At 45.3% G+C, this 72,089-nt stretch overlaps 1 long non-coding RNA gene across 1 annotated transcript; it reads right to left on the reverse strand.

Annotated features, from left to right (window-relative positions):
• Positions 1 to 5,185: 5,185 nt before the first annotated feature.
• On the reverse strand, positions 5,186 to 35,861 carry LOC121002820. The gene is made up of 5 exons (XR_005779332.1): positions 35,850 to 35,861; positions 32,917 to 32,930; positions 23,320 to 23,327; positions 21,421 to 21,424; positions 5,186 to 5,345 (listed from the first exon to the last, which is right to left on the reverse strand). It is a non-coding gene; the product is annotated as an uncharacterized LOC121002820 (long non-coding RNA).
• Positions 35,862 to 72,089: the final 36,228 nt, after the last annotated feature.

Here is a 72,089-nt window from a genome sequence, read left to right on the forward strand (position 1 = left end):
ATTTGGCAACGAATCGCTGCACGACTAAGTTCAGGACGTGTGCCATGCGCGGCACATGTGTTATTTTGCCCTGTTTCAGCGAGCTCAGCAGATTGGCACCGTTGTCGCACATCACTTTACCAAACTGTCAAATTGCAGTGCAGGACCAGTGTGGCTCTTGGCTTCCAGGCACAACAGCCGCAGCACAGCATGGCAACGTCTTACCTGGCACGTCGAATAGGTTCTGGGGAGCATGGGGGTGCAGCGGAAGAGGCAGTAGCAGTGGAAAAGGAGGAGTCAGCCGAGGAGGAGACGGAAGATGGAGTAGGAGGAGGAGAAGAATAGGCCGGCCTGCATGCAATCCGTGGCGGTAACACCAAATCCACACTGGTGCCACAGGTTACATGCTTGATGGCCATCAGAAAGTTCACCCAGTGGGCAGTAAAAGTTATGTACCTTCCCTGCCCGTGTTTGCTAGACCACATGTCTGTGGTCAGATGTATCTTGGCACCGACACTGTGTGCCAGTGATATATTAACTTGCCGCTGAATGTAGCCATATAGTTCAGGGATGCCGTTCTAGGAGAAATATTTCCTTCCGGGGACCTTCCATTGCGGTGTGCCAATGGCCACAAATTTTCTAAAGGCAGTAGTTGGCGGGCTAGCAGTTCCGGCAAGCCAGCGGTCAGCCATTGGGCAAGAGAATTATCCGGCGTCATAATTTTTTTTACGCTTGGACATTTGGGCCATGGAAGCTTGCCTTGTGCCAGATGAACGCAATGACGTCACGGTGGAAGGTGGAGTGGAGGACAAATGGGAGGAGAGAGTAGAAGGAGAAGAGGCAGGACGTGGAGCGCCGGGAGTGTGGCTTTGTGGGTAGTGATGTCGCGAACATAAAATTTTCAGTTCGCGAACAGCGAACGCGAACTTCCGCAAATGTTCGCGAACTGGCGAACCGGGCGAACCGCCATAGACTTCAATAGACAGGCGAATTTTAAAACCCACAGGGACTCTTTCTGGCCACAATAGTGATGAGAAAGTTGTTTCAAGGGGTCTAACACCTGGACTGTGGCATGCCGGAGGGGGATCTATGGCAAAACTCCCATGGAAAATTACGTAGTGGACGCAGAGTCGGGTTTTAATCCATAAAGGGCATAAATCAACTAACATTCCTAAATTGTTTGGAATAACGTGCTTTAAAACATCCAGTGTGTGTATACGATCAGGTATGATGTTGGCACTGGCAGTGGGCACACTACAGTCAGTGGAAGAGGGCCTGACACACTGACTGGCAGCAGGCAAGCAACTGAATTTAGACTACTGTCTAAAAATTAAATGCCTTATTTATCGGCAAGCTACTGTGCCACCCGGTATCAGTGGTTGGCACTGGCAGTGGGCACACTACAGTCAGTGGAAGCGGGCCTGACACACACTGGCAGCAGGCAAGCAACTGAAATTACACTAAAGTGTAAAAATTAAATGCCTTATTTATCGGCAAGCTACTGTGCCACCCGGTATGAGTGGTTGGCACTGGCAGTGGGCACACTACAGTCAGTGGAAGAGGGCCTGACACACACTGGCAGCAGGCAAGCAACTGAATTTAGACTACTGTCTAAAAATTAAATGCCTTATTTATCGGCAAGCTACTGTGCCACCCGGTATCAGTGGTTGGCACTGGCAGTGGGCACACTACAGTCAGTGGAAGCGGGCCTGACACACACTGGCAGCAGGCAAGCAACTGAAATTACACTAAAGTGTAAAAATTAAATGCCTTATTTATCGGCAAGCTACTGTGCCACCCGGTATGAGTGGTTGGCACTGGCAGTGGGCACACTACAGTCAGTGGAAGAGGGCCTGACACACACTGGCAGCAGGCAAGCAACTGAATTTAGACTACTGTCTAAAAATTAAATGCCTTATTTATCGGCAAGCTACTGTGCCACCCGGTATCAGTGGTTGGCACTGGCAGTGGGCACACTACAGTCAGTTGAAGTCGGCCTGACACACACTAGCAGCAGGCAAGCAGCTGAAATTACATTAAAGTGTAAAAATTAAATGCCTTTTTTAAGCAAAGTCCTGTGCCAGCCGGTATGAGTGGTGGGCACTGGCAGTGGGCACACTACAGTCAGTGGAAGTCAGCCTGACACACACTGGCAGGCAACTAACCTTAGATTAAAGTGTAAAAATTAAGTGCCTATTTTTTAAGCAAAGTCCTGTGCCACTCGGTATGACAGGGGTGGGCACTGGCAGTGGGCACACTACAGTCAGTTGAAGTCGGCCTGACACACACTAGCAGCAGGCAAGCAGCTGAAATTACATTAAAGTGTAAAAATTAAATGCCTTTTTTAAGCAAAGTCCTGTGCCAGCCGGTATGAGTGGTGGGCACTGGCAGTGGGCACACTACAGTCAGTGGAAGTCAGCCTGACACACACTGGCAGGCAACTAACCTTAGATTAAAGTGTAAAAATTAAGTGCCTATTTTTTAAGCAAAGTCCTGTGCCACTCGGTATGACAGGGGTGGGCACTGGCAGTGGGCACACTACAGTCAGTTGAAGTCGGCCTGACACACACTAGCAGCAGGCAAGCAGCTGAAATTACATTAAAGTGTAAAAATTAAATGCCTTTTTTAAGCAAAGTCCTGTGCCAGCCGGTATGAGTGGTGGGCACTGGCAGTGGGCACACTACAGTCAGTGGAAGTCAGCCTGACACACACTGGCAGGCAACTAACCTTAGATTAAAGTGTAAAAATTAAGTGCCTATTTTTTAAGCAAAGTCCTGTGCCACTCGGGATGACAGGGGTGGGCACTGGCAGTGGGCACACTACAGTCAGTTGAAGTCGGCCTGACACACACTGGCAGGCAACTAACCTTAGATTAAAGTGTAAAAATGAAGTGCCTTTTTTTTAAGCAAAGTCCTGTGCCACACGGGATGACAGGGGTGGGCACTGGCAGTGGGCACACTACAGTCAGTTGAAGTCGGCCTGACACACACTAGCAGCAGGCAAGCAGCTGAAATTACACTAAAGTGTAAAAATTTAATGCCTTTTTTATGCAAAGTCCTGTGCCAGCCGGTATGAGTGGTGGGCACTGGCAGTGGGCACACTACAGTCAGTGGAAGTCAGCCTGACACACACTGGCAGGCAACTAACCTTAGATTAAAGTGTAAAAATTAAGTGCCTTTTTTTAAGCAAAGTCCTGTGCCACACGGAATGACAGGGGTGAGCACTGGCAGTGGGCACACTACAGTCTGTGGGCCTGCAGCTCCTCACACACAGGCAGGCCAGGCAACTGCAATATGTATATAAAGGAAAAAAAAAAAGCAGACTAATGTTGCAGCCCTAAAAAGGGCTTTTTGGGGTGCTGTCAGGACGCTGTCCTTACAGCAGAGATCAGATGAGTCTTTCAGGACTGGAGTGGACACTGAATTCACTAGCCTAGCTATCGATTTCCCAATTAAATCAGCAGCAGTTACAGTCTCCCTCCTCTCACTAAGACTGCAGCTTCAGAATGAATCTAAAATGGATGCTGTGCAGGAGGTGGGAGGGTCTGGGAGGGAGGGTATGCTGCTGATTGGCTGGAATGTGTCTGCTGACTGTGAGGTACAGGGTCAAAGTTTGCTCAATGATGATGTATAGGGGGCGGACCGAACATCGCATGTGTTCGCCCGGCAGAGGCGAACGCGAACAAGCTATGTTCGCCGGGAACTGTTCGCCGTCGGATAGTTCGGGCCATCTCTATTTGTGGGTTCTGACGGCGTTGCTCCCACTGGGCTTGGTGATGGGAGGCCAGGTGTCTTCTTAAGGCGGTTGTCCCTAGGTGAGTGTTGGGCTTACTGCGACTTATGCGTTGATAGCACAGGCTGCAGATGGCAACACTATTGTCAGCAGCTGATACGTTAAAAAAAGCCCACACTGCGGAGCCATGTACCGGCATCCTGGGAGCGCAAGATGTGATCGTGCATGATGGATGGCTCGCTCCAGATACATTTGCAGTCTGCTTTTTGCCTCCTGTGCCCTGCGAGCTCTGCCTGCTTCTCCTCCTTCTCCTCCCTATCTGCTGCTCCGTCTCTCCCTCTGAACTCCCCTCCTCTAGAGATGGCCTTGCGGTTCGCCCGGCGGTCGTTTCGCGGCAAACTTTGCGTGTTTGCGATCCGCCGAACATGCGAACATATGGAGAAATTCGCGCCCACCATATTCATTTACAATATGAAGAACTTTGACCCATGACACACCCATCAGGTGGTACAGGACAGCCAATTGAGACGTTTCAGCACATGAACACACCCCCTACCTAATAAATAAACCTAATCTGGCCGCCATTTTACATTCAGTGTTTTGCCAGTGTAGGGAGAGGTTGCTGTGTGGAGCAGGGACAGGCTGTTAGGGACACCAAACGCTAGCTAATAGGGCCGCAAAAGTCATTTTAAGGACTAGTATAGGTGTGCTATCTATATGTGTGATACACAGAGGGGTGCGATATACTTATACTTTTATAATGAGTCAAAAACACATAGATCTATATAGTGATCACCTGGAAGTCAGGGGCCTAGGGGCTGGGGGCTTATGCGGTACGCCAGACCTGCAGGGTAATGCGAATGTGAGGTCACGGTCAATGGCAAGCGAGGGTCAGTCACAGTTATATATGGAAACCCTGGGCAGGCATACAGCAGTGAAGGAGAGGCTGGCACAAAAGTCCTCTGGGGCACACTCTGTGTTTAGGGACCAGGCCTGGTGTTGGATGAGGTGCCCTGGATGTTGCAGGTGTTTTATGTGCCTGGGGCAAGGTCCCTTTAAAGTTCGTGACGCCAGTGCCAATTGGACGGTGGCACACCGCTTGCTGATAGCAGGAATAACTGAGGAACCACGTAATAATAAAACAGAACTTATGCTTTACTTGTTCTCCAGTGGTTGTCATACACGGACATAGTTGGAAACGCAGTTCCTTTGAAGACAGTTAGTTTTGGTACATTTAATGCAGGCCATATGTAGCAAGGTGATTTCAGAGGGTTAAACACAGGACTTGCAGTACAGGCGGCTTGCACTCTATTCCTGACTGATCCTGGAACATGGAAACTATTCTCCAAGGCCCGATGCCCTAGCTCTGGCGTATATCCTTGGGTCTATAAATATCAAGTACCTCCTCTGCAGTCTTTAGTACCTCTTGCTTTCCTAGACTTGACTCTGCTCTCAGTGTCCTCAGGCTGGTTAACCGTGGTGTTCCTGCTTCTGCAAATATGGACTCAGGAGGGGAACCTTCTCCTTGGATCTGGAACCCGGTTACAGGGACTGCAATACCCTCTCCTAGTCTGCAGGCTCCAGGCCTGCTCTGCTCTCACAGGCCCATGGCCTGGCCTTTTCTCAAACACGGTCTAAACTAACTTTCCCTTCCCTGACTGGGCCTTATATAACCTAGGGCTCCCTAGCTCCCTCTAGTGACTTAGAGCTGGAATGACACCCCTAGCAGGCCTGCACATGCAAATTTCACAGTAACAGGGAAGTACATAGCATTACATTATGAAGATGACTCATACCAACCTCCCCATAAATAAGGGGAAACGACAGCACAACAAGTGACCCTTCTGTAGTGACGGGCATTACAGTCCCCGTACACTACACTTACTAGGGATATTTTTTATATAGGGTAAGGTTCCGGACGGGGTCGCTCTTATCAGGGCGGGTGGTCTGTGGTTAGGCTATCAGGGCCAGAATAGCACCCCCCTGTAGGGCAATATCAGGGACAGTTCTTTGCCCACCCTGTCCTTCAATACCACATCATCATCTAGCCCAGGGATGGATGTTTTTTGCTCTCCCTCCGGGATTCATGGATGTGCACTGGAACCCCCCGGATTGTGGTAGGACATATGGTTTCTGATTTGGTGCCGCCGAGCACTTGTTATTGCCTACCACATCTATGCTTTTTGCTTAAAGGGGTTCTGCACTTTGTTTTAACTGATGATCTATCCTCTGGATAAATCATCAGCATCTGATCGGCGGGGACACCCGGGACCCCCGCCGATCAGCTGTTTGAGAAGGCAGCGGCACTTCAGCAGCGCTGCGGCCTTCTCGCTGTTTACCGCTGGCCAAGTGACGTCACGACTAGTATCAACTAGCGTGGGCGGGGCTAAGCTCTGTTCACTTGAATGGAGCTTAGCCCCGCCCACGCTGGTTGATACTAGTCGTGACGTCACTGGGCCAGCAGTAAATAGTGAGAAGGCCGCGCCGCTGCTGGAGCGCCGCTGCCTTCTCAAACAGCTGATCGGCGGGGATCCTGGGTTCGGACCCCCGCCGATCAGATGCTGATAATCTATCCAGAGGATTGATCATCAGTTAAAACAAAGTGCAGAACCCCTTTAACTTTAATAATTAAATTTATTTTCATTTTGAGGGATATCTTTTCCATTCACACGTCCGCAAAATGGGTCCGCATCCGTTCCGCAATTTTTCAGAATCGGTGCAGACCCATTCATGTTCAATGGGGCCGGAATGTGCTGTCCGCATTTGCGGATCCGCATTCGCATTTGCGGATCTGCACTTTCGCATCTGTGCTTCCGTTTCCGCAAAAAAATAGAACATGTCCTATTCTTGTCTGCAATTGCAGACAAGATTAGGCATTTTCTATTATAGTGCCGGCGATGTGCGGTCCACAAATTGCGGCATGCACATTGCCGGTGTCCATGTTTTGCGGATCCGCAAAACACTTACGGACGTGTGAATGGACCCTCAAAGTAAAAATATTAAAGATTACGTTTTATCTTTATGTATATTCTAATGGATTGCCTTCCTTGTACAATGTTAGAATATACTTTCTATGTTAGAAAGTATATTATAGTGCATTTGTATTGTGCTGCAGCTGTGTGCGGTTCTGCTGCGATACTGCAGGTATATAGAGGGACAAGCGTTATTGGAACAAATAATTTCTACTGGTGTGATATACCAGTCTCCCCCCAAAAAAACTGATTGAAGGGGGGTGTTATATACCAATATACTTTCTTTATAGTGCATTTGGGTACTGTATAGTGCATTTGCGCATGCGCGTACGCGAAAATTATATTGCCGATATTTAACATTGAAAAAAATAATAAATGGAGATCGCAAATTCGAATAATACATCTGGTAAGTCAGGCCGGACTGGAGCGGAGCGGTGGGGGAGGACGCGCATGAAGAGGCCGGGCGGTGAAGGACTGGTGAGGAAAGGGTTAGTTGTTTGTGGGGGCGGGGTAGGAGGAAAGGCGGCAGTTGCTAGGGCGGCGGGGGGCGTGGCCGGAGCGGAGAAGGAGGAAGGAGGCGGAAGTGAGGTCAGTGCGGCCAGGGGATCCAAACGAGCAGGACGGACCTCAAGATGTCGGCGCCAGGGATGTCGGTGGAGGAGATGCTGGAGAGGTTGCGGCGAGAGGCGGAGGTGAGGGGGCCTGGCTGGAACAGGTGGGCGCTTGCATTGTATCGCCTGCTCCGGTGGCTACCCCCATTGCTAGGGCTGCCCGGCTGCGGCGGAGTATCCCGCCGGCACGCCTAAGCCCTGAAATCACCCCCTGGGCCCGGCGCCGAATAGGGAGCCCCCCTGTGGACCCTCGGCGGCCGAGAGCGGCCGCTCAGCCTCCTGCGAGCCGCTCTCGCCGTGGGAGGAATCCCGGTTCTCGGCGGGGCCCTGTGAGGAGCGGGACGTCCCTTCCCCCGTTCCCTGCAGCAGTGGACACGGATGCGCGACCAGGAACGGTGTACCGGCCCAGTCCTTCCTCAAGCGGGCGGTCCACTCGGCAGTCAGAAAGCATCAGGGTTCCTCGGGCTGCTCTGAGGGGCCCTGTGAGGAGCGGGACGTCCCTTCCCCCGTTCCCTGCAGCAGTGGACACGGATGCGGGACCAGGAACGGTGTACCGGCCCAGTCCTTCCTCAAGCGGGCGGTCCACTCGGCAGTCAGAAAGCATCAGGGTTCCTCGGGCTGCTCTGAGGGGAGAGGAATACCAGGGCAGGCCCAGAGAAGATTCCAGCAGTGTGGAGGAAGATCCCCTTGCGGCGGTGGGTGCTGCGGTCTCATCCAGGCGTCCAGCAAGCGTGGTGCAGAGGGTCGTGCAGATGGTCCAGGAAGAGCAGCCGTCGACATCCAGGAGCTTTGATGGTGAAGTGGCGTTACGGCGGGAGTCAGGATCTACGGCAGCGGGAGTCACAGCGCCCGTGGTGCCTGGTGAGATTGGTTGGGGATCTGTTTTAGCTCAGGGTTTCCCGGGTGGGGGGGGGGGTGGTAACATGGGTGAATTTAGTAAAGGGTTGGGGCAGTTTTTGGGGGGATTGGCGGGTTGGTTGTCAGGTATGGGTGCTGGTGCTGGGTCTCTATTGCCGGGGTGGGGAGTGGTGCCGGGGCTAGGGTCAGGGACGCAGGTTGTTACGGCAGGGGCAGGGTCGGTGTCGGTGGAGACGCAAGCGGGGGGGGAGGAGGAGGTGCAGAGGTTGGATGATAGGGCTCGGGGTGAGGTGTACGTGTGCTTTGAGGGGCCGCTGGGGGCTCATTTAAAGCAGGAAGTGAGAGAAAAGATCTGGAAGGGGGAGTATGTGGAGATATTCTCGCTGCTCCCGTTGGAAAGGTTTAACCTGGATAGGGGTAAGAAGGATGAAGGGAAAAAGGAGGATGAGGATAAGCGTAGGCATCGTTTGATCCCACGTACCTTTGCTAATTGGCTACAGGCGTTTGCCATATTAGCAAGTGTTATTGGGGAACGGGCCCCGGAATGCTGTTCGGCGCTGTTTTGCTACCAGGACGCTATTGGGGAGGCTTATAGGGTGTCTGGTGGGGTGGGCTGGCTCCGTTATGACGAGCAGTTCCGGCAGCGTAAGGCGGTGAGGCCTGATATCCGGTGGGATCATAAGGATATTGGGTTGTGGTTGAGGGTGACGGCGCCTCCTAGGGCTGGGCAGTCCTTTCGTGGGGAGTCCGGGGGGTCATCCCCTGGGGCGTTGGCAGCGGCATCGGCGAAAGGGTTGTGCTTCCTTTTTAATGAAGGGAATTGCAGATTTGGTGCCAAGTGCAAATTTAAGCACGAGTGCACGGGGTGTGGGGGAGCCCATGGAGCTAACCGTTGCTTCAAAGGGGGTAAGAATAGGGGGGGTGATGGTGCTGGAAAAGGGACGGACGCCGCGCCGGTGCGGGTGGAAGAGATGCAGGTGTTCCTAGATAGATATCCGGATCGGGTTGCGGCCGGGTTGTTGGGGGATGGTTTTAGGTTTGGCTTTCGTATTCCATCAGTGGTTACGGCGGGGCCTACGGTTCTTAAGAATCTTAGGTCCGCGCTTGTTCACGCGGGTGTTGTGGCGGAAAAGTTAAAGAAGGAGGTGGAGTTGGGGCGGATGGCGGGTCCATTCAAGGAGCTGCCGATTCTGGGATTGAGGGTGTCCCCGTTAGGTGTGGTGCCTAAGAAGGAGCCAAATAAGTTTCGGCTCGTTCATCATTTGTCTTATCCAAGAGGTGCGTCGGTCAATGATGGTATAGATCCTGAACTTTGTTCGGTGGTGTATACCTCCTTTGATGCGGCTGTAAGATGGGTGAGGCGGTTGGGGCAGGGGACGTTGATGGCTAAGGTGGACGTGGAGGCGGCCTTTCGATTGCTTCCGGTACATGTGGAGAGCATGGGTTTGTTGGGTTGTTTTTGGGATGGCGAATATTTTGTGGATAGGTGTTTGCCAATGGGGTGCTCTCTGTCATGTGCATATTTTGAGACCTTTAGCTCATTTTTGGAATGGGTAGTGGTGGAAGTTTCAGGTTGTTCATCCGTTATCCATTATTTAGACGATTTTTTGTGTTTAGGGCCGGCGAATTCGCGGGTGTGTTCGTTGTTGCTGCACATGGTGCAGTCGGTTTTTGCGCGATTTGGGGTACCATTGGCGCAGGGGAAAACGTTGGGGCCGGTGACAGAGTTGTGTTTTTTGGGGATTGTTATAGATACTGAGCGGATGGAGTGCAGGCTTCCGCAGGATAAGCTGGTGGGTTTGCGTTTGGAGATTGATAGGGCCTTGGTCAGGGAGAAGATTAGGCTGAGGGATTTGCAGTCATTGTTGGGTAAATTAAATTTTGCTTGTCAAATTATGCCAATGGGTAGAATTTTTTGTAGACGACTGGCTGCTGCTACGGCGGGGGTGTTAGCGCCGTATCATTATATCAGGTTACGCAAGGAGTTAAAAGGGGACTTAAGGGTGTGGGCGGAGTTTTTGGGTCAGTACAATGGCAGGTCTTTAGTGATGGCGGAGTTGTGTGATAGTGTGGAGTTCGAGTTGTACACTGATGCGTCGGGGGGAGTGGGTTTTGGGGCGTATTGCCAAGGACAATGGTGTGCGGGAGTATGGCCGGATTCGTGGGTAAGTCGGGGTTGGGTGAGGAACATGGCGTTGTTGGAACTTTTTCCCATTGTGATGGCGGTAGTATTGTGGGGTGAGAAATTTGAAAACAGGAAGGTGCGTTTTCATTGTGACAATTTGGGGGTGGTTCAGGCTATCAACAGTTTGTCCGCATCTTCCCCGCCGGTGGTTAGGCTGTTACAGTTTCTGGTATTACGATGTTTGTCGATTAACATGTGGTTGGTGGCAGAACATGTGGCTGGAGTGTCTAATTCAGTGGCGGATTCTCTTTCTCGTTTACAGTGGGAGCGGTTCCGGCTTCTTGCGCCAGAAGCGGAGCTGGAAGGTCTGGAGTGTCCGCCGTGGCTGTGGGGGATCCTGGAGGAGAAGTGATGGGGATGTTGAGGGATTCGTTGAGCCCGGGTACTTGGAGGGAGTATGGTAAGGCGTGGGCGACCTGGGAATCTTGGAACGGATCCTGGGGGGCTGGTGTTGGGGATGGTGATGTGAGGTTGTTGATGTTGTTAGGACAGTTGAAGGGCGAAGGGTGGTCGGTGTCAAAGGTGAACCACTTGATTGCGGGGGTAGCGTTTGGCTTTAAGTTGCGGGGGTTGCCGGATTTGACTAAGGGTTTTTTGGTTAGGCAGGTGCTGAAAGGGTGGCGTAGGGGGGCAGGCAGGGTGCCAGATTATCGGAGGCCGGTGTCCTTCGAGTTGCTTGTGCAAATGGGGGAGAAGTTGAGTGGTGTTTGTAGTTCTGGTTGGGAGTTAGTGCTGTTCAGGGCGGCATTTGCTTTGGCGTTTTTCGGTGCTTTTCGCTTGGGGGAGTTGGTGTGTGACAGTGTGAGTAGAGCGGGGGGACTTAGGAGTGAAGATGTTGAGTTAGCGGGGGATAGGGTGTATGTCCGGATTCGGAGGTCAAAAACTGATCAGGAGGGCAGGGGGCAGCGTTTTACGTTGTTCCCGGTACCAGGTTGTATTATGTGTCCGGTGCGGTGTGCAGGGGCTACAGCGTAATGAGGTTCCTTTCCTTAGGCATGAGGACGGCTCCTTCTTGTCTAGGTTTCAGTTCCTGGCGGTTTTTAAAAAATGTTTGAAGCTTTTGGGTGTGCCGGTTAAGGAGTATTCTGGTCATTCGTTCAGAATTGGTGCGGCAACTGAGGCAGCCAGGTGGGGCGCCAGTGAGGAGGTGATTAGGAGGATTGGGCGTTGGGAGTCGGTGCGTTTCAAATCATATGTGAGGCCTGCTTTATTGTAGTGGTACGGTTGGTGATAGGTGGGTTTTTAATTTGTTCTTTTTTGTGTTCACAGGTCGGACGGTGGCGGCTTTGGTATGGATTCTGGGGCACTCCTATGTGTTCTGGGGTGCGATCAGAGCAGATGTGAGGCCGAGTGGGCGACAGTTGGGTTTTAGTCCGGAGTGCGCTACGGTCAGGTGGTTAGGTGTTAGAGGTATGTTGTGGGGTGGAGTTTTGCGGGAGGTGCATCATTTCGTGCGATTGGATCGTCCTCCGGATGTGTTAGTTTTACATGTTGGGGGGAATGATTTGGGTAAGCGTCCTTTTCGGGAATTGGTCCGTGACGTCAAGTTTGACTTGCTCAGGATTTGGGCGTTGTTTCCAGGGATCATAACAGTTTGGTCAGACATTGTGCCGCGGAAGGCGTGGAGGGGTGCGAGGTCAGTGGAGAGCCTTAATAAGGCTCGGATTAAGGTGAACAGAGCAGTTGGCCGGTTTATGGCGAGGAATGGGGGTGTGGTGGTGCGGCATGAGGTGTTGGAGAAAGGTGAGGGTGCATTTTGGAGAGCAGATGGAGTGCACCTGAATGCGGTGGGTACGGATTTGTGGGCTCTGGGGCTCCAGAGTGGTGTTGAAATTGCTTTGCGTGTGTGGAGGGACGCGCAGGGTTGAGGTGGTCAAGCTGCGCGTTCTTGGAGGCGGGGGAGGTCCTTGAAGTGGAGGAATATGGTGGTACCTGAGGATGGGAGGGCCCCGCGGGAGGGGCTGGACTCTCATTGAGGAGCTGGTAGGAACTAATTACGCGTTCCATCAGTTGCTGCCTCCGAGCTGGGTTCAACGGCTGGGGGCAAGATGGAGACGCAGGTGTTCCAGCGTTTATGGAGTTATTGGGGCTTCTAGGACCTCCCTCGTCATGGGTTAACTTATGTTATTTATTTTGTATGTATTCAATAAACGGCTGCTGTGGCCGATTAAATCCAAGCAGTGGTGTGGTGTGTTTATTTCCTGGGTTAGGATGGGGGTTGGGGGTAGGATGATGGTTGAGCTAGTGGGACTGAACAAATAGCCAGTGCCCTCTTCATGTCACTGTCCATGTTGTGGGACTATTTGTGTACTTCTAGTAATTATTTCTTGGCTGCAAATATGAGCTGAAGGTTTTTCAGGTTCGTCTGCCATTAAAATGAATGGGACCCACCGCGAACTTGCAGTTCGCGAACATTTGATAGCGTTCACGCAATAGCGTTTCACGAACCGTCCCAGCAGATGTTCGTTCATCACTACCTTCCTCTTCCTCTCTTGTGGGCACCCACGTGATGTCCATCGACACATCATCATCGTCACCTTCACCACCACTGACATTAGAGATCTCGGAGTAGGCAGCAACAGCGGGGACCATCCTCCTTGGGCTGATCTGGGTACTGTCGTCAGACCGCTGGGTGGCGGCCGTTGCTTCCTCCTATTCCTCTGGGAAAATAATTCCTCTGACTCAAGTGGAGGGGCTATGGTGGTAGTGGTGCATACAGCAGAGACTGAGTAGGGTGCAGATACAGAGGATGAGGAGGGTGCAGAAGCGGAAGGTTGAGTGACCCCCTCAACCAACTCCGGTGCGTCCTTTGAGATAATCGCACACACCTTCTCCAACTTCCCACTTAGGCTCCGGCCTGATGCACCTGCTTGACCCCTACCACCCCTGCCCAAATGGCCTACCTCTTCCTCTGCCTGTCATTTTCAAAATGACCCTGGGCCAAAGTCCCTAGAGAAGTATTTGTGGAAGCAGATATATGGCAGGCCTCAAGCAGTTGTTAGTTGAAGCTGGTATATCACCCTCAAGCAGTAATTTTGTGGACGCAGGTATATGGAAAACCTCTATCACTATTTTGTGGAAGCTGATATATAGCAGGCCTCAATCAGTTGTTAGTTGAAGCAGGTATATCAAAACCCGCAATCTGTATTTTGTGGACGCAGGTATATGGAAAACCTCCATCACTATTTTGTGGAAGCTGATATATGGCAGGCCTCAATCTGTTGTTAAAGCTGGTATATCACCCATAAGCAGTAATTTTGTGGACACAGGTATATGGAAAACCTCTATCACTATTTTGTGGAAGCTGATATATGGCAGGCCTCAATCAGTTGTTAGTTGAAGCAGGTATATCACCCTCAAGCAGTAATTTTGTGGTTGCAGGTATATGGAAAACCTCTATCACTATTTTGTGGAAGCTGGATAAAGAAATTCCACGGCACATCCAAGGAGTAAAAATAAGTACAACGGCTTTATTCAACAGACACGCAACATTTTGATCCGCTTGCTGGGACCTTTCTCAAGCAGTGACAAATATAATGGTGCAGTGTGTATATTTATACAGGTTCACATGATCAATCATCAATGAATCAAATAAATCAAATAACATACAGAAAGTATAAAAATATTGCATGTGACATACTTTTTCAAAGATTGCAATGTGCTGCAATAAATACATGATAAAGTGACAACAGTGCATATACTCAAAATTGCTTTAAAAACAAATTATCTTCATAAATTCATATATCCATAAGTGATTAGCATGATTATAATATAGTTCACACGTGTAGTGGTAAAATTCGGGTACCTTAGTGCAGATGTAAAAGATTAAAAACAAATCTCATGGGGAAGGAAGCCATGGAGAAAGTGGGGGATACGGTCCTCGTGGATCTCGGCGTACCAATTTTTCTAATGCGCATGTCAAAAGAACTGTTCTAGCTTCTGGATCTCTGCATCACGTGATCGCACAACCGCTAACGTGATCGGGAGTCTGTATCGAATGTCACGTGACCACTTATGGTCTCGCGAGGCTACGCTGTTCAGCATGTATTGCGTTCCAAAAGGAAACAAGACATGAACCGCAAGCCTCACCATGGAAACCCGGGGGTTAATCCAGCTATACACACATTGAATACGCGAGACAAACTCCGAATCCATGCGGCGCCCAGTCAGGGGGAAATAAATGAATGTTGTATAAAAGGCATATTCTTATCTCAAAAAACATCAAAGATCTCAAGGGGTTGACACAATGTATGGTTACATTAAGATGTCCCGGCCAAAGGTCATATGTATGTAAATATATATATATATATATATATATATATATATATATAAAAAAAGGAAAGTCCAACGGGAGCACCAACCTGACAAGTGGGTGCAATGTCCAAAAAGGGGGCAACGGCAATCCCCAATAGTATAATCGAATAGAAAGCAGGACTGCACTCCAATATGTGATGAAAAAATCAAGGCAGTTTATTCACCCATGTTAGGCAAAGTCTGCGACGTTTTAGCTCTTGCGAGCCTTTCTCAAGCCCTGAAACGCAAGAGCTGAAACGTCGCAAACTTTGCCTAACATGGGTGAATAAACTGCCTTGATTTTTTCATCACATATTGGAGTGCAGTCCTGCTTTCTATTCGATTATATATATATATATATATATGTGGCGGAAGTACCGCCTCAATCGGGAATCCAGAACCCCTGGTGCAACTGTATATCCAAACTGGACAAACAATATCCCTTCAGGGGACTATTGGATCCCTAATAGGTATAGGATAAAACCAAATAAACAATATAATGGCAACCCTGTGCGAACATTCCTGAGCGCACTGTTAGCCACCAAACAGTCCTCTAGTCATATGGAGACTCCAAACCATGTGTCATGTGGATGTCACACACGGCAACATATTGGATATCCATATCTGTCACTGGGCATCCATTCCTACGAACCCAGTATGACATTATAGGATCAAATCTCCCTGATTACGAGGACATTGCCTAAATAGCTCATGTAGTCATGGTCAGGACGTATACCTACATTGGTCAAACCCCAGATATCTGATCGATGTTGTGTCAATCAGTAACCACAAAAATCACTTAACCTATTTGGTCCCCCAAACCAGGCGCAGCATCAAGGCCCGAGTCACAATCTCACCTGGTCAATGTGTGGAAAACATATTTTTGTTATTTCAATGAAGGAATAGATCATGATGAACATTCTTTAAAATTTTAATAGGGGAGCAAGTGTTAATGCATCGCTCTCCATATATTCTGTACAATCTTATCTGAATAATTAATATCCAGTAGGACCAATAACTCGCCGCTTTCTCTTCCAAAGTGGTCTTATCTTCCCCATGTTCTGCAAGAGATAAAAAAATATATAAAATACATAACCAGGTTCAGAAGCAAACAAAAACCCAACCAATGCCTATTTAGGAGAATAGCCAATGCTTGTAGTCTACATTTAGTCCGTTAGGGCTCAATTTATTCAATTTAGAGATCCACTGGATCTCCCGTTTTTTCAAAAGGAGATTCCTGTTCCCACCCCTTCTTGGGGTAGGGACATGATCAATTAGCATGCATCTCAATTCTCCCTCTTTATGTCCCAGATCCACAAAATGCTTAGGTACTGGAAGGTCCATAAGCCTTTTGCGGTTAGTATATCTGTGCTGATTGATTCTAGTTTTAAAATCTAGAGAGGTTTCACCTACTGTGGGGATTCGCTCTGGTAGGCAGGGTAAGCGGACGCAGTACAGAGGCAAAAACAAGGATGTAAAATAAAGCTCAGTGTTTTATTTACACAATAGGAAAAACAAGATAAAAGTAACGGTGTTCAGTTTTGGTGCTTGTTCACACCACACAAAGTCCACAGTGCACAAAACCTTCACCTGGTCAGTAGATTTCCACCCACAGTCCACAGCAGGCTTTAGAGGCCTGTTTCCCCCAGCATACGGCTCTCACGGCTCTCACAGCTCCACAGCTTCACAGCTTCTCTGTCATGGAGGATAATTTTTCCAGCTGAACGTGCTGTCTGGGTTTTTATATCCCAGCCAAAACCCGGCCTGGAACCATGGGGAACAGCCACCCACCCTGCTCTTTGGCTGCTCCCAATAAGAACCGGTCCGGATCGGCTTTACAGCCATACTAACAGCTGAGATGACAGACTGCACTACAGAACTGACACTTCAGGCCAAAAAAATCCGGTTCTTACCTCACTAAAGCCAGGAACCTCGGTGACACGTATCTTCCGTCAATGACGGCTCCCTGTTCCTTCTTACATACCTCCCCCTTTGTTCAAGCCTGAGGGGGTGAACACTTGCCAGACAGTGTATGCGGGACAGGGCATCCGCATTTCCCTGTAACCTGCCTGCCCTGTGTTCCACGGAAAACGTAAAATTTTGCAAAAATAAGAACCACCTGGTGTCCCGAGCATTCCTCTCTTTGACCTAGTCTCGGCTGGGGTGAGCTTCCGACTGAGGAAGACAACGGGATGCTCCTCCCCGTCAATATCTTGAGACAGTACAGCACAGAGACCTACCTCGGAGGCATCGGTCTGCACTATAAACTCCCTTTTGAAGTCGGGCGTCACCAAACCGGGGACCCACACAGGGCCGACTTGAAAGCGGAGAAAGCCTTTTCCACCTGCTCATTCCAGTGGACCGTCACTGACTTGCATCCCTTCAAAAGGCCTGTCAATGGTGCGGCGACTGTAGCAAAATTGGGGACAAACCTCATATAGTACCCCACCATACCCAGGAACGACTTTACTTGCCGAGCAGTGACAGGTCGGGGCCAATTCCTAATTGCCTCAATTTTGTTTACCTGAGGTTTGATCATTCCGCGCCCAAGGACATACCCCAGGTACTTGGTCTCTTCTAACCCTATCGAGCACTTTTTGGGTTAGCGGTTAAGCCAGCCTTCCTAAGGGAGTCCACTACAGCCTGTACTTTAGGTAAGTGACTTTCCCAGTCGGTGCTATGGACAACTATATCGTCCAGGTACGCCGAAGCGTATCGGCGATGTGGACGGAGTACAATATCCATTAGCCTTTGAAATGTGGCGGGAGCACCATGTAGACCAAAGGGTAATACCTTGTACTGATACAGCCCCTCTGGTGTGACGAAAGCCGTTTTTTCTTTGGTAGCCTCAGTCAAGGGTACCTGCCAGTACCCTTTGGTGAGGTCCAACACAGAAAAATACCGGGCTTGGCCCAACTTTTCAATAAGCTCATCCACTCGGGGCATGGGATACGCGTCAAACTTGGACACCTCATTAAGTTTGCGGAAGTCATTACAGAACCGCAATGTCTCGTCTGGCTTGGGTATTAATACTATCGGACTGGCCCACTCACTTTTTGACTCCTCGATGACACCCAGCTGGAGCATTAGCTGCACTTCCTCCGTGATAGCTTGTCGCCAAGCCTCGGGTACGGTTTTAACCGGACTTTCGCCTGAGGCTCAGTGATAATGTCATGCCGGATTACGGACGTGCGTCCAGGGAGGTCTGAGAACACATCCGTATACCGACTAATGAACTCCCTGGCTTCCTGAGCCTGTTTAGAGGAGGGGCTGTCAGCAATTTTCACGGTTGCAGCCGCTTCCCCTGCTTCAGACCGAGGGACCGAAACCGCTTCCCCTAGGAACCCTGGTCGTGGGCTGTCTTCCGTACAGGTTTCCCTTTCCTTCCATGGCTTGAGCAGATTCACATGGTACACCTGCTGCGGCTTTCGCCTCCCTGGCTGGTGTACTTTGTAATCTACCTCTCAAATTTTTTCAAGTACCTCGTAGGGCCCCTGCCACCTAGCTGGGAACTTACTGTCTACAGTCGGTGCCAGAACCAACACCCGATTACCCGGGTTAAAGTTTCGGACCAGAGCCTGACGATTATAGACCCTACTCTGGGCTCGCTGCGCTGCCTCGTTATGCTCCCTAACCAGAGGTAACACTGTTTCCATCCATCCCTGCATCTGGGTGACATACTCAACAACACTTTCGTGCGGTGTGGTTTGTTGTTCCCACACCTCTTTGGCGACGTCCAACAAACCACGAGGGTGTCTGCTGTATAGCAGTTCGAAGGGCGAGAACCCGGTAGAGGCCTGGGGCACTTCTCGCACTGCGAACATGAGATAGGGCAGAAGAAGGTCCCAGTCCCTCCCATCCTTAGACACCGCTCTTTTCAACATATTTTTCAGCGTCTGGTTAAACCTCTCTACCAGGCCATCCGTTTGCGGATGATACACAGATGTCTGTAATTGTTTTATGTGGAGCAACTTAAAAAGTTCCCTCATGACCTTGGACATAAATGGGGTCCCTTGGTCAGTTAGAACCTCCTTAGGCAAACCCACTCTAGAAAACATTTCCATTAACTCCATAGCTATGAGTTTAGCTGACGTATGACGCAGTGGCACCGCCTCCTGGTGCCGTGTAGCGTAGTCGAGGATGACAAGGATGTGCTGGTGCCCTCTAGCTGACTTCGGTACTGGGCCTATGAGATACATAGCGATCCGCTGGAATGGAACCTTAATAATCGGGAGAGGGACCAGGGGACTACGGAAATGTGGCTGGGGGCTGGTTATCTGGCAGGTTGGGCAAGACTTGCAATACTCTTATACCTCTCTGAACACACTGGGACAGTAGAACCTCTGTAGAATCCGGTCTTGCGTTTTCTGCTGGCCCAGGTGTCCCCCAAGAACATGTTGGTGGGCTAAATCCAACACGAGCTTGCGATACGCCTTGGGCACCACCAGCTGTTCAATATGCTCACCCCGTAGTTGATTTACTCAGTACAGCATCGCCTGTTGAACCACAAAACGGGGGAACATAGACTCGACCCCCGATTGTTGCGGCTCGCCCCCAATCACTACTACATTTTCCCAGGCTCGAGATAGAGTCGGGCCCTGGTGCTGTGCTGTACCAAAATTATCTCCGGAGACGTTGAGGTTTGCCAACTCCTGACCCGGCGGCAAGTCCTCCACATATCCTACCATCACACTTAGCGGGGTTGTGTTCCCCTCCTCCACCGAAGTGGCGGTCACCCCTACCGCTGGCCCTTCAGACTCAGGTTCCCATGGTTCTGGTCTCCCCCCTGAGCCGGGCCACTCTGCTAGGGTTGCGTCTGTCTCATGTGTATTGGTGACTTTCGTATCCGGCCAGAAGTCTCGGGGAAGTCTCTACCAATTATTAATTCATAAGGTAGCCCTGTGGCAATGGCCACCTCATGAGTCCACCTGCCGGCCACCGTTTTTAGACAGACCAATGCGGTGGGATAGTCCTTTAAGTCCCCATGGATACAGACTACGCCGACCTTTCTGCCAGTATACTCAGCAGGCCGCACCAGGGCGACTCTTATTAGGGACACCAGGCTCCCTGAATCCAGCAGTGCCACCGCCAGAGTGCCCCCCACTTCCACCTGGCACAGGTGGCTATTGTCCATAGTCTCAGAGGTTCCTGTGGCACACAACTTTCTGGCATATAATGAGTGGCGGTAGCCATAGTTGGTGTCCATGGGTTCCCCCCAGCAGACCACCGGGGTTAGGTCTACAGGGGAACATCCCGGGCGGGTCTAGCTGGCACCGGCCGCCGGGTCTGGGGTGGAGTTTTCCGGGGTTTGACTGGCCCCCTCCCAAAAGAACCCCCCTGTAGATTTCTGGTGGCCTCGTAGTGCTCGACCAGGTCGACCATCTCCAAGGCATTACCCGGAGACACCTGGCCGATCCAGTGCTGGAGAGGGTACAGCAAAGCCCTCCAGAACACATCCGCCAGCAGTGAAAACGTCAGGCTGCAGCCATTTTTGCAACCGGTGCAAGGCTCTATTCACACGTCCGTGGTGTGTTGCGGACACGCAAATTGCGGATCCGCAACACACCCGCCCGACACCACTATAGAAATGCCTCTTCTTGTCCGCAAGCTGCGGACAAAAATAGGACATGTTCTATCTTTTGCGGAGCTGCGGACCCGAAGATCGGGGCCGCGCTCCGCAAATGCGGATGCGGACAGCGCACTGTGTGCTGTCCGCATCCATTCCGTCCCCATAGAAAATGAATGGGTCCGCACCCGTTCCGCAAAATTGCGGAATGGATGCGGACCCATTTGCGGACGTGTGAATGGAGCCTAACAGTTCATAGTACTGAGGTCTAGCAGGTTCAGCCGGGTTAAATTCCCACTGATGTACCCGCTGGGCCCGGACCAACACATTCACCCCCAGTCTCGCCATGATCTCACCTTTTACGGTCAGGTAGTCGGCCGCTTGATCATCAGGGAGATCAAAGAAAACTTGCTGGAACGGAGCGACGACCTCAGCCCACTGGTCTCGGGGTAATTCAATTGAATTTTTCCAGTTCCTGAATATGATTAATGTGGATATTACATTTACTTTAGACTATTCGAGAGAAGAAATCCATTTTTTGGATACCCATATAACAGTGACAGACAACATTTTATCTACTAATGTGTATTCAAAACCAATAGATAGGAATACATTATTGTGCTACAATAGTTCACACCCGAGAGCCATGGTAAAATCGTTGCCTCTAAGTCAATACTTACGGGCAAAACGCATAGTGAGCAATGATCAAGAACTAGATGGTACACTAAACAAAATGTTGCAGGCTTTTCAGGATAGAGGATTTCCTTCACCTTTATTAAAAGAACACTTGAAGACAGTGCAAGACATGTCACGCACTGAGCTCCTATTCTTTATATAAACAAAGGCTTTGTGCACCAAAAGTTGCAGCCAACACTAAAAAGTTGAGGAGATGAGGTGTACCGAGGTGCTAGGCCCCGCATCGGTGCATTGAAGCCATAATTTGCATAAAAGAACAAAATTCTTACTTTTTTTTCTCAGGAACGCTGCAACTGATTTCAAAAGACAGGTATCATTTTAATCAACAGGGTCAACCACAAAAGTCACTATTCATGGCTTAATATGGTCGATCCTGCTGGCACGATTATTGGTTGTGGTTCTTATGGGCCATAAATTAAGAACATTTTAAGGGGTGCTACTGAGATTTTTTTAACAGGCAGAATATGGAGAAATAATTTAAACTTTTCTGGAAAACCCCATTCATTTCTATTATTAGGTTGAGTTCACATCACTGTTTAGCTTTCCATTCTTTTGATTCGTCAGAAGAAGAGAGAGAGAAAAAAATACTGGATCCAGTAAAAAAACGGATCCTGTTGTATCAATTGTCATCCGTTTGAGCCATTTCCGTCTGAGATTAGTTTTTTTTAGATGAAAACAAAAGTACTGCCCTGACTCCTAGTGTTTCACTTGTATATTAGCAATTTACTTTTGTTTCGTACATGAACCCTATGAATTTGTAAAACGCTGCCGAATATGGTGGCACTAAATAAATAAATATTATTATTATTAGTGATGGGAGAACCCCTTTAAGAACAGAACCCTGCCACTGAAATCTCATGATTAACTCTGGATGTGATCTCGGTGCATGATTCATAGAACTAGTGCCTGCTTCAGTTCCTCTGCCCATTTAATGGATGAACAGCTTTAATTTGTGATTCTATTGGCAGTAATATGATTTTTAGAATGATAAATGTCATTTTATAAGCCATAAGACCTTACATTATAAACTGGTATCAAGCAAATGTAATTATAATTTAATACAAATAGACTTCAGCCTTTGTAGAATCACAGATACTAGACAAATATAAGGGAGGGCACATTACTTTTACGTGCTTCATACAATGCATTCGGAAAATCTTCAGACCCTTTCATTATTTTCACATTTTGTTATGTTGCTGCCTTATGGTAAAGTTTAAAATATATATTTTCCCCCATTATTCTGCACTTAATACCCTATAATCATAAAGTGAAAACAAAATATTAGAAATGTTTCCCAATTTATTAAGAAAGGACAAAACTAAAATTCAGAATGGAAATAAGTATTCAGACTGATTGCTATGACACTTCAAATTTAGCTCTGGGGGGCCCCCCATTTCTCTTGATTATCTTAGAGATGTTTCTGCACCTTGACTGGAGTCCACCTGTGTTAAATTCAGTTGACTGGACCTGACTTGGAAATAAACAGCCCTGTCAATTATTAGGGGTACAGATAGGGTGATTTGTCACAAAGATCGGGATCGTCAAATGGTGTGTTGTCTTCCTGGCACTCAAGTTCGACACATCGTGGATCGGGTTGACAGATTACTGGGAGGGGCTGGAGAAGTTTCAGTAGTCATGGTCCATATTGGAACCAATGACAAAGTTAGAGGTAGGTGGAGCGTCCTTAAAACTTTAGGGATTTAGGTCCAAAGCTTAGGGCAAGTGTTTTCCGAAATACTACCTGTACCACAAGCCACACAAGAAAGGCAGCGGGAGATTAGGGAGGTTAACAAGTGGCTCAAGAACTGGTGTAGGAAGGAGGTTTGGGTTCCTGGAGAATTAGGCCGACTTCTCTGTTGGCTACAGGCCCTATCATAGGGATAGGCTGCACCTCAATGGGGAAGGGGAACCTGTGTTGGGGAGAAGATGGCTAGAAGGTTGGAGGAGTGTTTAAACTAGGGACTGGAGGGAGGGTAATTACCTTATAGGATGGGAATATAGTGCAGATAGAGACAGGGGCGAGGTAATGGGACTGGGGAAGGAGGGACTAGAACAGTTCAGAAGGAAAGGTGTAGGGTAAAAAATATACATAAACCTCTTAATTGTATGCATACTAATGCCAGAAGCCTGACTAATAAAACTGGGGAACTGGAATTAGTGATGTGTGAGGAAGACTATGATATAGTGGGAATGACTGAGAGATGGCTGGATGATAGCTTTGACTGGGCAGTTAATGTACAGGGTTGCAGTCTGTTTAGAAAGGATCGCCAAAACCAGAAAGGGGGAGGGGTGTGCCTTTATGTAAAGTCCTGTCTAAAGCCCACAGTCCGAGAAGATATAAGTGAGAAACATGAACATGTGGAGTCACTGTGGGTAGATGTCATGCCCTGCTCAGGTTATGTGCGGAGGTCTGCCAGGTTAGCAGACTTTCTGACCTTTTTGATCAAATTGTTGAAGCCAAGGTGTTCTCCAAGTTAGATTTAAGAGGGGCCTACAATCTGATCAGAATCAAGGAGGGGGATGAGTGGAAAACGGCCTTCAACAATCACGAGGGTCATTTCAAGAATCTGGTTATGCCTTTTGGGTTGACGAACGCGCCAGCGGTGTTTCAGCGATTTGTCAATGACATTTTTCATCCTTTTGTGGGAAGGTTTATTGTAATTTACTTGGATGACATACTAATTTACTCTCCTGATCTGAAGACCCATCAGGATCACGTGAGACAGGTTTTGTCGATCCTTCGGGAGAAAAAATTATATGCTAAATTGGAGAAATGTGTGTTTTCTGTTCAGGAGCTTCTGTTTCTGGGATATCTACTTTCTGACTCTGGTTTTCGCATGGACCCCGAAAAGGTCCGGGCGGTTCTGGATGGGACCGACCAGAGAATCAGAAAGCTTTGATGCGGTTTTTGGCGTTTACCAATTATTATAGAAAATGTATCTTGAACTACTCTACCATTGTAAAACCTTTGACCGATATGACTAGGAAAGGCGTCGACTTCTCTGTCTGGTCGGATGAGGCATTGCAGGCCTTTTCGGCTATTAAGGAATGTTTTGCGTCTGCTCCCATTCTGATGCAGCCCGATGTGTCTCTGCCATTCGCGGTGGAAGTTAATGCATCAGAGGTGGGGGTTGGAGCAGTGTTGTAGCAGGGTTCATCTCCTGGCAAATGGCGCCCATGTGATTTTTTTTCCAAGAAGCTCTCGGTCGCCGAGAAGAATTATGATGTAGGAGATAGGGAATTGCTGGCCATCAATTTGGCCTTTGAGGAATGGCATCACTGGTTGGAGGCGGCGTCTCATCCCGTTACGGTATATACTGATCATAAGAATTTGGCTTACCTGCAATCTGCCAAGCGTCTGAATCCTAGACAGGCTAGATGGTCACTGTTCTTTACTAGGTTCAATTTTGTGGTTACTTTTCGCCCGGGGGTTAAAAATGTCAAGGTAGATGCACTGTCTCGTAGTTTTCTTGGGAAAAGTGATTCAGAGGATCCTGCTCCGATTTTGGCTGATGGGGTGGTGGTCTCCGCACTGTACCCCGAGTTGGAGATGGAGGTGTTGGGAGCCCAGGAGGGGGCTCCTGATTCTTGTCCCCCAGGGAGGTTGTTTGTTCCTGCTGGACTGGGATACAAGGTATTCAAAGAACATCACGATACTGTCCTTGCTGGACATCCTGGTGGCAAGTCCTCCTTTGATCTTATTTCTCAGAGGTTCTGGTGGCCCGGGTTACGTAACAGTGTTTAGGATTACGTAGCAGCTTGTGAGACCTGTGCACGGTCAAAGGTTGCTCACACTCGACCTTCTGGTTCACTTCTTCCTTTGTCTATTCAATCTTGTCCTTGGACGCACTTGTCTATGGACTTTATTACTGATCTGCCGAGTTCCTCCGGGAAAACTGTGATTTTGGTGGTTGTGGACCGTTTTAGTAAAATTGCTCACTTTGTATCGTTAGCTAGTCTGCCCAATGCTAAGACTCTTGCTCAGGTTTTTGTTGATAACATCGTGAAATTAGCTTGCTGCTTTTCCAAGTGCTGATTTTATAAGTACATTGGAGATATTCAGGAGACTAACTTAGTCTAACTCAGAGCTTTTCCACTGTAGCAGAACTTTAGTGGTGTTTCTGGTGGATACTCAGACACTGTGTTTCAAAACAGCAGAACTTCAGTGGTGTTTCTGGTGGATACTCAGGCACTGTGTTTCAAAACAGGTAAGGAATTTGTTAGACAGGGTATCACTATTGTCTGATTGCAAATGAGCATAGGCGAGTAAGGTGTTAAATTGCTGTTGGGGGAGGAGCCTTTGTGGGAGTGTGTGTATATATATATATATATATATATATATATATATAGCAACATAGTATTAGCTTGCTAATTATAGCTTGCTGCTTTTCCAAGTGCTGATTTTATAAGTGCATTGGAGATATTCAGGAGATATTGAGGAGGTAATCTGGAGGTGGATACAATCTAAACAAGTAAGATTTGTTTGTTTAAAATCTTTCCCCTCTTTACAATGGCAAACCTGGTTCTGTGCAGGAATTGTTGTGCTTTTATTTCAGGTTCCACTCTTTGGAGGTTTGGATACTGTCTGATCTGTAGACAGCTCTCCATAATGCAGCAGGAAATAGCCTTTTTGAAATATGAGATTTGTAAATTAACCATTAAACAAACTCAGGCTGAGAACATTGCAATGCCACTGCCACAGAGGCCCCCTATAAATGGAGGATGGGTTACTGCAGGTTCTGGTAGACTGAGAGTTGTGGATAGAAGACATGTCCCACAGTCTGTGGCTCTCCATAATTCATTTGCAGCACTTTCAGTGTGCAAGAGCAACATGGAGGATGGCTCAAGCACAGTGAGTGAGAAACAATCATCTCCCATGCCTAAAGTATGCAAGACTGCAGCCAAAGACAAAAAGGAGAAGGTGAGGACTGATAGTAAGCAGCTGTTGGTGGGCGATTCCATCATAAGAGGTGTGAAGTTTGAGGAGAATGGTGTTGTGAGATGTCTCCCTGGTGCTACCGCTAGCAGGGATAGACCACGGATCCTTAATATTGTTAGGCAAGCAAAGCAGGAAAGGGAGGTGGATGTTATTGTCCATCTTGGGACAAATGATCTGGCTTGCAATGAGGTTTCAAAGGTGAAAGAAGCTTTTCACACACTTGGAAAAGATATACGGGAGGTTGCATCAACTGTTTCATTCTCTGCAGTTTTGCCTGTGAATAACCTTCAGAATGACAGGAAGATGCGCATTAAGGAATTCAATGTATGGCTTGGTGAATGGTGTCTGAACCAAGGGTTTGGCTTTGTGTCTCATGTTAGCTCTTGTGGGAATGGAAAAGAACTGTACAAGAAAGATGGTTTGCATCTTTCTCTCAAGGGAACGAATGTCCTCGGTGAACAGTTGCAAGTATTTGCTAAGGAGCATTTAAACTAGGAAAGGGGGGCAAAAGAGTGATAATCCAGCAGTCTAACTGCCCCCCGGAACAATGACAGAAGATGCCAGTAGCACAAAGGTTAAGAAATGACAAGCTCAGATTCTGGTCTACAAATACTCGCAGTTTAGGGAATAAGATCAATGAACTTGAGGCTTTAATGGCATCTGAGAATATAGATGTAGTGGCTGTTACTGAGACGTGGTTCAATGGGAGTAATGACTGGGATATAACAATACCAGGGTTCTCTCTATACAGGAAAGACAGAGAAGGCAAGAAGGGGGAGAGGTGGCCCTGTATGTGAAAGATAGCAAAAAATCTAATTTGATACAAGTTAGCGAGAACAATTTAGAGTCGGGTTTGGGTTACCTTGCTAATCATAAGGTAACTCGTGTAGGTGTGATATATAGACCACCTAGCCAAGTCAAAGAATTAGATGATCTACTAGTTGAGGAAATAGCTAAAATGATGTAAACTGGAAAACCTAAATAGCTAGTTCTGCCAGGAGTACAGATATTCTAAATTCCCTCCTGGGATTATCTCTACAGCAAGTAGTTGAGGAGCCAACCCGGAAGGAGGCCATTTTAGATTTAGTATTCACAAATGGGAATTTGGTATCTGATATTACTGTAGGGGAAAGCTTGGGATCTAGTGATCACCAGTCAGTGTGGTTTACTATAAGTACAGTGACTGAGTCACACCACACAAAAACAAAAGTTTTAGATTTTAGAAAAACTGACTTTTCTAAAATTAGATTAGTGGTATACGAGTCCCTATCAGATTGGAACAGTTTCATTGGAGTCCAGGAGAAATGGGACTACTTAAAAGTGGCACTATTGAAGGCAACAGAAAATTGCATTAGGCTTGTCAGTAAAAGCAAAAAAAAAGGAAGAGACCACTGTGGTACTCAGCAGAAGTGGCCAAAATCATTAAAAACAAAAAGATAGCATTTAGGAATTATAAAAAAACAAAAAACGAGGATGACAGGCAAATTTATAAGATTAGGCAGAGAGAGGCCAAACAAGTTATAAGAGCTTCTAAAGCACAGGCAGAAGAGAAATTAGCTCAGTCAGGGGAAAAAGACGATAAGGCATTCTTCAGATACATAAATGAAAAAAGGAAACTAAAACAAGGAATTACCAAATTAAAAACAAAAGAAGGAAGGTATATGGAAGAAGATAAAGAACTAGCTGACTGCCTCAATGAATACTTATGTTCAGTTTTTACAAAGGAAAATGAAGGAAAAGGACCTCAGTTAGGAAAGAAAACTAATGAATCTTTTGATGCATGTGTCTTTACAGAGGAAGAGGTTCTAAGTCAGCTGTCTAAAATTAATACAAATAAGTCACAGGGGCCTGATGGGATACACCCAAAGCTATTAAAAGAGCTCAAGGGTGAACTAGCAAAACCATTAACAGATTTATTTAACCAATCACTGGCAACAGGAGTCATCCCAGAAGATTGGAAATTAGCAAATGTTGTGCCCATTCACAAGAAAGGTAGTAGGGAGGAATCGGGCAACTATAGGCCAGTAAGCCTGACATCAATAGTGGGGAAATTAATGGAAACCATACTTAAGGAGAGGATTGTGGAACATCTAAAATCCCATGGATTGAAAGATGAAAAACAGCATGGGTTTACTTCAGGGAGATCATGTCAAACTAATCTTATTAATTTTTTTGATTGGGTGACTAAAATAATAGATGGCAGAGGTGCAGTAGACATCGCTTATCTAGACTTTAGTAAGGCTTTTGATACTGTCCCACATAGAAGGCTTATCAATGAATTGCAGTCTTTGGGCTTGGACTCCCATATTGTTGAATGGATTAGGCAGTGGCTGAGGGACAGACAACAGAGGGTTGTAGTCAATGGAGTATATTCAGACCATGGTCTTGTTATCAGTGGGGTACCTCAGGGATCTGTTCTGGGACTCATATTGTTTAATATCTTTATCAGCAAAATTGCAGAAGGCCTCGATGGTAAGGTGTGTCTTTTTGCTAATGACACAAAGATTTGTGACAGGGTTGATGTTCCTGGAGGGATGCACCAAATGGAAAAGGATTTAGGAAAACTAGAGGAATGGTCAAAAATCTGGCAACTAAAATTTAATGTTGATAAGTGCAAGATAATGCACCTGGGGCGTAAAAACTCAAGAGCAGAATATAAAATCAGTGATACAGTCCTAACCTCAGTATCTGAGGAAAGGGATTTAGGGGTCATTATTTCAGAAGACTTAAAGGTAGGCAGACAATGTATAGAGCAGCAAGAAATGCTAGCAGAATGCTTGGGTGTATAGGGAGAGGCATTAACAGTAGAAAGAGGGAGGTGCTCATGCTGCTCTTCAGAGCACTAGTGAGACCTCATTTGGAGTATTGTGCGCAGTACTGGAGACCATATCTCCAGAAGGATATTGATACTTTGGAGAGAGTTCAGAGAAGAGCTACTAAACTGGTACATGGATTGCAGGATAAAACTTACCAGGAAAGATTAAAGGACCTTAACATGTATAGCTTGGAAGAAAGACGAGACAGAGGGGATATGATAGAAACTTTTAAATACATAAAGGGAATAAACAAGGTAAAAGAGGAGAGAATATTTAAAATAAGAAAAACTGCTACAAGAGGACATAGTTTTAAATTAGAGGGCCAAAGGTTTAAAAGTAATATCAGGAAGTATTACTTTACTGAGAGAGTAGTGGATGCATGGAATAGCCTTCTTGCAGAAGTGGTAGCTGCAAATACAGTGAAGCAGTTTAAGCATGCATGGGATAGTGTAATGACCGACGTCACGCACAGGGAGGGAAAACCCTGCCCAAGGGAGAGGGTAAGGTGGTGACCCCTGACTCACCTTGCAGCTGGCACCTGACTGCCCTGACGTCCCTAGACGGGTTCCTCACCCGTGCGGCAATCACGTGCCTAAACCCTGGCTTTCCCTGAAATGAGCCCTAGATAGTGAACGGGCCGGTGGGATCGCTAGTCCGCACCACTGAACTAAGAGGGAAACACCAGGGAGAGGACAGACAACACAGACAAACACATACACCCAGGTGGGCGACCACAGCAGTCCACAAAGGTCCAACAGGGATCCGGAGGGTAGCGTTCTGGATCAACAACCAGAGAACGCAGTAACACAGCTCCAGAGGGTCAGAATAGATGTCCAGGCAGGAAGCTCTATATCTGGCAACCAGAGAAGTGTGAGAGGGGAATATAAGGAGGTTTGGGAGTGCTGGACAAGGAACAGCTGAGGAGAAGGAGCTACGGATCCCTGAGTGAGCCAAAAGGGTTTGCAAAGCAAACCCAGAAAGCTACAATAAGGAAACAGCCCTATCTTACATAAAGCGCGCAGCCAACCGCTGCGACCTCCTGACCCCGGGTACAACGGAGTCAGGCGTGGCTCTTGACACCCTCGTGACAGTACCCCCCTCTCTACGAGGGGCCTCCGGACACTCAGGACCAGGTCTCTCAGGATGAGAGGCATGAAAAACCCGAACAAGCCTGTCAGCGTTTACCTCAGACGCAGGAACACACATTCTTTCCTCAGGACCGTAACCTCTCCAATGCACCAGATATTGAAGAGAGCGGCGGACCCGACGAGAATTAATAATTTTGGATATCTGAAATTCTAGATTACCATCCACGACAACAGGAGGGGGTGGCAGCGGTGACGGTTCTAGAGGTGAAACATATTTTTTGAGTAACGACTTATGAAAGACATTATGGATTTTAAAAGTCTGAGGTAACTCCAGGCGAAAAGCCACGGGGTTGATGATGGCTACAATTTTGTAAGGACCAATAAACCTAGGACCCAGTTTCCAAGAGGGAACCTTCAATTTGATATTCCTAGTAGACAACCACACATAGTCATTCACTCCTAGGTCCGGACCTGGCGACCGTCTCTTATCAGCCATGCATTTGTATTTACCTCCCATATTTTTCAAGTTAGCTTGCACCTTCTGCCATACCGATGAAAGAGATGACGAAAACCGTTCCTCTTCGGGAACCCCAGAAGACCCCCCCTCTTTGAAAGTACAGAATTGGGGATGAAAACCATATGCACCAAGAAATGGTGACTTGCCAGTGGATTCCTGACGACTATTATTTATGGCAAACTCAGCTAACGGTAAATATGATGACCACAACTCTTGGTTTTCAGACACAAAACATCTTAGATATGTCTCCAGGTTTTGGTTGGTACGCTCAGTCTGTCCATTCGACTGAGGATGGAAAGCTGAGGAAAAGGACAAGTGAACCCCCAAACAGGAACAAAAAGCTTTCCAAAATTTAGAAATAAACTGGGTTCCCCGATCCGAAACAACATCGGAGGGGACCCCGTGAAGCTTCACAATCTCACTGACGAATACCTGAGCAAGAGTTTTAGCATTAGGTAGTGCGGGTAACGCAATGAAGTGTACCATTTTGCTAAACCTGTCCACTACTACCAAAATAACTGTTTTACCCGCAGACAAAGGTAAGTCAGTGATAAAATCCATTGACAGATGTGTCCATGGTCTATTGGGAATGACGAGTGGTAATAGAGACCCTGCAGGACGTGTATGTGAAACTTTTGCGCGCGCACAGGTAGAACAAGAAGACACAAAATCCAATACATCCTGACGCAACCTTGGCCACCAAAAACGACGAGACAATAGCTCCAAGGTTGCTTTACTAACCGGGTGCCCAGCAAGTGCCGAGTTATGATGTTCCTTTAATAATTCGAAACGTAGGTTCAACGGTACAAACAATTTCTCTGAGGGGCAAGAGACTGGGGCGTCCCCCTGGGCCTCTAACACCTTCCCCTCCAGAACAGAGTGTACCGCAGAAACAACCACTTCTCTTTGAAGAATGGGCACCGGATCACTCACATTACCCCCTCGAGGGAAACAACGAGATAGTGTATCAGCCTTGGTATTCTTTGCCCCAGGACGATAGGTAATCACAAAGTTAAACCTGGTAAAAAATAGCGACCACCTAGCCTGTCTAGGGGTGAGACGCTTAGCTGATTCGAGGTACAGAAGATTTTTGTGGTCCGTAATCACAGTGACGGGGTGGACTGCCCCCTCTAAAAAGTGACGCCACTCCTCAAACGCAAGTTTAATAGCTAACAGTTCCCTATTGCCAATATCGTAGTTCTTTTCTGCTGCAGATAGTTTTTTAGAAAAGAAAGCACAAGGACGCCATTTGCCAGGAGACGGACCCTGAGACAGTACAGCCCCCACTCCCACCTCTGATGCATCGACTTCAACAATAAAAGGCTGAGAGACATCAGGTTGGACTAGTACAGGTGCTGAGGTAAACCTCTCTTTTAGAGAGGAAAAAGCAACTTTAGCGGCGTCAGACCATCTATAAAAATCAGTCCCCTTCCTAGTCATGTCAGTAAGGGGTTTTACAATAAGTAAATAATAATTTTTAATGAATTTCCTATAGAAATTTGCGAAGCCCAAGAACCGTTGTAGTGCTTTGAGGTTCTCAGGAAGATCCCAATCCAAAATTGCCTGGACCTTCCTAGGATCCATACGGAAACCTGAAGCAGATAAAAAATAACCTAGAAATTGTATCTCCTGAATGGCGAAGACACATTTTTCAATTTTAGCATATAATTTATTCGTCCGTAGGACCTGCAGTACTTGTCTGACATGCACCTCATGTGTTCTCAGATCAGACGAATAAATTAAAATATCATCTAGGTATATTACCACAAACCTGCCGATTAGATGACTAAAAATGTCATTAACGAAATGTTGAAAGACGGCAGGAGCATTGGTCAGACCGAAAGGCATAACTAGATTTTCATAATGCCCCTCAGGGGTGTTAAAAGCTGTCTTCCACTCATCCCCCTCCTTAATACGAATCAGATTGTAGGCCCCCCTAAGATCAAGTTTGGAGAACCACCTAGCACCCGCAATCTGGTTAAACAGGTCAGGAATGAGAGGAAGAGGGTATGGGTCTCGGATGGTTATTTGATTTAATTCGCGAAAATCTAGGCAAGGACGCAGGCCCCCATCTTTCTTTTTAACGAAGAAAAACCCTGCAGCCACGGGTGAAGAAGAGGGTCTGATGTGTCCCTTAGCCAAACTCTCGGAGATATAATCTTTCATGGCTTGTCTCTCTGGACCTGAAAGATTATATAACCTGGTCTTGGGTAATTTTGCGCCGGGAATAAGGTTAACCGGGCAATCATAAGGACGATGAGGTGGTAACTTCTGACAACCCTTTTCAGAAAAAACGTCCTCAAAATCCGAAATAAATGTAGGTAGGGTAGTTATGGAGGCGACTAAGCAATTGCTATTTAAGCAATTATCTCTGCACTGCTCACTCCACTCCAATATCTCCCTGGCCTGCCAATCCACCACTGGATTGTGCGTTACCAACCAGGGAAGACCCAGCACTACCGGAGTGGGAAGCCCCTCCAGAACATAACATGAAAGCATCTCGTTATGGTGGTCCCCTACCCGAAGGTGTAAATTATGAACAATGTGGGTGAGGTTTCTCTGAGACAGAGGAGCAGAATCAATAGCAAATATGGGAATAGGTCTCTGTAGCGTACAGAGAGACAAACCCATAGTGCGGGCAAAATGGGCATCTATCAAATTTACCCCTGCTCCACTGTCTAGAAAGAAAGAAATAGTCTCTGTCTTATCACCAAAAACAATAACCGCTGGCAACACAAATTGCGATGTTCGTATGGAGGAAACGTATACCCCCCGGCTGACATCCTCCACACAGCCTGGGGTTAGTAGTTTTCCGACGGTCTTTTGTTTCTGAGGAAAGAAGGACAGACATTAATGAAATGACCCCTCTCCCCACAAAAAAAACAAACCCCACGCCTACGGCGAGCCACAGGAGGACGGACCTGACGAGTAGTTCCTCCTAGCTGCATAGGCTCGTCTAAGTCCGTACAGACTAACTGCTGCTTGGGAGGGGTTATCAATGGCTCCGGTTTTTTCAACCTGTCCCTAAGGCGTCTATCTATTCGGATAGAAAGGGACATAACCGCATCAAGGGAAAAGGGAGTCTCATATAATGCAAGTGCATCCTTAACCCTTTCGGATAACCCAGAGCAGAACTGACTCCTGAGAGCCGGGTCGTTCCATTGGGTATCCGTAGCCCACCTACGGAAGTCAGAGCAATATTCCTCTACCGGCCGCTCTCCTTGTAGAGTCTCCGTAATCTTGATTCAGCCAGTGCGACTCGGTCAGGGTCGTCATATATGAGACCCAAGGCCCCGAAAAACTCATCCACTGACCGAAGCGCCTGGGAATCAGTAGGTAAAGAGAACGCCCAGGACTGCGGGTCCCCCTGCAGCAGGGAAATAACAACCCCCACCCGCTGTTCTTCATTACCAGAGGAGTAAGGGCGCAGTTTAAAGTATAATTTACAGGCCTCACGGAATGCCAAAAACTTGTCCCTTCCCCCAGAAAATCTGTCAGGGAGAGGGACCTTGGGTTCCGTAACACCCTGGTTACCAGTAGCAACCGCTGGGCTTGCGGTCTGTTGTAATTATTATTTTTTTTTACCTACACAAAAATAAGGGCCAGATATAATGTAATGACCGACGTCACGCACAGGGAGGGAAAAGGGAAAACCCTGCCCAAGGGAGAGGGTAAGGTGGCGACCCCTGACTCACCTTGCAGCTGGCACCTGACTGCCCTGACGTCCCTAGACGGGTTCCTCACCCGTGCGGCGATCACGTGCCTAAACCCTGGCTTTCCCTGAAATGAGCCCTAGATAGTGAACGGGCCAGTGGGATCGCTAGTCCGCACCACTGAACTAAGAGGGAAACACCAGGGAGAGGACAGACAACACAGACAAACACATACACCCAGGTGGGCGACCACAGCAGTCCACAAAGGTCCAACAGGGATCCGGAGGGTAGCGTTCTGGATCAACAACCAGAGAACGCAGTAACACAGCTCCAGAGGGTCAGAATAGATGTCCAGGCAGGAAGCTCTATAGCTGGCAACCAGAGAAGTGTGAGAGGGGAATATAAGGAGGTTTGGAAGTGCTGGACAAGGAACAGCTGAGGAGAAGGAGCTACGGATCCCTGAGTGAGCCAAAAGGGTTTGCAAAGCAAACCCAGAAAGCTACAATAAAGAAACAGCCCTATCTTACATAGAGCGCGCAGCCAACAGCTGCGACCTCCTGACCCCGGGTACAACGGAGTCAGGCGTGGCTCTTGACACCCTCGTGACAGATAGGCATAAGGCCATCCTTCATATAAGATAGGGCCAGGGGCTATTCATAGTATTCAGTATATTGGTCAGACTAGATGGGCCAAATGGTTCTTATCTGCCGACACATTCTATGTTTCTATGTTTCTAAATTACATGGCATTCCCTCGGATGTGGTTTCTGGTAGGGGCACGCAGTTTGTTTCCAGGTTTTGGAGGGCTTTCTGCTCTCGTCTTGGTGTTCAACTTTCGTTCTCTTCGGCTTTTCATCCGCAGTCGAATGGGCAGACAGAGCGTACTAACCAAAACCTGGAGACCTACTTGAGGTGTTTTGTGGCTGAGAACCAGGAGGACTGGTCCTCATTCTTATTTCTTGCAGAGTTTACTTTGAATAACCGTAGGCAGGAGTCCACGGGTAAGTCGTCATTCTTTGGCGCATACGGTTTTCATCCTCAGTTTGGTATCTTTTCTGGGACTGGTTCTTCTGGGATGCCAGAGGAGGAGAGATTTTCTTCTGCCTTGTCTTCTATCTGGCGGAGGATCCAAGTTAATTTGGAGAAGATGGGTGAGAGGTATAAGCGAATGGCTGACAGGAGACGTTTGACTGGTCCGGACCTGTGTGTGGGTGATCTGGTGTGGTTATCTACTAAAAATATTAAACTGAGAGTACCATCTTGGAAACTGGGTCCAAGATTTATTGGACCTTACAAAATATCTGCGGTTGTCATTTCAGTGGCGTTTCGTCTGGATCTTCCGCAGATCTGGAGAATCCATGATGTGTTCCACAGGTCTTTACTGAAGAAATATGTGAAACCGGTGGAACCATTGCCATTGCCTCCTCCCCCTGTTCTGGTTGATGGCAATTTAAAGTTCGAGATCTCTAGGGTTCTTGACTCATGTGTTTTTCGGGGTTCCCTTCAGTACCTGGTACACTGGAGGGGATACGGCCCCGAGGAGAGGATGTGGGTTCCGGCTGTGGATGTTAGTGCCAGCCAACTGGTGAGGGCCTTTCACAGGGCCCACCTGGATAAAGTTGGGCTGGGGTGCCCAGAGGTCACCCGTAGAAGGGGGGGTACTGTCATGCCCTGCTCAGGTTATGTGCGGAGGTCTGCCTGGTTAGCAGCACGTGTGTAGTTTTTTGTTTGTTTTGGGTTTGGAGTTGAGCTGTATTCGCCTCCCTTCAGGTGCACTGGGTGGGGTTGTTTGTGTGAGCTTAAATTACGCCCCTTCCCAGTGTCCTGTGCGGGTTATAGCTTCTAACTTGCTCTGAGGAAAGAAGGATTTGCTGTTTCTGCTCTGCTACAAGATAAGTTGGTTTTGGTTACCTTTTGTGTTCTGTCTAGGCTGTTAGAGAGACACCTGCCTCCTCCAGGACCAGAGGAAGCAGGCTGCCTCTTTCCCCCTTTCCACCATCTTAGGGACTTTAGGGAATCTTCAGCCTTAGGCACGGGGGCACGTTTATTTCTACCTTTAGGGTTTGAACGTGGGCACAGAATAGAGGTGACCTCTATCCCCAGCTTCTTGCCTAGACACTTGTTTTGAGGTTTTCTGTGAGTTTATTGTATCTTGTATCCTACCCACCGTGACAGTAGAAATACATGGAGGCAAAAATAACAATAAAATACTAATAGGAGTTTATTATAAACCACCTAATATACCAGAGTCCACAGAAAATCTACTACTAAATGAGATAGACGAGGCGGCAGATCATAATGAGGTAGTTATTATGGGGGAATTCAACTACCCAGATATAGACTGGGAAACTGAAACCTGTATATCTCAAGGAAACAGGTTCTTGACAATAACCAAAGACAATTACCTTTCCCAACTGGTTCAGGACCCGACTAGAGGGACAGCCATACTGGACTTAGTAATAACCAATAGACCTGACAGAACAACAGATGTGCAGGTTGGAGGACACCTGGGAAATAGTGACCATAAAGTAATAACCCTCTAATTGTCATTCAAAAGAGTGTTTCTTCAGGAAGGGGAAAATTTAGCAAACTAAGAGAGGCCATAGGCCTAACTAACTGGGACAAAGTCCTCAAAAATAAAAAAAAATACAGCCACAAAATAGAATATTTTTAAAAGCATCCTAAAATCTAATTGTGAGAGGTACATACCTTATGGGATTAACAGGTTAAGGAACAAGAAAAAAAACAATGTGGATAAATAGAACTGTAAAGAAAGCAATAAATGACAAAAAGAAAGCATTTAAATCACTAAAACAGGAGGGTAGCGAGGAAGCACTGAAAAACTATAAGGAAAAAAATTGAATATGTAAAAAACAAATATACAGTGCTGCCCATAATTATTCATACCCCTGGCAAATTTTAACTTAAAGTTAATTTTATTCAACCAGCAAGTAATTTTTTGACGGGAAATGACATGGTGTCCCCCAAAAAATAATAAGACGATGTACAAGAGGCATTATTGTGGAAAAAAAAACATTTCTCAGCTTTTATTTACATTTGAGCAAAAAGTGTCCAGTCCAAAATTATTCACCCCATCTCAATAATCAATAGAAAAGCCTTTATTGGCTATTACAGCAATCAAACGCTTTCTATAATTGCAGACCAGATTTTTCATGTCTCCACAGGTATTTTTGCCCATTATTCTTTAGCAATGAGCTCCAAATCTTTCAGGTTGGAGGGTCTTCTTGCCATCACCCTGATCTTTAGCTCCCTCCACAGATTCTCAATTGGATTCAAGTCTGGACTCTGGCTGGGCCACTCCAAAACGTTAATGTTGTTGTCTGCTAACCATTTCTTCACCACTTTTGCTGTGTGTTTTGGGTTATTGTCATGCTGAAATGTCCACTGGTGCCCAAGGCCAAGTTTCTCTGCAGACTGCCTGATGTTGTCGTTGAGAATCCTCATGTATTGCTCTTTTTTCATGCTGCCGTTTACTGTGATTAGGTTCCCTAGTCCATTGGCTGAAAAACACCCCCAAAGCATTAGGTTCCCACCACCATGTTTGACAGTGGGGATGGTGTTCTTTGGGTTGAAGGCTTCTCCTTTTTTACGCCAAATGAAGGAAACATTATTGTGACCAAACAATTAAATTTTTCTTTCATCTGACCATAACACAGAAGACCAGAAGTCTTCTTTTTTGTCCAGATGAGCTTTTGCAAAGGCCAAGCAAGCTTTTGTGTGCCTTATCTGGAGAAGTGGCATCCTCCTTGGTCTGCCAGGGGTATACATAATTATGGGCAGCACTGTAAGCAGTCAAACTAGAGACCGAGAGATTAATTGCCAAAGAGAGCTAAACTAACCCTAAAATGTTCTTCAATCATATAAATACATAATTTATAAAAGAGGGAGACACCGCGCTAAACCTAATTCACCTGACTCTTATTAACCTCTGGTTCTGCTCTGGTTCGATTAAACATATTTAATATATTCTTAGCATTGAACTTCTGCAGCTGGAGCCAATTAAGACTATGAGCGGGTAGAATAAAAGGAAGCTACTGGAGGCACTAGAGTGATTCCCTGACGAAGAGTGCCGTGCACTCGAAACGCGTAGGAAGGTTTTTTGGTGCTTACAGCAGCCCATAGCTCGACAGGTGACGTCACCAGCTCCCCTTGTGAGCGTAAGTGCAAACGGAGTCTCGCTACCGGCCGGGGCGAACTCCATACAGCCTATTTTCTACCTGCTATTTGCCTCTGCGCAGAAGAGAACGTGTATATTGGAACGCCCGAGAAGGTGGTCCCCTAATCCCACACATCAGAACCAAGGTAATCTTGCTATTTGCCAACTGAGGTGGATAGGTTTCACACGAACGGAACCAGAGGTTAATAAGGGTCAGGTGAATTAGGTTTAGCGCGGTGTCTCCCTCTTTTATAAATTATGTGTATAATCCGTTTATAACAGCTATTGCGGAGCTGTTTTTGACACTGCTGCTTTAATATTGTAATCAGCGCCGGTGGTATATCTTTGTATTGCAATCATATAAATAGTAAAAAGTATAAATCTAAAGGTGTCGGCCCTTTACAGAGTGATGATGGGGGAGTTGCAGAGAGCGATGAGTAGAAAGCAAAGCTATTAAATATTTTTTTCTCCACTGTATTCACTGAGGAAAATAAATTGTCAGATGAAATGCAGAATGTAAAAGTAAATTCCCCATTAAAAGTGCCCTGTATGACCCAGGAAGAAGTACAGTGGTGTCTTTGCATCAAAAGGGGCATAGATGCCCGTGATGAGAACATAGTCCTACCACTTTACAAATCACTAGTCAGACCACACATGGAGTACTGTGTACAGTTCTGGGCTCCTGTGAACAAGGCAGACATAGCAGAGCTGGAGAGGGTTGAGAGGAGGGCAACTAAAGTAATAACTGGAATCGGTGGACTACAGTACCCTGAAAGATTATTAAAATTAGGGTTATTAACTTTAGAAAAAAGACGACTGAGGGGAGATCTAATAACTATGTATAAATATATCAGGGGTCAGTACAGAGATCTCTCCCTTCATCTATTTATCCCCAGGACTGTGACTGTGACGAGGGGACATCCTCTGCGTCTGGAGGAAAGAAGGTTCTACACAAACATAGAAGAGGATTCTTTACGGTAAGAGCTATAGAGGAAAGACATGCAAACTAGCAGAATCTGCCTTGTTTTTCAGCTGAAACACTATTGCATGTCTTTCCCATATGAACGTGTTTATACAAAAGAGTTTACATGACAAAATAGTATAGAAAGGTTATTGAATATAAATGTTAGAACAATTAGAAAACTGAAAATTTTTATGCAGCTCTCCTAAGCAGTGAGAGAAGAGTTAGCTGGCATCCAAAAAAATAATAATTAAAATTTTTGTCATCCTAATGATAATGATGTAGGGGCGCAGGTTCCCCAAGCCATCGAACTCAAATCAAGCAACTTTAAGGCTTGCTGGATCTCAAGTCTGTATGGATAGAGAGCTGGTCTGGCCTGGCTGATCTCTTCTCGGCTCTTTGCTTAAGATTTCTGGCTTGACCGAACTTGGGCAAGGGGTTGTCAGAGCTTCAGAGTGACGGCTTGGAAGGCGATTACCCAGCGGAAGGATGGCAGTATATATGCCGAACGTCCTTTTCACAAACCAAGGCGAAATGAGGATCCGAAACTCCGTGCAGATTGAAATCTTGAAAGAAGAAGAAAAGAAAGGCAAGCTATTTTTCTTTGTGAACGACATTCTATTAAAGACTTTGAACGTGAAGAAGGGAAGCATTCTTGCTCTCAATGATTCAATGAAAGGTGTGTACATTCTCACAATTGATAATCTTTCGGACTGTCACAACTTGTACGAGCAGCTGAAAATCCATCACGCTGATCCCATTCTACATGGACTTAATTTTGTTTTATTCACTGGAAAAATAAGGATACCTAATCAAAGAACAATATCACTGAACAAAATGAATTCCCCTTTAAAACATAACGTTTAATTATTATCTGTTAATAAAATCCCACTTAAATTGATTTGGGCAACATTGAAAAAAAATATATATAGATACTTTTGCCTAGGATTGATTAAAGTGTAATCAAATTATAGAAACATTACCACCATAGAGTTACTAACAATACTGCTTAATAAGAGCAATATCTGTATTGACAGAAGTGAATACATCAACTTGTAGATAAATCACCACCATGTGGTTACTCATGGTACTGTTGACCAGAGGCAGATATTTGCATCAACAGGAGTATAGGTACCCAAGTATCTGGTGGTTCCTCCTTGATGATCAGTGGATGCAGAGTGAACACTGTCTTGTGGGACCTTGTTGTTCCTGATGAGTCTTGATTATATTTCAGGAAAATAGGACCAGTTTGATTGATAGTGTCCAAACACTATACAAGTCCGCTTTAAGTTATAGGCAGTGTGGGAGTCTATCCCTTACGACTATGCTTACCCTGCCTACAAGCGGAGTGATTGCTCCGAAAGGTGCGGCCCCACTTCTCGCTGGCTGTTCCCTATTATGTTGTCCCTACCTGTCAAATTCCCAAATGGTGGAGATTGCCAAACATTGATATTAATAGTTCCACAACTTACAGTAGGTATAAGAAGGAAAGGCGATGAGGTATCCAGGTAAGGACCTTCAAGGGTGGTGATGGTGGACCTAGGCATAAAGTTTAAAAAAGGCTTTTTATTGCAACGCGTTTCCCCTTTGAAGTGAAGAGGTTCATCAGGGGATCATATTCATCATGCTCGGTGGCGCTGAGAAAGATAATCCTGCCATTAGATAAGTCAACATCAAGGTCCGACAAGACACTGTTCACTCTGCATCCACTGATTATCAAGGAGGAACCACCAGATACTTGGGTACCTATACTCCTGTTGATGCAAATATCCGCCTCTGGTCAACAGTACCGTGAGTAACCACATGGTGGTGATTTATCTATAAGTTGATGTATTCACTTCTGTCAATACAGATATTGCTCTTGTTAAGCAGTATTGTTAGTAACTCTATGGTGGTGATGCTTCTATAATTTGATTACACCTTAAACAATCCTAGGCAAAAGTATCTATATATTTTTTTTTTTCGTTGTTGCCCAAATCAATTTAAGTGGGATTTTATTAACAGATAATAATTAAACGTTATGTTTTAAATGGGAATTAATTTTGTTATTATAATCAGTGATATTGTTTTTTAAATTTGTTTTACACTACTCAACGGGGGAAATTCCACTAATTGTACACATGTACAATCCTTTTGTTTCCTTATGTGACATTTAATTTTTTCTTTCGAGATATTGTTTAACTTTGAAATCTGGCCGGAAGCTTATGAATAAATCGGACTTATGGACCGGAAAGTATACATTTTTTGTTACCTTCAGGGAGGACCCTGGAGGAATTGGAGGATTAAATCACCCCCCATCAAGCTTTACAATTGGAAGAGACAGAGGGTACATTTATTATCCAGGGATGCCGGAATTTTGTCGAAAGTGTCATCAATTTGGCCACTGTAAAGAGGAGGCAGGTTTTTGCGGGAAGTGCCAACAAGCAGGGCATAAAAGTACAGACTGTCAGAATATGATTATCTGCAACATGTGCAGGATGGAAGGCCATGCCTTTAAAGACTGTCCAAAGTGGGCTAGAGCTCGGCTCTATGCGGATGTTGCCGTAGGCAAGGGACCTACAAAAGAACCGGAGGCCCCCAAAAAGCCTGTAGCTGCATCCGCCATGAAAGAACTGGAGAAAACTGAGACTACGAGCGTACCTTGAACATCCATGAAGGAGAAAATGGTGGATCCTGTAAAGAGTGCTCCTGGAAAATCTGCTCTTGCAAAGGTGGCAGGGGAACCTGCTACTGACGCAGGAGTAAAGGGGATGATCACAGGAGACGAAGCCATGGAACTACAGGCAAAAGAAACAAAAACAAAAGTGAGTGGTCATAAAGAACATTTTCTCAGTGTCAAAAGAGCATCCCATCAAAGTGCAGATGAGAGCGACAACAGCTTAAGACCAAGCGTGACCTTATCTGATCCTATGAACATTCTTCAGTTTGAGAGCTCAGCATCACCAGAGCCATTAGTTGCATTTTTGTCGAGTAGTTAATCTGATAAAATGACCTGATGTTCAATGGTTTCCTACAAAATTATTTCACAGAAAGTGAGAAATTTCGAGAGAGCTCAACAAAGAGAGCTGCTTTTGTATGCAAAGAGACTTTATGTTATTTTAAGTTTTTCTTAATGGACAATGTCTGATGCGCTAAAAATCTCCTCCTTTAACATAAGGCGTATTAAAGGGCTTCTGTTACCCCCAAAACCCCCTTCTTTTTTTGGGGGCTTGTTAAAATCCTTATTTAACCACTATTCCCTATATAGGGATCTTACCTTTGTCTGTGGCTTCTTTTCCTTAAAAAAGATCTTTTAAAATATGCAAATCACTTCACTCCTAGCAAGTAGGGCGTCTACTTGCTGGTAGCCACCGCAAAAAACCGCCCCCTCCTCCTGTTGATTGACAGGGCCAGCGAGCGCTCTCCTCCTCCGGCTGGCCCTGTCATCATTTCGAATCCCGCGCCTGTCTTCATTCGACGCAGGCGCACTGAGGAAGTGCTGAGGAGGCGAGCCTCCTTCTCTCAGAGCGCCTGCGCCGAATGAAGACAGGCGCGGGATTTGAAATGATGACAGGGCCAGCCGGAGGAGGAGAGCGCTCGCTGGCCCTGTCAATCAACTGGAGGAGGGGGCGATTTTTTGCGGCGGCTACCAGCAAGTAGACGCCCTGCTTGCTGGTAGTGAAGGGATTTGCATATATAAAAGATAGTTTTTTAAGGAAAAGAAGCCACAGACAAAGGTAAGATCCCTATATAGGGAATAGTAGTTAAATAAGGATTTTAACAAGCCCCCCCCCAAAAAAAAAAGGGTTTTGGGGGTGACAGAAGCCCTTTAACTACCTCAGCCCCCAGTGCTTAAACACCCTGAAAGACCAGGCCACTTTTTATACTTCTGACCTACACTACTTTCACCGTTTATTGCTCGGTCATGCAACTTACCACCCAAATGAATTTTACCTCCTTTTCTTCTCACTAATAGAGCTTTCATTTGGTGGTATTTCATTGCTGCTGACATTTTTACTTTTTTTGTTATTAATCGAAATTTAACGATTTTTTTACAAAAAAATGACATTTTTCACTTTCAGTTGTAAAATTTTGCAAAAAAAAACGACATCCATATATAAATTTTGCTCTAAATTTATTGTTCTACATGTCTTTGATAAAAAAAAAATGTTTGGGTAAAAAAAAAATGGTTTGGGTAAAAGTTATAGCGTTTACAAACTATGGTACAAAAATGTGAATTTCCGCTTTTTGAAGCAGCTCTGACTTTCTGAGCACCTGTCATGTTTCCTGAGGTTCTACAATGGCCAGACAGTACAAACACCCCACAAATGACCCCATTTCGGAAAGTAGACACCCTAAGGTATTCACTGATGGGCATAGTGAGTTCATAGAACTTTTTATTTTTTGTCACAAGTTAGCGGAAAATGCAGATTTTTTTTTTTTTCTTACAAAGTCTCATATTCCACTAACTTGTGACAAAAAATAAAAACTTCCATGAACTCACTATGCCCATCAGCGAATACCTTGGGGTGTCTTCTTTCCAAAATGGGGTCACTTGTGGGGTAGTTATACTGCCCTGGCATTCTAGGGGCCCAAATGTGTGGTAAGGAGTTTGAAATCAAATTCTGTAAAAGATGACCAGTGAAATCCGAAAGGTGCTCTTTGGAATATGGGCCCCTTTGCCCACCTAGGCTGCAAAAAAGTGTCACACATCTGGTATCTCCGTACTCAGGAGAAGTTGGGGAATGTGTTTTGGGGTGTCATTTTACATATACCCATGCTGGGTGAGAGAAATATCTTGGTCAAATGCCAACTTTGTATAAAAAAATGGGAAAAGTTGTCTTTTGCCAAGATATTTCTCTCACCCAGCATGGGTATATGTAAAATGACACCCCAAAACACATTCCCCAACTTCTCCTGAATACGGAGATACCAGATGTGTGACACTTTTTTGCAGCCTAGGTGGGCAAAGGGGCCCATATTCCAAAGAGCACCTTTCGGATTTCACTGGTCATTTTTTACAGAATTTGATTTCAAACTCCTTACCACACATTTGGGCCCCTAGAATGCCAGGGCAGTATAACTACCCCACAAGTGACCCCATTTTGGAAAGAAGACACCCCAAGGTATTCGCTGATGGGTATAGTGAGTTCATGGAAGTTTTTATTTTTTGTCACAAGTTAGTGGAATATGAGACTTTGTAAGGGGAAAAAAAAAAAAATCATCATTTTCCACTAACTTGTGACAAAAAATTAAAAAATTCTAGGAACTTGCCATGCCCCTCACGGAGTACCTTGGGGTGTCTTCTTTCCAAAATGGGGTCACTTGTGGGGTAGTTATACTGCCCTGGCATTTTCCAGGGGCCCTAATGTGTTGTAAGTAGGTAAATGACCTGTGAAATCCGAAAGGTGCTCTTTGGAATTTGGGCCCCTTTGCCCACCTAGGCTGCAAAAAAGTGTCACACATCTGGTATCGACGTATTCAGGAGAAGTTGGGGAATGTGTTTTGGGGTGTCATTTTACATATACCCATGCTGGGTGAGAGAAATATCTTGGTCAAATGCCAACTTTGTATAAAAAAATGGGAAAAGTTGTCTTTTGCCAAGATATTTCTCTCACCCAGCATGGGTATATGTAAAATGACACCCCAAAACACATTCCCCAACTTCTCCTGAATACGGAGATACCAGATGTGTGACACTTTTTTGCAGCCTAGGTGGGCAAAGGGGCCCATATTCCAAAGAGCACCTTTCGGATTTCACTGGTCATTTTTTACAGAATTTGATTTCAAACTCCTTACCACACATTTGGGCCCCTAGAATGCCAGGGCAGTATAACTACCCCACAAGTGACCCCATTTTGGAAAGAAGACACCCCAAGGTATTCGCTGATGGGTATAGTGAGTTCATGGAAGTTTTTATTTTTTGTCACAAGTTAGTGGAATATGAGACTTTGTAAGGGGGAAAAAAAAAAAATTATCATTTTCCACTAACTTGTGACAAAAAATTAAAAAATTCTAGGAACTTGCCATGCCCCTCACGGAGTACCTTGGGGTGTCTTCTTTCCAAAATGGGGTCACTTGTGGGGTAGTTATACTGCCCTGGCATTTTCCAGGGGCCCTAATGTGTTGTAAGTAGGTAAATGACCTGTGAAATCCGAAAGGTGCTCTTTGGAATTTGGGCCCCTTTGCCCACCTAGGCTGCAAAAAAGTGTCACACATCTGGTATCGACGTATTCAGGAGAAGTTGGGGAATGTATTTTGGGGTGTCATTTTACATATACCCATGCTGGGTGAGATAAATATCTTGGTCAAATGCCAACTTTGTATAAAAAAATGGGAAAAGTTGTCTTTTGCCAAGATATTTCTCTCACCCAGCATGGGTATATGTAAAATGACACCCCAAAACACATTCCCCAACTTCTCCTGAATACGGAGATACCAGATGTGTGACACTTTTTTGCAGCCTAGGTGGGCAAAGGGGCCCATATTCCAAAGAGCACCTTTCGGATTTCACTGGTCATTTTTTACAGAATTTGATTTCAAACTCCTTACCACACATTTGGGCCCCTAGAATGCCAGGGCAGTATAACTACCCCACAAGTGACCCCATTTTGGAAAGAAGACACCCCAAGGTATTCGCTGATGGGCATAGTGAGTTCATGGAAGTTTTTATTTTTTGTCACAAGTTAGTGGAATATGAGACTTTGTAAGGGAAAAAAAAAAAAAAAATCATCATTTTCCACTAACTTGTGACAAAAAATAAAAAATTCTAGGAACTTGCCATGCCCCTCACGGAGTACCTTGGGGTGTCTTCTTTCCAAAATGGGGTCACTTGTGGGGTAGTTATACTGCCCTGGCATTTTCCAGGGGCCCTAATGTGTTGTAAGTAGGTAAATGACCTGTGAAATCCGAAAGGTGCTCTTTGGAATATGGGCCCCTTTGCCCACCTAGGCTGCAAAAAAGTGTCACACATCTGGTATCGCCGTATTCAGGAGAAGTTGGGGAATGTGTTTTGGGGTGTCATTTTACATATACACATGCTGGGTGAGATAAATATCTTGGTCAAATGCCAACTTTGTATAAAAAAATGGGAAAAGTTGTCTTTTGCCAAGATATTTCTCTCACCCAGCATGAGTATATGTAAAATGACACCCCAAAACACATTCCCCAACTTCTCCTGAGTACGGAGATACCACATGTGTGGCACTTTTTTGCAGCCTAGATGCGCAAAGGGGCCCACATTCCTTTTATGAGGGCATTTTTAGACATTTGGATCCCAGACTTCTTCTCACGCTTTAGGGCCCCTAGAATGCCAGGGCAGTATAAATACCCCACATATGACCCCATTTTGGAAAGAAGACACCCCAAGGTATTCAATGAGGGGCATGGCGAGTTCATAGAATTTTTTTTTTTTTGGCACAAGTTAGCGGAAATTGATTTTATTTATTTTTTTCTCACAAAGTCTCCCTTTCTGCTAACTTGGGACAAAAATTTCAATCTTTCATGGACTCAATATGCCCCTCACGGAATACCTTGGGGTGTCTTCTTTCCGAAATGGGGTCACATGTGGGGTATTTATACTGCCCTGACATTCTAGGGGCCCTAAAGCGTGAGAAGAAGTCTGGAATATAAATGTCTAAAAATTTTTACGCATTTGGATTCAGTGAGGGGTATGGTGAGTTCATGTGAGATTTTATTTTTTGACACAAGTTAGTGGAATATGAGAATTTGTAAGAAAAAAATAATAATTTCCGCTAACTTGGGCCAAAAAAATGTCTGAATGAAGCCTTACAGGGTGGTGATCAATGACAGGGGGGTGATCAATGACAGGGGGGTGATCAATGACAGGGGGGTGATCAATAACAGGGGGGTGATCAGGGAGTCTATATGGGGTGATCACCCCCCTGTCATTGATCACCCCCCTATAAGGCTCCATTCAGATGTCCGTATGTGTTTTGCGGATCCGATCCATGTATCCGTGGATCCGTAAAAATCATACGGACATCTGAATGCAGCCTGACAGAGGGGGTGATCAATGACAGGGGGGGTGATTAATGACAGGGGGGGTAATCAATGACAGGGGGGTGATCAGGGAGTCTATATGGGGTGATCACCACAGTCATTGATCACGCCCCTGTAAGGCTCCATTCAGATGTCCGTATGCGTTTTGCGGATCCGATCCATCTATCAGTGGATCCGTAAAAATCATGCGGACATCTGAATGGAGCTTTACAGGGGTGTGATCAATGACAGGGGGGTAATCAATGACAGGGGGGTGATCAGGGAGTCTATATGGGGTGATCACCACAGTCATTGATCACGCCCCTGTAAGGCTTTATTCAGACGTCCGTATGCGTTTTGCGGATCCGATCCATCTATCAGTGGATCCGTAAAAATCATGCGGACATCTGAATGGAGCTTTACAGGGGTGTGATCAATGACAGGGGGGTAATCAATGACAGGGGGGTGATCAGGGAGTCTATATGGGGTGATCAGGGGTGATCAGGGGCTAATAAGGGGTTAATAAGTGACGGGGGGGTGTAGTGTAGTGTAGTGGTGCTTGGTGCTACTTTACTGAGCTGCCTGTGTCCTCTGGTGGTCGATCCAAACAAAGGGGACCACCAGAGGACCAGGTAGCAGGTATATTAGACGCTGTTATCAAAACAGCGTCTAATATACCTGTTAGGGGTTAAGAAAATCACATCTCCAGCCTGCCAGCGAACGATCGCCGCTGGCAGGCTGGAGATCAACTCTCTTACCTTCTGTTCCTGTGAGCGCGCGTTCACAGGAAATCCCGGCTCGCGCGAGATGACGCATATATGCGTGACTCTGCGCAGGGCTGCCACCTCCGGAACGCGAATCTGCGTTAGGCGGTCCGGAGGTGGTTAAGGGAGCATCTAAGAGAGCTGCTGTTTTGACTTATCTGGAGACAGTCAACTGCGACATCATCTTTTTACAAGAATGTGGAATAGAATACTCCCCAAACTACGCAGACCTAAGGGAAAGTTGGACACAGGGCCCTTCATTGTGGTCTGGAGACAACAATAACAAAGCTACTAGAGTTGGAATACTATTCAAAGGAAATAGTTGCCAAATTAGTTCATACATACAATTCATTCCAGGAAGAGCTTTATTAGTAAATATCAACTTTATTGGCAGAGAAATCAAATTACTAAATGTATATGCTTCACCTGAATTTCATGAAAAAGAAGATACTAGAGGACATACAACCTTTCTTAGCTGGCCAATCACCAGTGATCATGGCCGGAGACTTTAATTGTGCCCTAAAAGAGGAAGACAGAACTGGTGAGCAAGTAAGAAGGGACAAAACAGTGCAGCAACTTAAAATGATTTTGGACTTTAATTTAATTGACATTTGGAGTAATGTAAAGGACAATGACCCACTCTTTAGTTCAATCAAGATTGGATTATTTCTTCATTTCAAAAGTCCTGAAGCCTGAAGCGAAGTGATGATATCCCTGGAGGGTAATATCTTCTCTGATCATAAGTTGCTTCTATCGCAAATTCAAGTAACTGGAGGTGGAAAAGACAAAGGCGTATGGAGGCTAAATGTGGATCTATTGAATAATGAAGATGTAAATAAGGTATTCGTTCAAAACTAGAATTGACTTGTTATAAAGAAAAGTTCATGTCAATATTGCTATGGGTGAAATATGTCAAAACCAAAACTAAAGAATTTTTCCTCAAAATTGGAATTAAAAAAGCAAAAGAGAAAAAACAATGGTTCAAAAATCTTAATACCAAACTACAGACTTACCTGAAGATGAGAAATGGAGGCATCAATGTCTCAGATCTGATAGAGAAAACAAAAGGAGAAATTAAAATTTACCAGAAAGGCAAAGAAATCATATTCAATACCAAAGTGAAGCAGCTTGAAGCTAATAAAAAATGTACAAGATTCATTTTTTTTTTTTTTTAACAACTGGGCAAAAAACAGTAAAATCAAATATCTGTGGTGAAACAAAGAAAGAAGAAATGCTTTAAAAAGTCAAACAATTCAATCAAAAGCTGTTTAATAAAAAACTAATAGATAAAGCCTTTGTGGAAGATGCCGTAAACTCTTTAGAAAACAAGCTGGAGAGAGAGGAGCAAGAAATGCTCTGCCAGGACATCTCACTAGAAGAATTACATGCTGTCTTTAAAGGTTTTGCAAAAAAAAAAAATGCCAGGTTCTGATGGACTTACAGTACAATTTTACTTAACATTCTGGAATGTATTGAAAGGAGACCGGATGGCTATCTTCAAGTAAGCTTTAAACACAGAAGTGTTGCCAGAATCTTGGAGGAAAGGTATCGTGACATTAATATACAAAAAAGGCGACAAATCACAATTAGAAAATTGGAGACCAATCACACTCCTAAATACAGATTACAAAGTTATGGCCAAGTTACTTGTGAACCGGAATAAAAAAGTAATTGGCAAAGTGATACATAAAGACCAAGTATGTGCAGTCCCAGGTAGAGGAGTATGGGAAAATCTCAACATAATAAGAGACTGTATCTGGTATCAAAATGAGAGAAAACAAGATCTAGCCATACTATCCTTAAACTTTCTCAAAGCATATGACAGTGTCACTTGAGTTTCTGTGGTTGGTGCTGAAGCAAATAAACTTTCCAGATGTTGTAATAAAACAGATATCATTCCTCAGACCCATCTCCTCACATGTACGGCAGCACCATGCATCCTCTTGGTGGTTAGCTCTATACCTTAGGAGCTACGTGTTCTGTTATTATCTGACCCTACCCTTGGAGTACCTATCAGCTAGGTAGGTTCGGGGTGTTTATCGTTTATGCCCCACATTGAGCCACTATATTACTTATCCTTTTGAGACCCTAAAGTCTTCATTTATCTCAGTCTGCACCTATTCGGCTTACTTCACTAACCGTGCCGCTGAGTGACCGTATGTAATCTGCCATTTGGCATCTTCTTATCAACTGTGGGTCTGTTGTCGCGCTATATGTGTATATTTGTCAACTCATTCATTTACGCACTTATCATTGGACTTGGCCTGCTATAGTTATTGTTACGGGCTCCTGGTCCTCACCTTACCTACCCCATATCACCCCCTGATGATCCCACGGCTGTGGGTGAAACGCGTCGGGGTTGTAGGTTATCTATCCTTACTATATTTGTGTCTATATGTGTGTGTGTTTGTGTGTATATTTTATCCTCTAGGTGGACCCTGTACCTCCTGGCAAGTTGTCACGAGGGCGCTATACAGTGGACACCTCTTAGTCTTTCTATTGTTGTGCTAGTCATCCGCTTGGGCACCACTTTAACCTATCTCTCTCCACCCGTCACTTTACCAGGGACAGCCAGGAGGTTGAGACTAGGTACGTGGACAGGGCGTCCCCACCACCAGGAGACGTCCCTGGGCAGAGGACCAGTTTAGGGTATCAGTGCTAGGGATTTATTTTCCCCACCACTTACCCAGTGCATCGGACTGTAACCTGGCCTCTCGCCCTCGGATTGACCATGTAGAGTTTTGTTTATGTCTTTATTTCTCATTAAATTTAGTCATCGTATGCTTTAAACAGGGTACCTTTGCTGGACTTCCTATCTTCAAGTAAGCTTTAAATACAGAAGTGTTGCCAGAATCTTGGAGGAAAGGTATCGTGACATTAATATACAAAAAAGGCGACAAATCGCAATTAGAAAATTGGAGACCAATCACACTCCTAAATACAGATTACAAAGTTATGGCCAAGTTACTTGTGAACCGGAATAAAAAAGTAATTGGCAAAGTGATACATAAAGACCAAGTATGTGCAGTCCCAGGTAGAGGAGTATGGGAAAATCTCAACATAATAAGAGACTGTATCTGGTATCAAAATGAGAGAAAACAAGATCTAGCCATACTATCCTTAAACTTTCTCAAAGCATATGACAGTGTCACTTGAGTTTCTGTGGTTGGTGCTGAAGCAAATAAACTTTCCAGATGTTGTAATAAAACAGATATCATTGCTCTACAAAGAATCCTTCAGCCAAATTCTTATTAATTGTTTTCTGTCTGGAAAAGTCACTTTGTTTTCCGGAGTCAAGCAAGGTTGCCCCTTGTCACCCATTCTATTTAAATGTGTTTTGGAGCCACTACTCTCGCTACTACGAAAAGACAAGGTAATTAAGGGTGTCTTTATACCTGGTGGTAATGGACTTGCTGTTAAAACAGGGGCCTGTCACAATTTTGTATACAACAATACCTGCATTGAGAAGAGCCGTACAAATTACGGAATTCTTTCGCCAAGCTTCTGCCTTTCGTCTTAATGGAATGAAGTGTGATTGCTTTGCCATAGAAGACTGTCATGGGATGTACGAGGAAGGAAAGACAACAAAAGGGAACCACAACTAAACACCAACAGACTAGGCCCCAAACCTAGGGAATAAAGAGGTCACCTCAAAGCATTCCCTGATACTCACTCTAAGCTGCTAACAACATGTGCAAATCTCAATGGTAGAAATGCACATGCACAGGAACCTGAGACTGCTGAAACACTGCACCAAACCCTCAGCTTAGGGAACAGGGAAAGAGGCAACCGGCTCCTTCCAAACTGAAGGAGCTAGTGTCTCCCTGAGGCCTAGTCAGGACAGACACACCAAGAAAAAGGAAAGGACTTAGCTTAAGATGTAACTGAAACAGGAGAACCACCACACAAGCAGAGCACTCCACAGAAGAGCTATCAGCCGCAAGGAAACAAGTGAGAGGCGGAACATATAAAGAGCCACCTGACTGATAATGAGCAGCATCTGCAAAGGGGTGGAAACCTGTCAGTAACAATGAAAACAAGAGAGATCTGTCAGATAGACTCCTGAGTCTTCCGTCTATTTGAACTTCTAAGATGTCTCCCAGGGTCGGCGGTGACAGTACCCCCTTTTACGGGTGACCTCCGGGCACCCAGGACCAACTTTATCAGGGTGGGCTCTGTGAAAGGCCTTCAGAAGCCGACTGGCATTCACATCAGTCGCCGGGACCCACATTCTCTCCTCCGGACCGTAACCCTTTCAATGTACGAGGTATTGAAGGGAACCCCGAAGGACACGAGAGTCAACAACTCTGGAAATTTGAAACTCCAGATTCCCGTCAACCAAGACAGATGGAGGTGGCAAGGAAGATTGTACAGCAGGTTCCACATAACTCTTTAACAAAGATTTATGGAAGACATTATGGATCTTCCAAGCTTGCGGAAGTTCAAGGCGAAATAAAAAAAGGATTAATAATGGCAGAGATCTTGTATGGACCAATAAATCTTGGACCTAACTTCCAGGATGGCACCTTCAACTTAATGTTCTTAGTGGACAACCACACCAAATCACCCACATTCGGGTCCGGACCAGACACACGTTTCTTGTCAGCCATACGTTTATACCTATCGCCCATCTTTTTTAAATTGATTGGAATTTTCCGCCAGATAGACGATAAGGAAGAAGCAAATCTCTCCTCATCAGGTATACCAGAGGAACTATTCCCAGAAAATGTACCAAACTGATGGTAAAACCCATATGCACCAAAAAATGGTGACTTATCAGTGGACTCCTGACGACGGTTATTCAAAGCAAATTCAGCCAAAGACAAAAATGAGGGCCACTCCTCCTGATTCTCAGCAACAAAACACCTCAAATATGTCTCCAGATTCTGGTTAGTGCGTTCAGTTTGTCCGTTCAACTGAGGGTGAAAAGCCGATGAGAAGGACAAACGAATCCCCAGGTGAATACAGAAAGCCTTCCAGAATCTGGACACAAATTGACTCCCTCTATCAGACACCACATCAGAGGGAATGCAGTGTAATTTCACAATGTTATTAACAAATGTCCGAGCCAGAGTTTTGGCATTGGGTAAACCAGAAAATGGAATGAAGTGTGCCATCTTACTGAAGCGGTCGACCACCACCAAAATCACCGTCATCCCTGAAGAACTGGGCAAATCGGTGATAAAGTCAATGGAAAAGTGCGTCCAGGGACGGGATGGGATGGACAAAGGAAGAAGAGATCCTGAAGGGGCAAGTATGAGTCACCTTGACACGTGCACAGGTCTCACAAGCTGCCACATAGCCCTCAACACTCTTACGTAAACCCGGCCACCAGAATCTCCAAGAAATAAGATCAACAGTGGATCTGCTCCCAGGGTGTCCAGCAAGGACAGTATCATGATTTTCTTTAAACACCTTGTGAAGAAGCTCAGAAGAAACAAAAAACCTCCCTGGGGAACAGGAATCAGGTGCCTCTCCCTGAACTTCCAACACCTCCGCCCCCAGTTCAGGATAGAGGGCGGATACAACCACCCCATCAGCCAAAATCGGACCAGGATCCTCATTATCACCCCCCCAGGGAAGCTGCGCGACAAGGCATTCGCCTTGACATTCTTGACCCCAGGGCAAAAAGTGACAATGAAATTAAATCTGGTAAAAAACAAAGACCATCTGGCCTGCCTTGGGTTTAAACGTTTACCCGACTCCAGGTAGGCCAGATTTTTAAGATCGGTAAATACAGTAATGGGATGAATCGCTCCTTCTAACCAATGATGCCATTCCTCAAAGGCCAACTTAATGGCCAGCAACTCTTTATTGCCAACATCATAATTTCTCTCGGCAGAAGAGATTATTATTTATTTATTTTAAAAGCACAAGGGCACCATTTGCCAGGAGAAGGACCCTGCGACAGAACTGCACCAACTCCCACTTGTGATGCGTCCACCTCAACAATAAATGGCTGAGACACATCAGGCTGCACCAAAATGGGAGCAGAAGAAAAACATTTCTTTATAGTGGAAAAAGTATGTAACGCCTCTTCCGACCAGACAGAGAAATCCACCCCTTTGTTAGTCATGTCAGTCAGAGGTTTGACAACAGTGGAATAGTTCAAGATAAATTTTCTGTAGTAATTGGTAAACCTCAAAAACCTCATAAGCGCTTTCTGATTCTCGGGCAGATCCCATTCCAAGAGCGCACTGACTTTTTCGGGATCCATGCGAAAGCCCGAAGCGGAAAGCTGGTAACCCAGGAATCTCTTGAACAGCAAACACACATTTTTCTAACCTGGCATATAACTTATTTTCCTGGAGGATCAGCAAGACTTGTCTCAAATGATCCTGATGACTCTCCATGTCGGGCGAGTAAATCAATATGTCATCCAGGTATACGACAACAAACCTTCCCACCAAATGATAAAAAATGTCATTGATGATATGTTGAAATACTGCCGGGGCATTGGTCAAACCAAAAGACATGACCAAGTACTCAAAATGACCCACAGGAGTATTAAAAGCTGTCTTCCATTCATCCCCCTCTCTGATTCTTACTAGATTATATGCCCCTCTTAGGTCTCATTTAGAAAACACCTTAGCTCCAACAATCTGGTTGAACAAATCTGGGATCAGGGAAAGGGGATAAAGATCACGGATAGTGATGCGATTCAACTCTCAGAAATCTAGACACGGTCTCAATGTCCCATCTTTTTTCTTTACAAAAAAGAACCCCGCCACCATAGGTGACTTAGATGGTCTGATGTGTCCCTTTGCCAAACTCTCAGTAATATACTTTCGCATAGCAACTCTTTCAGGTTCAGAAAGGTTATACAACCGAGACTTTGGCAACTTAGGTCCGGGAATCAGATTGACAGGGCAATCAGATTCTCTATGAGGAGGCAACTCCTGATCCACACTCTCAGTGAACACATCAGAAAAATCTGAGAGAAATGGGGGTAACATCTTAGTGGATATCCCAGCAAGAGATGTGACGAGACAGTTGTCCATACAGAAATCACTCCAGCCCTTGATCTGTCTCGCTTGCCAATCAATGGTAGGGTTATGTTTGGTCAACCATGGCAACCCTAGCACCAGAGGAGCCGGCAGACCCTTCATTATAAAAGAAGAAATACCCTCAACAAAGGAATCCCCCACCCTTAAATGGTTATCCTGCACCATGTGAGTCAAAGATTTTTGAGAAAGGGGGGCAGAATCAATAGCGAACACTGAGATCTCTTTGTCAAGTGCATTAGATTTAAAACCAATCATCAGGACAAACTGGTCATCCACAAGGTTAACCCCTGCCCCGCTGTCCAAAAATACCTCCACATCAATATTTTTGGAATCTAGCGCCACCCTGGCAGGTAGTAGAAAACGGGTGTTACCAGTAAAAGACAAGAGCATGTTCTCAGATTCCCCAGCTACTCTGCCAAGAGTTAGAGAACAAAACTTATTGGTAACTCCTTTTTTTTTTATTCTCGCCTTGATATTTTACATAGGGACAAACATTAACAAAATGACCCTCTTTACCACAAAAAAAAACAGAGTCTCTTTTTAACCTTGAAGTTCTTATCACCAGGGTCTGGAGAGACCCATCCCATTTGCATAGGTTCATCTCCAAACATGGGCTCAGGTGTCTCAGTACCCCGAGTGTCAGAGGGGACCAACCTCCCTTCAGGTAATATGTCTGGAGAGAATGGAGTTTTGCACCTTTTCCTCAGACATGGCAGCTTCTAATGAAACAGGATTTTAATGTATTGCTAGGACATCTTTTAGTCTCTCAGATAGCCCCTGACAGAACTGACTCTGGAGAGCAGGGTTATTCCACTCAGAATCAGTTGCCCACCTCCTGAATTTAGAGCAATAGGACTCAGCAGACCGATTTCCCTGTTGCAAGCCGCGCAACATAGATTCAGCCAGAGAAACTCGGTCTGGGTCGTCATAAATAAGTCCCATGGCTCTGAAAAAATCATCCACCGACCGGTGGGATTGGGATCCGGTCGGCAAAGAAAAGGCCCAGGATTGAGCGTCACCTTTCAATAAAGAAATAACTATCCCCACATTTTGACTCTCGTCACCAGAGGAGTGAGGGCGTAAGCGAAAATAAAGTTTGCAAGACTCCCTGAACCGAACGAAGTTGTCACTTCCTCCGGCAAATCGGTCCAGGACTGCGATCTTAGGTTCAGAGCAGGTCTAGATCCCACTGGCGGAGACAGATGCCTGACACCTTGCAACAGATTCACGGAGGTCTACTACCTCCAGCGACAACCCCTGCATGCGATCCATCAGTGCAGAGACAAGATCCATGACAACACAGAGCAGGGGAAACAGTAACGGTATTCGGCGGCTGATAATGTCACGGGAAGTACAGGGAAGGAACCACAACTAAACAAAAACAGACTAGGCCCAAAACCTAGGGAATGAAGAGGTCACCTCCTAGCAATTCCTGATACTCTCCCTAAGCTGCTAACCACATGTGCAAATCTCAATGGTAGAAATGCACATGCACAGGAACCTGAGACTGCTGAAACACTGCACCAAACCCTCAGCTTAGGGAACAGGGAAAGAGGAAACCGGCTCCTTCCAAACTGAAGGAGCTAGTGTCTCCCTGAGGCCTAGTCAGGACAGACACACCAAGAAAAGGGAAAGGACTTAGCTTGAGATGTAACTGGAACAGGAGAACCACCACACAAGCAGAGCACTCCACAGAAGAGCTATCAGCCGCAAGGAAACAAGTGAGAGGCGGAACATATAAAGATCCACCTGACTGATAATGGGCAGCATCTACAAAGGGGTGGAAACCTGTCAGTAACAATGAAAACAAGAGATCTGTCAGATAGACTCCTGAGTCTTCCGTCTATTTGAACTTCTAAGATGTCTCCCAGGGCCAGCGGTGACAGAGACTGGAGAGAAGCAAATATCCCGGATCTAAAAATACAAAAAGAGCAGATAAAAATACTTGGAGTAATTTTTAATGACAATAGCAACGGTCAAAAGAGTTTTGGAGGAAGTCAAAGCAAAAGTCCAAAACAAAGTGGAGTTTTGTAAGCTGCACAAATTAACAATAGAAGGAAAAAATTTGATCATTAAAGCCATAATAATCCCAATTTTACTGTAGTCTTCCCTTCAAGTGAACAGTGTCTGAAATTTCTTCAGAGAGTAATCTTTCAGTTTATTTGGAGCTCGAAAATGGAGAAAGTCAACAGGGAGACAATGTATAAAAGTTCGGAGGCAAAGGGATATCTAATAAGAAAATTCTGTACCTGCATTTCTTTTCCCTGTGCTTCAGGGTGATTAAAAGAACTGAGAATACCTGGTCCTTTTTCCTAAAGTATGCAGCAGGAAATTTGTTCCGGAAACGCCAATGGATACAAATTGGATAATGCTAATAAAATAATACATCTGAATAATAAGGAACAAGTCTGTCCAGTCTCAAATTTTACAGAAGCCATGTGTTTGGAATGTTGGAAGCTGTGTAATGGCGCTTACCTCCCAAACTGTTTAAAAGACAGCCTGGATGGTAATGCAGGATTGTCTACCGACGAGAAGCTTTCAGCACAGTAGAGGACTGGTGTCAACGGCAAAGTGTCCAAAAAGTGACTGTGTTATGGATGAAACCTCTCTCCACGTAAAGTGGAATTGTAAGTATACACAGAACATACAGCCTTTGTGTGATTACCTGTTATATGTTGTCTATTGTATGTTATAGGTAATAATTTATTTTAAAAATAAAATAATATAGCATCTATAAAAAAAAAATTAATTATAGGTAATAAAAGTTTATTAATGATAGGTAAAAAAAATAAAGAGTAAAGAGAAGTTATATACAGTAAGTGAAAAAAGATTATAGGTTTATCTAGTGTTTTAAAAAAATCGAGAATATTTACAATTACGAAGATATAGCACTATATTCTAGATCTTCGCGAATTCTCGAAGTGTCAATATTCGCAATAATAATTGGCGATTAGAATATTCGCGACCAACACTACTCATCACCTGCACAATACCATTCCTGCAGTAAAGCATAGTGGTGGCAGCATCATGCTGTAGGGAGCAGTGAGACTGGTCAGGGTTAAAGAAAATCTTAATGGAGCAAAGTATAGAGATATTCTTAATGAAAACCTGATCCACAGTGATCTGATCTCAGACTGGGCTGAAGTTTCACCTTCCAACAAGACAATGACCCTAAGCACACGGTCAAAAAAACTCAAGAGAGGCTCATGGACAACTCTGTGAATGTCCTTGAGTGGCCCAGCCAGAGTCCTGCCTTAAACCCAATTGAACATCTCTGGAGAGACCTGAAATTTGCTGTCCACACGGCTATCCCCATCCAAACTAAACTCAAGAGGATCTGCAGAGAAGAATGGCAGAAAATCCACAAATCCAGATGTGCAAACCATCTGATGTGGCATCATACCCAAGAAGACTAGACTGTAACCATTGCCAAGGGTGCTTCAACTAAGTTCTGAACAAAGGGTCTAAATACTTATGTCAATGCATGTTTTGAGGAAGTTCATCCTATTTTACTTTATGAAGCTGCTTTGGTTCAGTTTTTCATGGTAAGTTGGATTATAGATTTCCTTTGGATGAAATAACATCTCAGCAAGACAAGAACATGCTAGTACACTCCTATTTCATTCATACTCACGGCCCGTTTACATGAGCTGATATACTAAGCAATGGTTCCTGATTACTGCCCGCTCATTAGCTGCATTTATATACAGCAACCATAGTCCCTATAGGGGGGTGAATGACCGTTACTATGATTGTTTATCCCCCATATACTGTAGTTTCATTGGCAGCACATTTCAGTTTATAAATGGATATCTGATCGCCGGCACATTTACATGAGATAATTATTGAGAATGAGCTTTTGCATGAACATTTATTCCCAATAATTAGCCTGATCATCTGCCCATGTAAATGAGCTATTAAAGGGCATCTGTCAGCAGATTTGTACCTATGACACTGGCTGACCTGTTGCATGTGCACTTGGCAGCTGAAGACATCTGTGTTGGTCCCATGTTCATATGTGCCCGCATTGCTGAGATAAATTATGTTTTAATATATGCAAATGATCCTCTAGGAGCAACGGGGGCGTTACCATTACACCTAAAGGTTCCTCTTCCTCTGCAACTGCTGCACCTTCTGCACTTTGATTGAGAACGCCCGGTGTGATGACATTTTTACTGCCTGGTCCTGTCAAACAAGGTGCAGAGGGAGCGGCAGTTGTAGAGAGAGCAGAGACTTTAGGTGTAACGGCCACGCCCCAGTTGCTCCTACAGGCTCATTTGCATATATTTACATATGAACATGGGACCAACACAGATGTCTTCAGCTGCCAAGCGCACAAGTCAGCATCTCAGAAAACTAGATTATATAACACCAATTAAAAAAAAAATATTTAATACAGAAATGTTGGCCTACTGAAAAGTATGCCCAGTTTATGCATTCAATACTTGGTCGGGGCTCTTTTTGCATGAATTACTGCATCAATGCGGTGTGGCATGGAGGCTATCAGCCTGTGGCACTGCTGAGTTGTTATGGAAGAAAAGGTTGCTTTCATAGCGGCCTTCAGTTCATCTGTATTGCTGGGTCTGGTCTCTCATTGTCTTCTTGCCAATAGTCTATATATTCTCTATTAGTGATGAGCAGCATAGGCAATATTCGTTTTCGCGACATTTTGCAAATATTTGGCCTAATATTCGCCATAAATTAGCAAATTCTAGAATTCGTGATCTCCAGTCATTATTTTCTTGATTGCGAAAATCGGCAATGTAATATGCACGTATTGCACGCGCAATACAGGTGTGGCTCACTTTTGATACATTTTTCGAGCTGCTACATTTTTCGAGTTTCCTGAGACTGGAGAAAATGGTTGGCAGCAACTTTCATGACTGTGAGGAAAAACTCCTGACCACTGTAAGTAATTTTACATTACAGCACTGTTTTTGATTGAATTTCGCATGCATGGCAGAACAATAGCTTTATATGCAGATAGAGTGCTCCAATATATTTGCAATTGCACAAATCGGCATTAATGCGCAATACATGCAACTTCCCATTTTATCAGATCTGAGTAGATATTACTGATTGATGCACCAGTGGCGTGCCCAGGGTATTTGGCACCCGGGGCGGGTCCTTTCTTTGGCACCCCCCTTCCCCCCCCTCCCCATTACTTAAAAAAAAATTGTTCCCCCTCACAGTAGTATTGTCCTCATTGTACAAACTCTACAGTAGTTTTGTACAGATATGTACCCTCCCACAGTAGTTATGCTCACATTGTAGCCTCTCACAGTAGTCATGCCCTCTCTGTGCCCCTTTCACAGTAATAATGTCCATTGTGCCCCTTAATAGTAGTAATGCCCACTGTGCTAGTAATACCCTCTGTGTCCCCTCCATAGTAGAAATCCCCATTGTGCCCCCTTCACATTAATAATGCCCAATGTGCCCCCTTCATTGTAGTAATGCCCTCTGGCCCCCTCCATATTAGTAATGCCCTCTGTGCTCCCTCCATAGTCAGGGCCAGCCTTAGGTGTTCAGGCGCCCTGTGCGAGCTAACCTTGTAGCGCCCCCCCCCCCCTTACCCCTGTTTTTTTGGGACCCATTATGCTGCTACACGATACGGTATCTGAATCTATGGGACTCCTGTGGATATACCATAAAAGTTTTATCTGCAGTCCTATGTAACACCACAAATAACACCACATAGCTCTCTGAATACAGATAACATAGTGATGGCTCTCTGATTTCCGTAAAAATGTAGTAGTGTTACCTCCGGTCCTATGTAAAACCACAGATAACACTAGTGCTGCTAATGTGGTAGTGTTACCTGCAGTCCTGTGTAAAACTACAGATAACACTAGTGCTGATAATGTGGTAGTGTTACCTGCAGTCCTATGTAAAACCACAGATAACACTAGTGTAGATCATGTGGAAGTGTTACCTTCGTCCTTAGTGTGCCTCCCTGTGTCTATCGCACGGACTCCATGCTGGCGCTGCCTCCTCTTCCATCTTCTTCTTGCCCCGCACAGAACATTCTGAACTTCTGATGCAGCTGCGTCAAGACATAGGAACACTGTGGGCATGGTGATACACACAGGGAGAGACACACACACACAGGGACGGACACACACACAGGGACGGACAGTCACACACACAGGGACGGACAGTCACACACACAGGGACGGACAGTCACACACACAGGGACGGACAGTCACACACACAGGGACGGACAGTCACACACACAGGGACGGACACACACACACACACATACATACAATAAATATGATCACCACACGGCTCCTGCCTGTCTGCTTTGGTAAAGTAGGGCATAGCTGGGCTATGCCAGGCTTTAGCAGAGTGGTCACAGGACAGTGGACACAGGGCACAATATGTATGCGAGCACAGCTGAGCGAGTGCAGGGCAAGGAGCCGCATACCCATCGCCCCTTCTGCCTGTCATACCACCCCCCCACCGGGCATTTTGGGGGGCATTAGGGGTTGGATGATGCGGAGTGTGCACATAGCCACCAATCATATCCCCCCTCCTAAAGGTAACTAATGTGCTGGGGGGAGGGGAATATGATTGGCGGCACACTCAACATCAGCAGCGAGGAGTTAAAGTCCAACCCTTAATGGCCCCCAAAATCCCTGGGGGGGGGTTGATGTAGTAGCAGGAAAGCACACACTGTCCCCCTGTCCTCTATGAGCCCCTTAACCCCCAATGGCACATTTCTCCCCTCCATGGGCCAGTGGCAGCAGCAGCACATCTCTCCTTCTGTCGCCCCCCCCCCCCATTTCTCCCACTCCATCATAGGCCAGTGGCAGATGAGTTGTTATCTTTGTACTACCAAATACCTGTAAGGCTGTAACTTCTGTTGGAACTTGGCTCAGCCTCAGGCTGTGTCGTGGGCCTTCCCTGGCAGAGACTGAGTCTGCTGTGGCTGCTGGCTGCCGCTCACGGACTCTCTCTTTCTTCTCTCTTGGGCCCTGGGGGCGGAGCTCAGTGGCAATGTCAAAAGCGAAGGAAGACTCGCTCCAGCAGCCACTGGTCTGCTCTCTTAAAGAGACAGGCAGGCCAGGCAGCAGAGCGGAGCTCAGAGCGGCTGCGGGCCCCGCCCCCTCCTCACTATTTCCAATAGTTCGTGCGCTTTCAGCGCTGTTAGTTATCCGGCGGCCGCAACGAAATAGTAATAAGTATACTTACTTTGCGGCGGGCTGTCGGCCGCCCGGCGCCCCTGTTGCTATGCCGCCCTGTGCGGCCGCACAGTCCGCACACCCCAAAGGCCGGCCCTGTTAGTAGTAATGCCCTCTGTGCCCCCTCCATAGTAATAAAGTCCTCTGTGCCCCCTCTGTATTAAAAAAAAAAAAAAAAAAACAGTAACTACTCACCTTGTCCTGTTCCTGAAGCTCACATACCTCTCTTCCCTTCAGGCACAGATCGCTCTGCAGCACTATGTGGACAGAGCTTATGTAGATTTCAGGGCTGCAGGCTCCATCCACACAGGCCGGCAGTGCGATCTGTGCCTCTAGGCTGGATGGTGGAGCAGGGGGAAGTCTTCCTGCTTCACTATTCTGTGCGCCGCCGGCCTGAAGGAGGGGAGGAGTGCTGGGAGCTGAGCGGTAAGGGACAGGACCGTAGCTCCCAGTGTTCCAGCAATGAGGGCTTTTATCTGTATTGATGGAAGCGCTCATTGCTTCTGGCACCCTCTGAGAGACGGATCCGTCTTGACTTTGACATTGAAAGTCAATGGGGGACGGATCAGTTTTCAATTGCACCATATTGTGTCAGTGAAAAAAAGATCCGTCCCCATTGACTTACATTGTAAGTCAGGACAGATCCGTTTGGCTCCGCATAGTCAGGCGGTCACCAAAACACTGCAAGCTGCGTTTTAGTGACCGTCTAAAAAACGCAACGGAGACAAAATGCAGCCAAATTGAGGCATTCTGAACGGATCCAGTTTTGCGCCGCTTGTGGCTGCTGGGGAGTTTCTTATATGGTAAGGGGTAGGCAACTTTCCTATTGGTTGCTAGGGATGTTGCTAAGCTCAGACAAAGACATTGCAGCCTTCTCATTGGCCCACAAGCAAGAAGGGAGGCTACTGATGTCTTTACTGACTAGACCGCGACGATTGTTGACCATTAGCGTCTGTTTTTGCTGTATGGGTCATCTATGTTCATTGAAGTAATTTATTAACTGCACCATTGGACCTATGATGTTTAAAGTGAGCGTACAGAAACTGTGAGTTCCCTCCTATTGCTTTGGGCACTGGTGGAGGTTTTTTGTAGGGTACGTTTTGCCCTCTACCATGTATCTTTCTTCCACAGATGTCTGCAATGAACTCCGGCTAAGCTATGCAACGGTCCTGGTGCCCTGACTAAACTGTCTGCATTTTGTCCGAGTGATTGAGATCTCCTCCAGCCACTGGCAACTGGTCCCCTTATCTATCTTGTGGGTATCATTTATATAACTACGAGTATCTCACTATCTATGTTGATACCCGTCACCCAAATCCTACTGACACCCTGATGATCCCAGAAAGTGGGGGAAACGCATCGGGGTATTTTCAATGACGTATATCTGATGGTGTACTGTGTACTCAGCTAATTGCCTGACCTCAGGATTAGGAGTATATACACAGTCCTCCAATAAGCCTTATATGATAGGGTAGGGTGTATTTGTTGGTTTTGTTTTTGTATCATTTGTCCATCAGTAAGCAGATATTTAGGATATCACGTATCTTCACACCCTCTTTCACCACCCAGGTAGGGTCGTGTGAGGGTTGGAATATCCCAGGTTCGAAGACAGGGAGTCCCCACCATCAGGGGTCGTCTCTGGGCTGAGGAATAGACCAGGGAGAGATAACAGGGACAGATTCCCTACATTCCCTGGTGCTCTAAATGTGCTTACTGTGGACTGTATCTGAGTGGACCCTCAGTGAATACTGTCTTGATGTCTATTGATTTAATTTTCAGATTTTAAAGGATAGAAATAAAATTTATTAATTTTAAAGGGTTATACTATTTGCTGGATTTGTTGATTAACCCAGAGAGACGTTAATTATTTACTTTATTGCTGGACTATTATTAGGTTACTGTATTATTGTATATACTGTGTTATTGTATATCTTCACGAATTCTCGAAGTGCCGATATTCGCGATAAACATTTTGCGATTAGAATGTTCGCGAGCAACACTATTCTCTATGGGGTTTAGGTCAAGCAAGTTTGCTGAGCAATAAAGCACAGTGATACCATGGTTATTAAACCAAGTATTGGTACTTTTGGCAGTGTGGACAGGTGCCAAGTCCTGCTAGAAAATGAAATCAGCATCTCCATAAAGCTTGTCAGCAGAGGGAAGCATGAATTGTTCTAAAATTTCCTGGTAGATGGCTATGCTGACCTTGGACTTGATATAACACAGTAGACCAACACCAGCAGATGACATGGCTCCCTAAACCTTCACTGTCTGTAGAAACTTCACACTCTACTTCAAGCAACTTAGATTGTGTGCCTCTCTACTCTTTCTCCAGACTCTGGGACCTTGATTTCCAAATGAAATGCAAAATTGACTTTCATCTGAAAACAGGACTTTTGACCACTGTGCAACAGTCCAGGCCTTCTGACGTTGTCTCTGGGTCATGAGTGGCTTGACACAAGAAATGCGACAGCTGTTGTCCATGTCCTGGATATGTCTGTGTGTGGTGGCTCTTGAAGCACTAACTACCAACGCAGTCCACTCCTCCTGAATGTCCTCTTAATTATTGACTGGCCTTTTCTAGGCAATCCTTTTAGGGCTGCGGTTATCCCTATTGCTTGTGTACAGTTTTTCCTTTTGCTCAACTTTCCGTTAATATGCTTGGATACAGCACTCTTTGAACAGCCAGGTTCTTTAGCAATGACCTTTTGTGGCTTACCCTCCTCGTGGAGGGTGTCAATGACTGTCTTCTGGACAACTGTCAGGACGGCAGTCTTCCCCATGATTGTGTAGCCTACTGAATCAGTTTGAGGGACTATTTTGTGACATCATAAGTCTACGATATTGAACTTTTTCACCATATTAAAATTTTCAGTTACTGACGTTTGGGTTTTTATTAGCTATAAGCCATAATCATCAACATTAACCTCTTAAGGACACATGATGTACCGGTACGTCATGATGTCCTGGTACTTAAGGACACATGACGTACCGGTACGTCATGTGTTGTTCCGATCACTGCCGCCCGGCCGGCGGTGATCGGAACAAGGTGCCTGCTCAAATCATTGAGCAGGCACCTAGGCTAAATGCGCGGGGGGGTCCCGTGACCCCCCCATGTCGGCGATCGCAACAAACCGCAGGTCAATTCAGACCTGCGGTTTGATGCGCTTTTTGCAGCGCATCAGAAACTTTATAATACCCAAAATATATATGTTTCACCCCCCCCCCCTGCACCCCTGAATGATTTTATGGCGGCGGGAGGTGCAGGGGGAGGGTTGCGGGCGGTGCGGGTGATCCCCCGCCCGCCTCCCCTTGAATAATCGTTGGTGGTTAGTGGGTATACCAGGGTGCCAGCACATTGCTGACACCCTGGTATAAACGGCTGACATCGGTGATGCGATGTCAGCCGTTTAACCCTTTCCATACCGCGGTCAGTACGGACCGCTGTATGAAAAAGGTTAACAGCTCAGGGAGCTCCCTCCCTCTCCGATCGGGGGGCTGCTGTGCCTTTGCAGCCCCCCGATGGGACAGGGAGAGAGCTCCCAGACAGCCCCCCTACAGACCCGTCCTTACCCTTCCCCGTCTGCGAAGTTGTGGCCACAACTGAGCAGACGGGGAAGGTTCCCATGGCAACAGGACGCCGTCTCAGGCATCCTGCTGTCCATGGTGCTGAACAGATCTGTGCTGAAGGCATAGATCTGTTCAGACAAAGTGTAAGTAAAATACAGTGCAATACCCTATATAGTGTATTGTACTGTATTATACAGACATCAGACCCACTGGATCTTCAAGAATCAAGTGGGTCTGGGTAAAAAAATAATTTATCACTGATTAAAAATGAAATAAATAAAATTCCCTACACATGTTTGGTATCGCCGCGTCCGTAACGGCCTGATCTATAAAACGGTCATGTTACTTTACCTGAACTGTGAACGCCATAAAAATAAAAAATAAAAAACTATGATGAAATTGAAATTTTGCCCACCTTACTTCCCAAAAAAAGGTAATAAAAGTGATCAAAAAAGTCGCATGTACGCCAAAATTGTAACAATCAAACCGTCATCTCATCCCGCAAAAATCATACCCTACCCAAGATAATCGCCCCAAAACTGAAAAAAATATGGCTCTTAGACTATGGAAACACTAAAACATGATTTATTTTTTTTCAAAAATGAAATCATTGTGTAAAACTTACATAAATTTAAAAAAGTATACATATTAGGTATCACCGCGTCCGTATCGACCGGCTATATAAAAATATCACATGATCTAACCCCTCAGATGACCACCGTAAAAAAAAAAAAAAAAAAACTATGTAAAAAAAGCCATTTTTGTCATCTTACGTCACAAAAAGTGTAATAGCAAGCAATAAAAAAGTCATATGCACCCCAAAATAGTGCCAATCAAACCGTCAACTCATCCCGCAAAAAATGAGACCCTACTTAAGATAATTGCCCAAAAACTGAAAAAACTATGGCTCTTAGACTATGGAGACACTAAAACATTTTTTTGTTTTCAAAATGAAATCATTGTGTAAAACTTACATAAATTTTAAAAAAAAGTATACATATTAGGTATCGCCGTGTCCGTAACAACCTGCTCTATAAAATTACCACATGATCTAACCTGTCAGATGAATGTTGTAAATAAAAAAAATAAAAAACGGTGCCAAAAAAGCTATTTTTTTTTACCTTGCCTCACAAAAAGTGTAATATAGAGCAACCAAAAATCATATGTACCCTAAACTAGTACCAACAAAATTGCCACCCTATCCCATAGTTTCTAAAATGGGGTCACTTTTTGGAGTTTCTACTCTAGGGGTGCATCAGGGGGGCTTCAAATGGGACATTGTGTCAAAAAAACCAGTCCAGCAAAATCTGCCTTCCAAAAACCGTATGGCATTCCTTTCCTTCTGCGCCCTGCCGTGTGCCCGTACAGCAGTTTACGACCACATATGGGGTGTTTCTGTAAACTACAGAATCAGGGCCATAAATAATAAGTTTTGTTTGGCTGTTAACCCTTGCTTTGTAACTGGAAAAAAAAATATTAAAATGGAAAATCTGCCAAAAAAGTGAAATTTTGAAATTGTATCTCTATTTTCCATTAAATCTTGTGCAACACCTAAAGGGTTAACAAAGTTTGTAAAATCAATTTTGAATACCTTGAGGGGTGTAGTTTCTTAGATGGGGTCACTTTTATGGAGTTTCTACTCTAGGGGTGCATCAGGGGGGCTTCAAATGGGACAAGGTGTAAATAAACCAGTCCAGCAAAATCTGTCTTCCAAAAACCAAACGGCGCACCTTTCACTCTACGCCCCGCTGTGTGGCCGTACAGTAGTTTACGGCCACATATGGGGTGTTTCTGTAAACGGCAGAGTCAGGGCAATAAAGATACAGTCTTGTTTGGCTGTTAACCCTTGCTTTGTTAGTGGGAAAAATGGGTTAAAATGGAAAATTAGGCAAAAAAATTAAATTCTCAAATTTCATCCCCATTTGCCAATAACTCTTGTGCAACACCTAAAGGGTTAAAGAAGTTTGTAAAATCAGTTTTGAATACCTTGAGGGGTGTAGTTTATAGAATGGAGTCATTTTTGGGTGGTTTCTATTATGTAAGCCTTGCAAAGTGACTTCAGACCTGTAGTGGTCCCTAAAAATTGGATTTCTGAAAAATTTCAAGATTTGCTTCTAAACTTCTAAGCCTTGTAACATCCCCAAAAAATAAAATATCATTCCCAAAATAATTCAAACATGAAGTAGACATATGGGGAATGTAAAGTCATCACAATTTTTGGGGGTATTACTATGTATTACAGAAGTAGAGAAACTGGAACTTAGAAATTTGCTAATTTTTCCAAATTTTTGGTAAATTAGGTATTTTTTTATGCAAAAACAAATAATTTTTTGACTTCATTTTTCAAGTGTCATGAAGTACAATATGTGACGAAAAAACAATCTCAGAACGGCCTGGATAAGTCAAAGCGTTTTAAAGTTATCACCACTTAAAGTGACACTGGTCAGATTTGCAAAAAATGGCCTAGTCCTTAACCTCCTCAGGACCGCCGTACGCAGGATTGCGTCTTTGCGGCGGTCCTGTTACTCTGGGTGGACGCATATACGCGTCCTCTCGCGATAGCCGAGATTTCCTGTGAACGTGCGCACACAGGCGCGCGCGTTCACAGGAACGGAAGGTAAGCGAGTGGATCTCCAGCCTGCCAGCGGCGATCGTTCGCTGGCAGGCTGGAGATGTGATTTTTTTTAACCCCTAACAGGTATATTAGACGCTGTTTTGATAACAGCATCTAATATACCTGCTACCTGGTCCTCTGGTGGTCCCTTTTCCTTGGATCGACCACCAGAGGACACAGGCAGCTCAGTAAAGTAGCACCAAACACCACTACACTACACTACACCCCCCCCCCCGTCACTTATTAACCCCTTATGAACCACTGATCACCCCTGATCACCCCATATAGACTCCCTGATCACCCCCCTGTCATTGATCACCCCCCTGTCATTGATCACCCCCGTGTAAGGCTCCATTCAGACGTCCGTATGATTTTTACGGATCCAAGGATACATGGATCGGATCCGCAAAACACATACGGACATCTGAATGGAGCCTTACAGGGGGGTGATTAATGACAGGGGGGTGATCACCTCATATACACTCCCTGATCACCCCCTGTCATTGATCACCCCCCTGTAAGGCTCCACTCGTCCGTATGATTTTTACGGATCCACGGATACATGGATCGGATCCGCAAAACACATACGGACATCTGAATGGAGCCTTATAGGGGGGTGATCAATGACAGGGGGGTGATCACCCCATATAGACTCCCTGATCACCCCCTGTCATTGATCACCCCCCTGTCATTGATCACCCCCCTGTAAGGCTCCATTCAGACGTCCATATGATTTTTACGGATCCACGGATACATGGATCGGATCCGCAAAACACATACGGACATCTGAATGGAGCCTTACAGGGGGGTGATCAATGACAGGGGCGTGATCACCTCATATACACTCCCTGATCACCCCCTGTCATTGATCACCCCCCTGTAAGGATCCATTCAGACGTCCGTATGATTTTTACGGATCCACTGATACATGGATCGGATCCGCAAAACACATACGGACATCTGAGTGGAGCCTTATAGGGGGGTGATCAATGACAGGGGGGTGATCACCCATATAGACTCCCTGATCACCCCCCTGTCATTGATCACCCCCCCTGTCATTGATCACCCCCCTGTAAGGCTCCATTCAGACGTCCGTATGATTTTTACGGATCCACGGATACATGGATCGGATCCGCAAAACACATACGGACATCTGAGTGGAGCCTTATAGGGGGGTGATCAATGACAGGGGGGTGATCACCCATATAGACTCCCTGATCACCCCCCTGTCATTGATCACCCCCCTGTCATTGATCACCCCCCTGTCAGGCTCCATTCAGACAATAAAATCTCACATGAACTCACCATACCCCTCACGGAATCCAAATGCGTAAAAATTTTTTGACATTTATATTCCAGACTTCTTCTCACGCTTTAGGGCCCCTAGAATGCCAGGGCAGTATAAATACCTCACATGTGACCCCATTTCGGAAAGAAGACACCCCAAGGTATTCCGTGAGGGGCATATTGAGTCCATGAAAGATTGAAATTTTTGTCCCAAGTTAGCGGAAAGGGAGACTTTGTGAAAAAAATAAAAATAAAAATTTTCCGCTAACTTGTGCCAAAAAAACAAAATGCTATGAACTCGCCATGCCCCTCATTGAATACCTTGGGGTGTCTTCTTTCCAAAATGGGGTCACATGTGGGGTATTTATACTGCCCTGGCATTTTAGGGGCCCTAAAGCCTGGGATCCAAATGTCTAAAAATGCCCTCATAAAAGGAATGTGGGCCCCTGTGCGCATCTAGGCTGCAAAAAAGTGTCACACATCTGGTATTGCCGTACTCAGGAGAAGTTGGGCTATGTGTTTTGGGGTGTCATTTTACATATACCCATGCTGGGTGAGAGAAATTTCTTGGTCAAATGCCAACTTTGTATAAAAAATGGGAAAAGTTGTCTTTTGCCGAGATATTTCTCTCACCCAGCATGAGTATATGTAAAAAGACACACTAAAACACATTGCCCAACTTCTCCTGAATACGGCGATACCACATGTGTGACACTTTTTTGCAGCCTAGGTGGGCAAAGGGGCCTACAATCTAAAGAGCACCTTTCGGATTTCACCGCCATTTTTTACAGATTTTGATTTCAAACTACTTCTCACGCATTCGGGCCCTTAAAATGCCAGGGCAGTATAACTACCCCACAAAGGACCCCATTTTGGAAAGAAGACACCCCAAGGTATTCGCTGATGGGCATAGTGAGTTCATAGAAGTTTTTATTTTTTGTCACAAGTTAGTGGAATATGAGACTTTGTAAGAAAAAAAAAGAAAAAACATCATTTTCCGCTAACTTGTGACAAAAAATAAAAAGTTCTATGAACTCACTATGCCCATCAGCGAATACCTTAGGGTGTCTACTTTCCGAAATGGGGTCATTTGTGGGGTGTTTGTACTGTCTGGCCATTGTAGAACCTCAGGAAACATGACAGGTGCTCAGAAAGTCAGAGCTGCTTCAAAAAGCGGAAATTCACATTTTTGTACCATAGTTTGTAAACGCTATAACTTTTACCCAAACCATTTTTTTTTTACCCAAACATTTTTTTTTAATCAAAGACATGTAGAACAATAAATTTAGAGAAAAATTTATATATGGATGTCATTTTTTTTGCAAAATTTTACAACTGAAAGTGAAAAATGTCATTTTTTTGCAAACAAATCGTTAAATTTCGATTAATAACAAAAAAAGTAAAAATGTCAGCAGCAATGAAATACCACCAAATAAAAACTCTATTAGTGAGAAAAAAAGGAGGTAAAATTCATTTGGGTGGTAAGTTGCATGACCGAGCAATAAACGGTGAAAGTAGTGTAGGTCAGAAGTGTAAAAAGTGGCCTGGTCATTAAGGGTGTTTAAGCTATGGGGGCTGAAGTGGTTAAGGTGAAATAAGGCTGTGTCCCTATCGGGTTAAAAGAAATAAAGGCTTGAAATAGATCCCTCTGTGTTTAATGAATCTAGTGAATTACTGAAATAAATTACCGTTTCAATGATATTCTAATTTATTGAGATGCACCTGTATTGTCATTGTATGTTTTTATATTTTTTTTTTTACTTTTCAGTTTTTTTAATTTGTTTTTGGTCATAATGGATTTTTTATTAAATATTTATAATTTTGCATACTAATCTGCAAAATACACATAAACAGAACTACATAAGCCTGTGTACTTATAAATATGATACCTGTTATTAGGGCATGTTTGCCCTACTAATAGGTATTATGAATAGACCCTGGGCTAACTACCCACCATGTATGATATGTGAAAAGATGGCCTGCAACACAATCCCTTCTCCTTGAATTCCTCAGCATGCAAAGGGTTAATTGACAGAGATTAGAGGTTTCTCTGAGTTCTATTGTTGGAGCAGGAGAGCACCAATTACAGCACACGTCCTGCTTCTGATCAAGCAGACACAGTCCACGTAGCACAGAAAAAGACCTCCTGCCTGCCGCACATGGGACTGAAATGCAGGAATTTGCCAAAGTGGATTTGTGGGCATCAAATGTGCTCTGTTTTACAGTACCTGCATTATGGAGGAAATTTTTAAAAATGTGATGCACAAACTCTGAAAAAAGTCTGCCGCATTATTTGACCTGCAGTCCAGATTTCAAATCCGCAGCACATCAATTTTTTTTCCTAAAACTACACCAAAATCAGTGATAGATTCTTCCTTCGCAAATTGCGGAAACATACATGTGGACATGCCCCAAGGGTCAGATTTGCAGATTTGTCACAGCTTGTGATGCAAATTGTGACGAGGATTCGCTGTGGTTATTGTGTATATCCACAGCATAAATGTATATGTTGCTTTAAAATCCACATGGCAGGTCAATTTACAATTTAGATTTATTTTTTGCGTTTGCGTCTAGGAATTTACTTTGTGGCTACTGCAAAATACGAATTTGCTACGCGCAAATCCATGGCAGCAAATTCACA

Source organism: Bufo bufo, chromosome 5 (assembly GCF_905171765.1).
Source record: "Bufo bufo chromosome 5, aBufBuf1.1, whole genome shotgun sequence".
Lineage (NCBI taxonomy): Eukaryota > Metazoa > Chordata > Amphibia > Anura > Bufonidae > Bufo > Bufo bufo.